The 72,089-nt window shown below is 42.7% G+C and overlaps 1 protein-coding gene across 1 annotated transcript; it reads left to right on the forward strand.

Moving 5' to 3' along the window:
• The first annotated feature begins 5,641 nt into the window (after positions 1–5,641).
• On the forward strand, positions 5,642–31,206 carry GPR139 (G protein-coupled receptor 139). Its single transcript, XM_074964611.1, has 2 exons — positions 5,642–6,042; positions 26,315–31,206. Exons 1-2 carry the CDS (start codon positions 5,922–5,924, stop codon positions 27,247–27,249), a joined length of 1,056 nt encoding a protein of 351 aa, XP_074820712.1. The 5' UTR covers positions 5,642–5,921; the 3' UTR covers positions 27,250–31,206.
• Positions 31,207–72,089: the final 40,883 nt, after the last annotated feature.

The following is a 72,089-nucleotide window of genomic DNA, read 5'->3' on the forward strand; positions in this document are numbered from 1 at the left end:
ACACAGGCAAAACAGGATTACACTCCCACACACACACACACACACTTGTTTTGTAACATTTCATTAAACAACAGATGTTAGGCTAAATCTCATGTTTGGAGTTTTATCACATCTGTTTTCGGTTCCCATGGAAAGTGTTCTGGAAATGCTTCTCAAATGAAGTACAAGCCATTTTTTCAATTGGAACCAAGAGAATAGGTCAGAAATAAGGAATCAAAAAGAATCAGGTATTTAATTTTAACCCAAAAAATGCATTTACAAGCTTTGAGCTAGATCTTCAGTAAGTGTAATTTGCAACGTTATAATCTTCATAATGTTTCCAAAGAGAAGGCAACAACAATAAAACCCCCAAAACCCATTTTGAGCCACATGAATCATTCCTGGTCCAATTGTGAACGCGCACTGCACAAGCTGGGAGAGCTATGACAAACAGGCCTCCATGTCAGCAGCCTTCCCTCATAGCCAGCCAGTAGCATGGCCCCAATTCCACATGTTAAAAAGAGCCAAATCTTGCCTCTGCCCTCTTTAAACATGGAACTTGTCCATACTTGTCCACACAGGAGCTGCAGTGAAGAACTTTTAAAACCCTGTCTTCTTGTGAATAATTTTTACAAGAACACAAGGAAAGCCCCTTTTTTCTAGTTGGTAAAACCTGCTTTAAGGGACCAAGAGAAATCTGTGTGACATAGGTGGCCTTTTCATACAGGTGAAGTAGAAATGCACTCCCATGGTTTGGGGATAACTGAGGGGGAAGGCCTCTTCAGACGAGAGACTGCCTAACAAGAGTGTACAGGTTTCACTGCAGAGAGACGATATCCAGCAGTCTGATAAAAGGAAGGAAAATATAATCTAAAAAAGGTCAGATTTGCAGCTGTCATCTTCTGTGCAGCTCATCTGAGCTGGATCCCTCTGGCTGCTCTTGTATGTTGGTAGGCAGTTGTTTTTCCATCAGACCGTATCCCTGTTCTCCTACCTGCAGGCCACTTGCCCTCTCACAATTGCTAGCCTCCTTTTCTCTTTACCACAAGATCTGTCTTCATCTGTCAGACTCTTCCTCCTGCTCTCAATATTCTCTCTGCCTCTCACATCTATCCAGAGGATTAGTCTTCTAGTCACATCCCCTCCCTCACAGTCTCCTTACTCATGCCAGTGCCTGTTTAGCTCTTGCTAGCTTCAAAGACTCAGTTGCTCTTTCCTCTTGATGTCTACGTTGCTTTCACTCTACATCCTGATTGGCTGAAGGAACATGTGACTAAGTTGTTATTGAAACCACCACTCCAGCCAAGACTGGTCGTTGTCAACTGAAGGGTAAGGCTCAGTTCTTTTGAAAAACTGAAACCTCACAAATCTCCAGTGGCTTCGGAATTTTAAAAGCTAAGTCCATCCATCTCTTATTTAACGTGTCATATAAAGAACAAACGGTCCTTTGTGAAAGATCAATAAATGTCATTCGATGTCTGCGCATGTGGCTGTTTATAAGCAATAATTGTATGATTCTAGATGCAAAAAGCACCATGCCATCAACTCCAAAGGCATTGGAATATAGCCTAAAGTGAAGGGATGCAATATCGATAAAGGCTCCTCTGATCGTAGGCTTTCTGATCCACTCAGATGGTGTCCCTTTGGAAACAGACTGTGAACTTGTAAGGGAATAAATAAACATCCTGCATTACAGAGAGACACATGGTTGTTTTCGAGTATTGCCAATGTGTATCATGATGACATATGTTCATCTCTAGATTGGGCTATGAGACATCTGTAAGACTAAGACAAATAAAGCAGTGTCAAGGTGAGGTAACAACACTCCTTTAGTTTGTGCCAAAAAGTAGGTCTGAAAACAAAAATCTCAGCTTGCTCTTGTACACAGTGAAGGGAAGAATACACTTTACACTTAGGCAGGTCCTTTCATCCTGATATATCCCAAAGCATTTAATGTTCTGTACTTGACTTCAGTGGAGCTGTCTCAATTTATACCACTTGAGAGCCTGTCCCATTATATCTAGGGTGCTCTTTGCCCACCATAAAACACAGCTGCCTCTGTGGTGAAATGAGGCAATGAGCAGTGCACAGCAACAGTGGCCAAGCACTGAGTCAGAGGGAACAATTCTGTACGCAAATTCAGGCTGTTGATGGACCTGATGGCTGCTTCACTGCTATGAGCTGGTGAGGAATTCCATATAGATTTTATACCATACTCAACACTGTAGCATCTGAGCACCTCTCTGAGGAAGGGGCAGGATTCTGGGAACCCACTCAGGGAACCATGTGAACTGTTCAGGTACTTCCTGTCCCATAGCACTTGGACCACATTTGTCGATGGGGAAGGGGAGGCCAGGGGAAAGGCCAATGGAACTGCGCTATGCAGATACTCTGATTACTCCGCCCATACAGATTCTAGTACAGCTTTAAAGTGCAGGGATAGCATACGATTATTTCCTCTTCTGTCCTCCCACAGCTCTCCTTAGAAAACAGCCATCTATTAGGCTTCTGTACTAGGGATAACTGCATTAGTTCCAAAGAAACTAATGCAAGCATCAGTATAGTCTCTCAAGGGAAGCCCCATTATTTGGAACATTTAAAAGTAGGCTAGATAAAACAGTGGAAAATTAGCAATAGGAAACAGAAGGACAAACAAATTTTCTCAGCCTCTTGATTCTATGGATCTCACACTTGTAAATTAAAAGTCAATGGAGTCAGGTAAGTAAACACAGTGTGTCAAGCTCTATGACTCTACCACTGCAGCTTTGCCAAGACATTGCGCCTTTGTCATCTCCTTTTGTATGTTTCTTTGCTGATAAACCTAGATTATGTCTGAAATGGTGAGTCATACTTTTCAGTCCCTTTTGATGTATTATTCCTACAGGGAAGATTCCAGGAACAACCTCTTCTCTTTCTGCACCTAATGAGAGATATGTCTCCTCATTAGTCCTATTGCTGTAGCACAAGAAGAAAATTACACTATAAACAAAGTCAAATGCAAAATGTGGAAAAACAAGGCAGAGATGTATCAACAAGGCTGTGGATTTTATGTCCTCATACATTACACTACTTTGTGTGTGTACTTTTGATGGCATTTGGGCAAGCCATTTCCAAAGGTCCCTTTTCAAAGGGACACAATTTAAAAATCATCCTGGAAAATGTTACCCTACTTTCATTTAACATTACATTTCAGATGACAGTACCTGAAAGAGTATATTGGGTGAAAGAGTCCCTCTATTTTTTCCAGTTTTTTTAATTTGTGGCACTTAACAGAACTGTGTGGGTCCCAGTTGGGTCCCAGTCCATGAAAAACTTAAGCACATGAGTATATATACACACACGAGCAATCCCGTTGAAATTACTGAAACTAGTCACAGCTGTAAAGTAACTGGTGTAAAAACAACAAGGAGTCCGGTGGCACCTTAAAGACTAACAGATTTATTTGGGCATCAGCTTTCGTGGGGTAAAAAACCACTTCTTCAGATGCTGAACATCACATGTGTACGTTTCTGCAGGACCAGGGCAATTGCCCCTTGCTGTTTGTGCTATCAAGCTGAAGTAAATTAAAGCACATTTTTAAAAAACTGATGGAACCATCATGATATGCATGTCTTTATTGAATAACCACAAGATCTTACTATTGCTCTATCCCTCCTCTCCCCAACTATAGTTTATTTCTTTCTTATATCTAACTCTACATTACTCACTATCTTATATCTAAATCTACATTATGAGGTCTTTTGGGCAGACTGTATCTTTGGCTCTGTAAACCACTCAGCACACTTCTGTGCACCTACTAATAAAAATGCTATTTCATTCATTTAGCCATGGTATAAGCCTACATTAGGTATGCTTTAGAATTCATTGTGAAAATGTTAGCTTCCACATTGGGGCAATCTCCAAAACACAGCTTTTGTTTGCTGAGTTACAATCTGATCCTGTGAGATGCTCAGCATGTAGGACAAGCAATGCTTCTGAATGGCCTTTTAGGCCCAGAACCCTCAAAGTACAGGCTTAATTTTATCCATCTGAGTAGTCCTATCAATTTCAATGGGAATATTCACATGCTTAATATTGAGCATGTTCTTGCCTGATCCAATGCCCATTGAAATCTACGGAATTCTTTCCATTGACTTTGATGGGCAGTAGATTGGGCCCTAAATGCTTTGGTGGATCAAGACCTCATTCTCTGCATGAAGAAAGAATGCCCCAATACAATCAGGTAACTCAAGCTCTATCTCCATAAATGCCCCGGTATACCATCATCTGACCTACTCACATACCATACCTAGCTTTTCCACAACGCATTGAACTCCACCTAGCTTATCTATTAAAAATATGGCTAAATGCTTTCTTAATTAAACATACCATGTACTATTCATTGTCCTGTATATAGAGAAAGCCAAGTGTGGTATCAACGGGGAGTACAACACAAGGGGATTGGTACAGTTAATTTTTCAAGTGCTTGGGATGAGCTCCACTTTGCTCTTCCACATATGTTATGTGGCACATCCCTAACTCATAGGAGTAAATTACTTATTCCATCCCTGCCGACCTACGTAGCCCATATTTCAGCAGTGCGGAGACAGTGCCAATACAATAATTAATATTGAATTGGTGTTTCCATTTTACACGTGTAAACCCTGATTTTTGCATTTATCACCTCATCCAGGGCCTTTTCAATTCATAACTCCGAGTTGGGACTTAACAGACAGGCAGAGCAGTAGTAAATCCTATTTGCCTCCCCCCCCCTTCTTTAAATGTAATTGACTTGTTTGGCAAGTTTGAAAACAAAATCCTCCCCCTTCCATGCCCCCTCCTATGGCAATCTGTTCCCCTTTCACTAGGAAGGCCAAGCCGGGTCTCTTTCGCATACTGTTGGCTTTTGGCGAAGAGCTCTGCAGGATGAGTGGCAGAATTTTCTCACTCTAGGACCCTGCTTCTGGGTCCAACAATTGATCCAATCTGGTGGCCTTCAAAGTCATAGTGCAAATAATCGCGTCAGTTTAATCAAGCTTTTGGATGACTTCAGTGGCTGTTGGATCAGGTCGTCGGGCTCAGCCCCTCCAAGTATTCAGGCGACTTACTCCCATAAGAGAGCGGGTCCTTGGTCACTAGTGCTAGGTCACGGGGACGCTCCGCTACACTGGGATGACACAACGTCTTTTGTGGTGGTTTAACGTAACCCCACCAGGACGCTGCCTGATGCCAGAAAATCTTATTACCCCGCAGCAGAGCTCAGCAGCCGGGCCGGTGTCTGGAGCGGGTCTCCCCGCCAGTGGAAGGGGGGCTCCCTGCGGGAAAGCGGCGCTGTTTCACCAGCCTGCCCTGACGGGGAGAAGCAGCGGTCGGGCACCGCAGCGACGCCCACCCTCCCTGCCGGCTGAGCCATGCCTCCCGCTGCACGCCCGGGGCTCGCCGCCAGCCCCCTGCCGGCCACTCGCGGCCCGCTGCCGAGCTGCAGGCACGCGGCACCCGGGGCGAGAGCAACGAGCGGGGGCTATTGTTCGCTTTTGTGCGAAGGGCGGGGGGAGGCTGGTGCACGCCCAGCCCCGGCCCTAGGAAGGCGGGGTGGCGGCCGGGGGGACGCACAGTCAGGGGAGGGGGAGGCAGGCGCCCAGCGGCACTGGCCAGGCACCCCCGGCGCTGGGCACGTGAACCCCGCCGTGAGCCCAGGCCGGCGAGCAGCAGCCTTGCAGCAGTGCCGCCGCGCCCCCGCCTCTCGCTGCATTGCTGGGAGCAGCCATGTGTGCGCGCCATGTGCTGCGGGCGGCCGGGCGCGCTTGCTGCCGATGACAAGCCCGGGCGCAGCAGGTGCGGGAGGGCGGGGGGAGCCCGCGGGGGCGCGGAAGACACACGGCCGCTGATGCCGGGCGAGAGGAGGCTGAGCATCTCTGCCCCTCCATGTGCTGACGGAACAGCAGCAGGAGAAGGACAACCCAATGGAGTACAATCACATCTACGTCCACAACGGCTCCCTCCTGGCTCACCACAAGTATGGCTGTGGCTTGGGATATGTACCTGTCATATACTACAGCTTGCTGCTCTGCCTCGGGCTGCCAGGTGAGTGCCACCCTCTGCCCGGCTCTCCGGCGGCACCCCAAAGGCTCTGCCCGGCCCCAGAGGATCGCCCTTAAGAGACGAGGTTTGCCTCAGTCGGTGCATTTTAAAAGCAGAGCCGTGACCTTTTGTTTAGGAGCAGCCGACTTATCCTGACATCTGAACTCAGCCAGCAAGTGGAGAAAGTTTTTAGTCTTTAAGGAAAGACTCCGAGGGATGGAGCGGAATTATTCTGTCTCCAAATCATTTTAGAATAAAAAGCAAACAGTCTTGGAGCCACTTACGCTGGAAGACAGTTGGGGGGGGGCGGGTGTTGCACGTGTATATAGTTATAGGTCAACGGTTAGAAAGAGACTCATTCAAAATCAAGTCCTGCTTGCAGTATATGTTCACTGAGACCCGTTTTTTTAAATGACATGTCCAAGGTCCCTACTGCACAGAGCTCCAAGAAAATTCTGATTTTAAGAGACTTTGGCTGTTTGCAATACAGGAGTACTTTCTTATTGGCTCACTTTCATGGGTACAGTAAAACAGTACATATTCTCACGGATAAATGTGTGTGTGTAGAGGAGCAAGGCATTGTTCTACTATTAATACATTTATATTAAGGACAGGAATCTTTACAGATCCAAATATACAAGACAATAATTCTGCTTTTGGATGGGATTTCAGGTTAGGTGCTTGTTTTACATCATTGGGCAAACCTTCTCTCTGTCTAGACAAATAACAACAGTCTCTTCCTAACATTGTTGCTAAAACTTTAGAAAAACTCCAGGCATTATCTTTAAAAAAAGAGGTGGTGAAATTCTAATTAAAGTTAAATATTGTAATGTGTGATGGGTGTGGAACTTTTAATTTTTAAATACACTAGAAGCTTGTTTTATTAACCTATGTGGATTAACACAAGACATTTCTTAGATGATATACTTATTAGGATATGTATTTTACATGTATACTTCTAGGTAATGTTTTTTCTCTTCTCTTTAATGAGAGGTCTGTCTTCTTCTCTTTAATGAGGGGGGAGAGGGATTAGCAAACAGTTCCACTGCTTATAATGCACCTGCACAAGTGCTCTCTGGTTCAGAACCTGACATACATCGTCTCAGTTCTTAATCAAGTTTCCAAAATAATTAATTTGGCCATTTCAAGTAGAATGGTATAGAGGACTGGAGGGTTCAGGGGATTGGCATTGGGACATGAAGTCGTGTACCTGTATGCTGCCTGCCCATATGAGGAGTAATCAATAATTGTTACTGTCAGATTGCTGCTGGCTCATCTCAGACCAGCTCCCAGTGGACAAGGGTAGCTTTAGGAACAAGGTATCTCAGATTCCACACATGAGCAAGGAACTGTGACTCCACAGGATTCCACTGAAGAAAGTAGCTGGTCAGCTAGAAAACCAGCATGCTCCAGGAGCCCATCCCTATAGCCTGGGCAGCAAGTTAAAGAGTCTAGTCAGGCCCACATGACCCACTGCTCCAGGGGTCTGATCCCTCACTCACTGAAGTCAATGGCAGTACTCCACTGATTTCCTATGAGTGCAGGTGTGAGCATCAAAAGCTCATCCCAAGAATATAGACCAGAGGCCGGCTAGCCAGAAAACAAGTTCTCCCGCAGAGAAGGGGAAAAGATGAGACAAGTGACAACAGGAGACGGGAAAGAGAGGAGGGGCTCCTTGTTTAACCAGGAAAGGTTAACCAGTCTGCCTCTAGAGTATCAGTATACCTGAAGCCTGCACTGCCATTAGACAGCGCAAAACCCACCGCTGCCACAACTGATTCGGATTGGTATGTTTGTCCCAGCACAGGACAAGCACTGAGTAAGCTGTGGAGACTGCACTTTCTCACTCCTAGAAGTGGTCACGTCAGGTCATCACTCAGACATTTTGGTAGGGAAGACAGTCTGTGCTATACCAGTTCTATGGCTAAACAAAGGGCTTCAGTATCCAAGACTCCCAGCACTACATGCAGAGAAAACCCATGGTTTAAAAACTGCTATTTAAAAATATCTTTAATAAGGATTCTTCTTGACAAGCAAGAATAGAGGGAAATGTTAGAACATTTTTATTTGTCAAGATGAATCAATATTTTTGATAATGCAATATATAGTTATATACATACAAAGGTGCATTTAAAACATCTTGTAAATGGCAAGCAGCACTGATAAGATGTTAACAGATTTCTAAATGCTTTTTTTCACCTTAGCTGCTCTTGTTTAGAAAATTATATTCTTCAAGCCATTAGTTCATAAAAATGTTTGAATCAGACAGTGAGAGCCCTGTGTCTGAACAGTGGCTACAGTACATATACAATTGGTACCCAGCACATGAATTTAATTCACTGTGCCTTTTTTTCTCATCTATAAGTAAATTCTGATGCATGGCAAATCATTAAGAGAACTGCACAGTTAAGTCCTGTATTTAGCCACAACGCATGTAAAGCACAGGCAAGCCTCTCCACTCTGTAGCCACGCTGTGCCTCAGCCCTGACTTAAAGGGACCCCACCAGCCAGGGAGAAAAGATACCGTTTCCATGCTCATTCATTCCTTGGCCTCTGTGCCATGGCAGTCAACAATGATGCCGTTGTGGACTCTGATAGGATACTGATTGGTCCAATAGGAAGTGACCAATACCACCTTAAGAATATACGAGTAGGAGGTTATTAGGAAGCAATGAGGTGCTACATCTACCTAAAATTGGGAAGATCCTTCATGCAGACACTAGGAAATCAGTTAATGAATGTTCTGCCTATACTTACACAACTGCAGTTGTAGAATACATTCTAATTACGAACCTACCGTGATCCACCCGGCAATGTACGGTTAGAGTTAGTGCAAGGGTGATGTGAATTTTTCCTGGAACATACGTCCATTTGATTAGGAAAAATGGCACTGACAATAGTAAAACAAAACAAAATAAAAAAACAACAAAACAACTTAGAATCATAGAATAACAGAGTTGGAAGGGACCTCTGGAGGCTATCTAGTCCAACCCCCTGCCCAGAGCAGGACCAATCTCAACTAAATCATCCCAGCCAGGGCTTTGTCAAGCCTGACCTTAAAAACTTCTAAGGAAGGGGATTCCACCACCTCCCTAGGTAACGCATTCCAGTGTTTCACCACCCTCCTAGTGAAAAAGTTTTTCCTAATATCCAACCTAAACCTCCCCCACTGCAACTTGAGACCTAGGTGACCTCTTGATACTGATACCTAGAAACTTGATATTACAAGCCAAAATGATGCCTGATGTAACTCCAGTGAGTTCAGAGGGGTTATATCATGGATACATTTGGCTTACCTTATTCAGTGTATGTTATCTGAGGATAACACTGACATTAACATCCAAGAGAACTGTACATATATGGCATGCTGAGTGCATAAGAAATTCATGGATTTCATTCTGGTATTGCACTGTTGCTTTTAAAAAAATACTGTAGGGGTATCTGAGTCTAAATGATAAAGACCCTGAGGTTCCCTGGATTGAGCTAGGTTTTTTAGAATTTTTGTAATTCTGAGAACTTGAAAGAGAGGAGGATCTAGGTTCTGGCCTCACACACAGATATAGTGTCTGTGCAATACCTTGTTGAAATGCAAAAGGTTAACTGTTTGCCACTATTTTTAAAGGTGTGATAAAATCATTTTATTATTGTTTGGATTTTTTGTCCTACTGTAAAAAGGAAATGTCTTCAGCTCAACAGCTTTGCATGGAGACTGCATTGTGCAACATGGATGCACACAGCATGCAGAGAGGGTAAAAGAAGCTATATCCCCTCACTTGTATGGCCCAGGCATAATTGCTGCCCCTGCTTTCAGGACAGCTCAGGGATTGCTTCCTCCCTATCCTCCTAGGGGTTCGGAGAGTGCAGAAGAGGGAGGGAGAACAGGGACATGACCTCATCATACTGCCCCTCCCCCCGATTGGCCTGTGGAGAGTAACTGGCACACTAGGAGGAATGAGCTATGCTGCACCCCCATAAAGAGGTATGGCACCAGATGTGCTGCTCCTGTATGCCGGAGAGCCATCCCTCCTAGAGGTACCCCAACGCAGGGTGGCTGCACACCACCCAATGCAGATTTGTTCCTTAGAGGCACAGATGAGCCCTGAGGGAAGAGGAAACCTGGTTAAACATGGATGGCCGAAGGTTAAGTTATGCTTCCTGCAATATACTTTTGCAGGCTATTCGCTTGGGGATAGATGCTACAGACCCTCATTCTCACTAGGTAACATCTTATCACATGAGTAATTAGGCCCAGTAACAGGAGCAAGGCTACAGAATCAGGCCCTTGATCTGCAGAATCCAGCCTCTCAATGCAGAAAGCAAGAAAACGTGTGTCTGGCAGGAGCAGAGTGCACAAAGGCTGCTGGAAATGTAGGTTCAGTAACTCCTCGCTTAACGTTGTAGTTATGTTCCTGAAAAATGCGACTTTAAGCAAAACAATGTTAAGCGAATCCAATTTCCCCATAAGAATTAATGTAAATGGGGGGGTTAGGTTCCACGGAAATTTTTTTCACCAGACAAAAGACTATATTACATATATATATAAAATATGTGTGTGTGTGTGTACAGTATAAGTTTTAAACAATTTAATACTGTACACAGCAATGATGACTGTGAAGCTTGGTTGAGGTGGTGGAGTCAGAGGGTGGGATATTTCCTGGGGAATGCCTTAGTGCTAAAAGATGAACTAGCACTCGGCTGAGCCCTCAAGGGTTAACACATTGTTGTTAATGTAGCCTCACACTCTACAATGCAGCACAAATGGAGGGAGGGGAGACAGCATGGCAGACAGAGACAGAGACACATATCCTGCGTGTGGGAGAGAGAGAGAGAGAGACGCGCATTGCCCCTTTAAGTATGCTGACCGCACTCTAAGTAAAGTTGCCTTTTTAAGTAGATCAGGAAGTTGAGACAGCAGCTGCTACCAGCAAGCTCCCTCCGTCCTGAGCCCTGTCGTGTCCGCCCCGCTCTATGGAGAAGGGGTAAGTGGGGGGACAGGAGCAGGGGAGAGGGGGACACCCTGACATTAGGCCCCCTCATCCCCCCAGCCTGCACAGCAAGCAGGAGGCTCCCGGGAGCAGCTCCAAGGCAGAGGGCAGGAGCAGCACATGGCAGTGGGGGGAGGGACAGCTGAACTACCAGCAATTGATAGCCTGCTGGGTGTCTGCTGCACAGGGAACTTAGGGGAGCGGGGAGCTGATAGGGGGTTGCCGGTCTACCCTGGTTCCAAGCCCCCACCAGCTAGCTCCAACGGGCTGCTTTTTCTGTAAGCAGTGGACAAAGCAGGCGGCTGCCAAAAAACTTTATAAGGGAGCATTTATAACTTTATAAACGAGCATGTTCTCTAATTGATCAGCAGCATAACAACAAAACAACGTTAACCGGGACGACTTTAAGTGAGGAGTTACTGTATGAGGGACATGCAAACTCCATTGCATGTTATTCAGCAATCACCACATAGTATTCCTGTTTCCAGGCACCTGAGTAAAGTGCATTGGATCCTTTTGTATCTTATAGACTCATAGACTTTAAGGTGAGAAAGGATCATTGTGATCATCTATTCTAGGGGTTCTCAAACTTCATTGCACCGCAACCCCCTTCTGACAACAAAAATTACTACACAACCCTGGGAGAGGGGACCAAAGCCTGAGCCCACCCAAGACCCGCTGCCACTCTGGGGGTGGGGAGGCAAAGCCAAAGTCTGAGCCCCACCACCCCAAGCAGGGGGGCCAAAGCCCAAGGGCTTCATCCCCGGGCAGGGAGCTATAACCTGAGCCCTGATGCCCAGGGCTGAAGCCGAAGCCTGAGCCCCAGCCCCAGGTGGTGGGGCTCAGGCTTTGGGCCTGGGCGGCGAGGCTCAGGCTTCAGCTTTGGCCCTGACCTCAAGCCAGTCTAACACCAGCCCTGGTGGCTCCATTAAAACGGGGTCACAACCCACAGTTTGAGAACCGCTGATCTAGTCTGAACTCCTGCACATTGCAAGCCAAAGAACCTCAGCAGTGTTTTTACAATGTACCCCTGAAATAGGCCCCTAACCTCTGGCTGAGTTACTGAAGTCCTCAAATCCTGGTTTAAAGATTGCAAGTTACAGAGAATTCACCATTTACACTAGTTTAAATCTGCAAGTGACCCATGCCCCATGCTGCAGAGGAAGGCAAAAAACACCCAGGGTCTCTGCCAATCTGACCCTGTGGAAAATACCTTCCCAATCCCAAATATAGCGATCAGTTAGACCCTCTGTATGTGGGCAAGACAGAAATCATATCAACATAACTGCAAGACAGAAATACTACAGGAGGATTTGCAAATGGGAAAATGGATATATGCTGTGTTCCAAACTAGAAGAAAGAACTCAGTTCAACCATTGTTCATTAAATGGAGTTCACACAATAAATGGGCACTAAACTCTCCAGCAGCAATTTTAGTCAAGGGAAATCTTTCCATTGACTTCAATGAGCAGTGGATGGGGCCCAAAGTGTGTGGATGGTACCCTATTTGAGCAGGAGCAGGGAGCTGATTTGGCAGCACTTGTGACTGGTATGAGACTAAGACAGTAAGAATAAGTGACTGATCCAGTAGCTTAGCTAACAAAGAGATGCTGAGAGATGTTATACTACATTAGGTTGGGCTAGTGCATAGAGATGGACAGAACTGCTGCATAAGCGCTTGAAATGAGTTACTTTAAATGGCAAAATGATTGTCTGTTTTTTAAAGAATGATGGATGCTGAGAAAAAAACAGATCCATAGCAATCATGCTGCACAAAAAAGGGTGACAGGAAGGAGTGTGTATTAGAGACCTTTAGTCTGGTCAATATGTCTGGGGAAGTGTCTGCTAAACTGTCCCCAGTTGGAATACAAGGTCACTGGAATGAAAGGCAGCATCCATATAATTTCAGAAGGGGACATCGTTGTGCATCAGATATAGTACAGTACTACAGTACAGAACACAACTGCAGATTTCTGGACAGATGAAAAGGAAGGGGTATTGTGTGTTGTTTTGCCAGGTCAAGGATTGAGTGGGAAGCAATGGTGTTCATGCTGAGACAATGTGCAATACATGGAAAGCTTAGCAGGCTGCAAAATACAAAGACGTGGAGGGGAAATTACTAAAATTCGTTTATCTGGGAAGAAACACTCAAGCAGAGGTTTTTCCTGGAAATGACAGTGGTACAAAATATAGAGCAGAGTCAATTTTCATGTTGAGCAGGCAAATATTTGCAGAGCCCCCAGGAGCTGTTCTAGGAGCGTAGGATCTTTGAAAAACATTAGGTATCCTCATCACACAGTCCTGCTATCCTCTCCTCCTTCCCCCACCCATCTACCGCTCAGCTTTTTAATGCTCCCTCTCCTCTTTTTTTTTCTGCTCGCCTCAAAATAGGGGGCATGACTCAGCAGAACTAAGTCAGCAGGAGCATGTCCTTCACAACATAAATCAAAACAACTTACCCTATGCAAAAGAAACAGAACAGGAAGATTCCCCAACCTGGAGTTCATCCTGCATTCAGCACCTGGTACAAAGCCCCTCCCTACACACAGTCATTTTCACCCCTGTCTCCCCCACTGCCTTTCCTAGAGCTCTGCCCCTGACTGCCCCTACAAGAGAAGGGGAAAGTGAAGCTGGAGTTAACCCCTTGTCTACTGGGGACCCTGCAGTGCCCCTGCACTCTACCACAGTCTCCTTCCCCTGAATCAGTACATGAATAAAACAGTCAAATGTCCAAATTCAGAGTGTGCTGCGTCTGCCTCTCTAACGGTGACCTGGATGGAGGGGACTGTAGATAGAGCATCCTTAGGACAACACCATATCATTTTCATTAATCCCATCTGGCTACGTTCTACTCTGCTTATAGGGCAGGTGGGACTGTTCAGAGGAGACAGTAGAGAACAAAGCAGAAGCCATGCTGCAAGCCTGGGACTAGGAATATTTAGGGAGACCCAAAGGAGTCACACATCTATGTTAGCATCAAGCAGGGGCCTCTAAAATAAAGTGTTATTTACTTCAGCACTGCATGGGGTCCTCCTAACACACGAGCCCCTCCGATAACACCTGTTTAACTTCTTCTCCCTCCTTGGTAAAAGACAACTCAGTCTAGTTACTAAGGGTGCGTTTTCTTTAGATGGGTGGGGATTTTTTAAAAAACTTGAGTTCCACTCAAATTAATTAATTGATTACAATTAATTTGAGTGAGCTAACATGTTTGTACTTGCAAGTGGTGAGACTCCACAAACGTTTGTTTTGGTACAAATGATTGTGAAGTATCCAGACTAGCACATCCAAATGTGTTAGCGATCGCAAGCCAGAAATCTCTAGTGTTGATATACCCTCCGTTGCTAAAACACAGCCAAATTCTGAGGGCCTTACTAAGGGCTTGTCTACATTGTGGGGTAATGCACTCCATGGGGGTGTGATTTCTGAAGTGCACTATTGTGGTGTGCAGTAATTGGTACGTGTGGACACTAAAGGTTCCCTAGTTCACTTTAACACAATGCTGCATTAAAATGCACTAGAGAACTATTAATGTCCAATAGGTTAGTGCACTGTAGAAATGATACTCCCATACAGCGCATTCCCCCCCATCATGTAGACAAGCTTTTAACTCACTCCTTCTTCAGGCAGAAGTCCCATTATAGTGTGAGCAAAGCAGGCCCTGAGATCTGAAAGCGTGGACTCCCACTGAATTGGGTGACAAGTCAGGAAGCCCTAAAGGCCTGTACTTGTGGATCTCTGTACAGGAACAGGACTTAAGTTAATACAGAGCTAAATCCTCACTGTTATTACTTAGTAAGGACTTCAGGATATGGCCCACAATTAAATTCTGCACCATCTCCACCCTTAATTTCCATCTTGTACTGTTCATACTTGTATAAATATTGTGGCCCAATTTTTCAAAAGAGACTAATGATTTTGTCTCAGTTTTGACTGGTTAGCTTGAGATACCTTAAGGGCAGCTTGATATTCAGAGTAGCACTGAGAACCCACCTTTGAAACCAGGCCCCTTTAAGTCACCTCAAATTGGGAAGCCAAAATTTGAGGCATCTAGAATCACTTTTGAAAATTTAGGTCTGCCTTTGCCCAAAGTGACTTGTCCAAATATTTTTAACCAAAAACTAAAACCCTTGCATATTCTTGGCACTATTTTGTTAAGCATTCTGTGTCTTCATTTAATACAGGTTTCCATTAGGGAACCATGACATTCTGATAGGAAGACAGCAGTCCAGATCTTGAGAAGCTGAGTTTTGGAATTTTTTATCCCCTCCACACTGGTTTACATGCCTTAAAGCACTCCCTGCCATTCTTCCCCAAAGCACTTCTGCATTGCAGTTATAATTGAAGAAGTGGAGTATCACCATCCATTCTATTTCAGTTTTGATCAGGAGACCATAAAAATGCTTGAGGACAGTACACCTATGAGGCTCATTTCCTTCCACTTTTGTGTGCTTGCTTTTAAGATACATTAAAACCCAGCTCATTAAAATAATGGACACAAATATAATTTGCAGAGTATTGAGGTGCATAACGAGGAAGGTGCTTATTGTTACAGATTTAAAAATAAATATTCTTAACCTCTGCCCTCCCCCAATACCCAAGACTGTTTCTGAAACCTGCTTTGAGCTTTTTCAGTGTGGTCAACTGTAATAATGGGCCTGATCCTCTGAGGTGCTGAGCGCCTCCCTGAGTACTAATGTGCCCTCAATTGCTACTGAAGTCATTGGGCCTGATTCTCCTGTCACTTACTCCAGTGTAAATCAGGAGTAACTCTATTGAAGTCGATGAAGCTGCAGTAGCGTAAAACTGATGTAAGTAAGAAGCGAATCAGGCTCCAGTGGCTTCAGTGGGAGCAGAGGGCACATAGGATCTTGTAGGACCAGCACCCGTGTTGTTACAGTGCAGCCTTCTTCACTATACTGCCAGTAGGTGGGGGAAGGAGAGGGAGACTTAAGTATAGTGTTTTATTTCCCTGTCTTTCATGGGCAGTGGGTGAAACTTCCCATGGGGGAGGCAAGCTCCTTGTCCTGCCTCTTCCGCCCACAGCCCCACCCACACTCCACCCCTGCTCTGCCCCAGGCCCTGCCCCCACCCACCGCTGACTCGCCACTCACCTCTTCACACACACACACACACACACACACACACACACCCCCCCCGAGATCCTCCCTCCACTCACTTCCTCCCTCACCCACCTGCTGCTTGCCTCCTCAGCCCCCCTCCAGTCCCCCCGCAAGACCCTTTCCCCTCCTGCCACAAGAACCCCACCACCACCTACTGTGCAGCTGGCTCGCCTCCTCACCCTGCTGCTGCCCCCGCCCCGTGACACCCTCTCCCCTTTTCACCTTAAAGCACTGATAACATTCCCCAAGGGAACTGAACTGGCTCAATTGCCAGATAGATTCTCCTCTGCTTGGAAGGGAGTTCGGTGTATGCAGTATAGAGAGAGACGAAAAGCGAGGCTACCTGCGCCAACCTGAAGCCTAATCTCTCCTTTTGAAAAAGTGCTTGTCAGTGACAGACTGCATTCAGGGAGTAGTTTAATCACTTTTTTTACACAGAATTCCCTGCCAGACTTGTTTACTTAAACTGGGTTTGAATATAACATCTAGATCAAGAAATAAACTCACTGGCTACATCAGCTCCTCCTTGAGCCAGGTGAGCAGTTACTTCTGGGTACAGAGAATAACGGAAGGATCGTCATTTGGAAACTGTTTTTAACCCCAATAACACATTTTCCTACAATATAAAAGTCAGCTGAATGTGGCCAAAGGCTTCCTGGGCATTGGTGAATGCCTGTTAAATGGCTTCATTACCACTTCAATGGCTCTTTAACAGTTTCAGTGATCTCTGCTACTAGGTCTCTGGAAGGCTTTTTCACTGTGTAAAATTAGGCTGTGTCTACACTACATGAATAACGTAGCTGGAGTCGAGGTACCTTAGGTCAAGTTACTGCAGGAGGTCGACGGCAGAAACTCTCCCGTCGACTTACCTTACTCTTCTCGTCGATCTGCAGTCAATTTGGCGGGTCTTCACTAAACCTGCTAAATCAACCACTGGTGGATCAGTCTCAGAGCGTTGATCCCGGCTGGAGTGTAGACCCACCCTTACTCATGGATCCCCTCCACTTGTCTCCTCACGTCTGCCACTGACTCCCCGCTCGCATTCTCACACACGCACCCCGCATGGGGGGGTGAAGAGAGACGTGACCAGCAGCTGCGGGGACCTCCAAGGGGGCCAGTGAATGGGGTGGAAGAGAAGAGAGGAGGAAGATTCACCCCAGGCAGCAGCAGCAGCAAGCTGTGGGAGCCTTGGGTCAGGGTCAGAGCAGGGAGGGGAACAGGCGGGAGTGTGGGGGGGGGGGCACCATGGCCCAGGTGGCAGGTGGCAGGGACAGCTGTGCTAGGGAAGGCAACGCTTCCCCTTGCCTATTATATCTGCTGCCCATGCTATCTATTATAACAGTCATATAAAAAGATGCACTCACACTGTATATATGTACACATCTATAGCAGTACGGATGTACACACACGGGCCTAGATTCTGAGGGGCTCCTGTGCATTCCTTGTAGTTCCTGTGCTCTGTGGATCCCATGGACAGGGAGGAGGCAAGGATGGAGCAGAACGTTCACCCTGCATGCACAAAGAGCAGCCTTGGAGAGATTGTGCCTGCCAGAATACAGGCTTACGGTGCTGCTCCCCACTGGGCCCCTCTACTTAGGTCATGGCATAAAAAGCCCCAATCTAGCCCACAACAGATCAGGTGTGTTAACACAGGGGCCTAAAATGCCTTACACTGTGAGAATTAGGATGTGGTAAGTGCGAGGAAAATGAGGCCTGTATTATATCAAACACAGCTTCCTTCAGTGTAGTGCATTAGTCCTAGAGTTGTACCACTAGGTCTGCTCCATCAGGCAGGCTACCAAAATCCTAGTCCAGCAGCCTAGGAAAATCCAAAGGCCCATGCTGTGCAAGTGAAATGCATTACTCACTGTCTGCCAGACAAGTTACTGTATAGACCTGCACTTAAAAACCCTGGGTGCGCTGACTGGCTGACTAGGCTGAAAATGAATATTGGCCAGTGGCCCTCAACACAGTTACCTTGTAAATGCCCTTGAAGAGCTGAAGAAATGGATCATTTGCTCACAAAATCTTCTATTTTGTTAAAATCTCTCTCTGACTCTGACCAGCCTATTGGGTACACCCAGTACAACACTTTGGGAAGGGTACAGAATACATAGTGCTCTTCACCAGAGTAAGGTGCAATGGCTAATCAGTACCATGTGCAAGGAAAAGGAGGTGGAAGGCCAGTTTTCATTGTCAGATTCAAGTCTGAGGCATTGATCAGTCAGCGCACCCAGGATTTTTAAGTGAATGTCTGCAAAGTAGTTCATGGCAGGCAGTCACTAATTCAGTTTCACCTACATAGAGTGGAGTTTTGAGTGACCTGACCAGCTGAATAATAGGGTAGTATTTTTCCCAGGCAGCCTAGTAAGTCTTTTCTATTTCCAGTTTCATTTTCACCTTCCAATCCGAGGGGATGGTCAGTCAACAAACCCAGGATTTCTAAGGATGAATCACATTAGAGCTTTTTCTTGAGGAGCCCTACCACATACAATTATACCATAGCCTTTGTGCTGCCCTGCTTCTCCTTCAGCATGGACCCTCTTCACACCCTCCCTGCAGTTCTGCTCTGGACTTTGCCATTTCCCACTGCTGCTTGCACTGCAGAATGACACTCTTTGCCATTGTGCCTGGTGAGAGATGAGAGACACAGAGAAATGGTTTCACTTGACTCGTCTTTCCCCGCGGGAGTGCGTGTATGAGTGCGTCCCATTCTTTGGTTCCCAAACAATATGACAATAAATAATCAGCCTTTTAAATCACTTCTCACAGGTATCCTCTGAGGAAAAGGAAGGAAGATGTGCTGTATCAGTTGCAGCCTTAAAGTATCACATGAGTGGGTCACCTGGCAAGCCCTGCACTGTTTAACAAAGCTCTTGACCACAAGCCACCATATTGAGAGACAAGGGCAAAGTTTGCTCCCCTAAGCAGACATAAGTTCACTGAAGTTGCTCCCACTTATATTTGGTTTGAATTTGGCCCATAGTGCTTTAGGACAGATCATCATTTACACTGTAGCACTGAATTTATAGAAAATATTGGGGTCACCTTATCTTTTTCTCTGATAAATTCGATCTAAGTTGTTCTAGGACATGTAAATTAAACAAAAATTCTAGCCTGCTACAGCAGGCACTATTAATAAATGAATGTTGAGTAGCAAAAGTCACCCACTGGCAATGGTTATGATACAGTCACCACCGAGATCTCCATACCAGTGGTTTTCAACATTTTTTCATTTGCAGACCTCAAAGGATTTGGTGCAGATCCCTTTGGAATTCTTAGACATAGTCTGTAGACCCCCAGGGGGTCTGCAGACCACAGGTTGAAAACCACGCCTTTACAAAAAGAAAAGGAGTACTTGTGGCACCTTAGAGACTAACAAATTTATTTGAGCATAAGCTTTCGTGAGCTACAGCTCACTTCATTGGATGCATTCACGAAAGCTTATGCTTAAATAAATTTGTTAGTGTCTAAGGTGCCACAAGTACTCCTTTTCTTTTTGCGAATACCGACTAACACGGCTGCTACTCTGAAACCAGTCCTTACAAATTAGAAGATAAAAGCCATGGTAATCTCAAATGTGGTAAATGTTGCCATTTGATTCTGTACTGGCAATCACACTAACATTAACTACTGAGAATAGTAAATGTCTAGTTTTTAATGTTGTCTACTGTTTTATAATACATTATCTAGTCCTATCAAGCATCTTTGTTCCTCACTGTATATTTTCTAGTATTTTGAATTTAAATATTCAGGATATTTTTTCATATATAAAGGGCCTGTCAATACAGTGAAAGGAAATCATTATTTGAGAAGTTAAAAAAATGAGATTACATTTAAAATTGCATAACAATATCTTGCAGGAAATGCAAGGAAGTTGCAGGAAGTTGTAATATTTGACCTAAAGAATAATTTTACACACACTTTCTCTCTTTCTCTCTTTAGCGACAATCTTATTCAGTAAAAGGCGTCCCTTATATAGGGTTGCCAACTTTCTACTTGCACAATACCGAACACCCTTGTCCCACCCCTTCTCCAAGACCCCGCCCCCTGTTCACTCCATCCCCCCTCCCTCTCCCCACCCTTACTCACTCGCTCATTTTCACCAGGTTGGCTCAGGGGGTTGGGGTTGGTAAGGGAGGGGGTGAGGGCTCCAGCTGGGGATGCAGGCTCTGGGGTGGGGCCAGAAATGAGGCGTTCAGGGTTTGGGAGGAGGCTCCGGGCTGAAGCAGTGGGTTGGGATGCGAGAGGGGTGAGGGCTCTGGGCTGGGGGTGTGGATTCTGGCCAGAAATGAGGGGTTCGGAGTGCGGGGGTGGTCTGTGGGCTGAGGCAAGGGGTTGGGGTGCAAGGGCTCCGGCTGGGTGCAGACTCTGGAATGGGGCTGGGGATGAGGGGGTTGAGGTGTAGGAAGGTGCTCTGGGCTGGGACCAAGGGGTTGGAGCACGGGAGGGGTCACGGGTCTGGACAGCGCTTACCTCAAGTTCCCAGAAGCAGCGGCATGTCCCCCCTCCGGCTCCTACGTGGAGGTGCGGCCAGGCGGCTCTGTGCGCTGCCCCTTCCACAGGTGCCGCCCCCGCAGCTCCCGCTGGCTGTGCTTCCTGGCCAATGGGAGCTGTAGAGCCAGCGCTTGGGGCTGGGGCAACATGCGGAGCCCCCTGGGTGCCCCTACACCTAGGAGCCGGAGAGGGGACATGCCACTGCTTCTGGGAGCCGCACAGAGCCACGGCAGGCAGGAAGCCTGCCTTACCCCTGCTGTGTTGCCGACTGGACTTTTAACGGCCCAGTCAGCAGTGCTGACTGGAGCCACCAGGGTCCCTTTTTGGCCGGGTGTTCCAGTCAAAAACTGGACACCTGGCAACCCTACCCTTATATGACCTTATGGATTGTTTGTCACCCAGTAAGCAACAGCCATAGTAACTTTATTTAGCTACCTTAGAGACTAACAAATTTATTTGAGCATAAGCTTTCATGAGCTACAGCTCACTTCATCGGATGCATTCAGTGGGAAGATTTATATACATAGAGGACATGAAACAATGGGTGTTACCATACACACTGTAAGGAGAGTGATCACTTAAGGTGAGCTGTTACCAGCAGGAGGGCGGGGGGGGGGGACCTTTTGTAGTGATAATCAAGGTGGGCCATTTCCAGCAGTTGACAAGAACGTCTGAGGAACAGTGGAGGGTGCAGGGGGGAATAAACATGGAAGTGAGCTGTAGCTCACGAAAGCTTATGCTCAGATAAATTTGTTCGTCTCTAAGGTGCCACAAGTCCTCCTTTTCTTTTTGCGAATACAGACTAACATGGCTGCTACTCTGAAACCTTTATTTAGCTAGTTTATGATACTGAACTACCAAACCACACAGTGGCATAACCCTGCTATCCACTTAACTTATAAAGGAGATTTCACTGCATGCAGAGTCTGTTTGTTACGCACAGAATATATTCCTCAAAAGTAACAAGTGTTTCTAAGCAGGAAACAGAAACACTTAGAAACTTAGAAACACTGCTTAGAAACACTCAACTGCTATTCTTTAAGCTCACAAGCTGTGATAATAGGCAATTGAAGTATTTCTATAATTCCCCCATAAAACAGATAATATTTGAGGTATGACTATAATCCATAAAAGCAAGGAAACTAAAGGATATATTGTGCCTTTCAGGCACAGACAACACTTGGGGAAGGTACAGAAAGTGCTCCAGGAGGCCAGAACCCTGGGGGAGTGGGAGAGATGATGAGCACTGCACAGTCTTCTCCAAGAGTACAGAATCTAACTGCTTCTGCACCTGACCAGATGTGCACCCCTTTACTCCCTCCCCACCTGTCAAGGTCCCAATGGTGCTAGCTTTGCATTGCACAATCCTTGTGCCCTGAACTCCTTGCGCCCAGACCCTGCCCCCTTTTGTACCCCCACAGGGGCTGAACGCAATGTTTGTTGCTGAAATTCTCTCCGAAACCTGTGGTGCTCTGGCTTTATAGGAAACACTGTAAGAAAGGATCACCTCTGACACGGTAAGCAGACCTTGGAGGAGTTTCTACTTGGAGCTTGTTTACACTCCTATTAAGTTGACGGCAAGCTGGGGTGTGGAACGGGAGTAGATCAAAGTGCATCAGGGACCTGTTAGTGTGCAGCAGCAGGGTCCTCACAGACATTTAGTGATCAGCAGGCTAGTGTGGGGTAGATTTACACCCAGTTTGCAGCAAACTAAGTGTTCATGTAGACAATCCTTTGCTGTAAAGTCCACATGGGATTCAACACCGGAAGTAAAGGCAACCGAGGACCATCTCTCACTTCAGGCTTTTCCCTGACAGATGATCTCTCTTAGATGCCTAGAACCCCAAAGACATAGGGCTGTACAGGCCAATGCCAATGCTCTGAATTGCGCATTGAAACACACAAAGTCAAGCAGACTTTGGAGGACAGATGAAATTCTCTCCTTGCATACAGCCTGGCTGAGTAAGCAGGCAGCCAAGTGCTGCCCTAGCTGAGGTTTCTGAATGATTTTTGGGTGCAGCTCCCTATTGACTACACTGCATTATTCCAGTCTGGATAACTGCAGTGGAAGGAACAGCCATGCAAGAAGGAACAAAGCTCTCCTGGACACTGTTGCTACCTGGATACTAGAAACCCCCAGATAATATATCGTTAGGGCAAGAGGCAGATAGATCCCCTCTATTGAAGGGGATAAATTGAACAGTTGCTCTGCCCCAACCCACTAGTCTCATCTCTTGCAGCCTCCATCCTTGGCTCTCTGATAGATGTTAGGAAAGCCAAAGTCCTGTACTGCAGTGAGTAATGCAGCCTAAACTTATATTTGTCACCCCCTAATCAGCTCCCACAGCAGTGACCAATCCATTCCAAATCTGAATGATCTTATCCACAAAGTAGCCAGAAAATGTCCAGAAAGAAACATGCACCAGTGTGTCCAAGTCAAGCCAAACTGAATTCACCCATGTGCTCTCCACCCCTAACAGACCCAGCAATCGGGTCTCTGCATATGCTATGGTGGAGGAGGACATTTTTTTATCTTTACCACCATTAGAATGCATAAAAGTGACCTGTCAGGATAGGGCAAAGAGAGCAGATATCTGGGAATCACCATGACAATTGCAGAGGGCAATATATTATTGTCATTATGGTATGGTCCACTGGCTGAACAGCATTATCCCCAGTTTCACCAGGCACTAGCCCTGGAGAGGGCTCAAGAATACCACAGAGAAGAATTCTACATTGCCAGGGAGATGGACAAAGTGAGTAAGTCTCCTATGCCTCTCCTGAACTCTCTGCTGATGCATTATCATGCTGGCAGTTTTCTGCTGAACCTCAGTAATGGCGTTTATATCTGTTCTCACTAAGTAAATGATATTATTGTATTTCATATCACCCAGCCAGCAAAATCACTAATGTGATTCCAAGGAAAGTTTTTCCAATACAAGATACTGTAGCCCTTGCAGAAAAATTGGATAGTGCTTCCCTGTACTTTGGCAGATCAATTTTCTAATCCAGCTCACAGGGCAAAGCTAGCTGGCACCTTGGTATACACTGTTACTGCTGGCCTTGGTAATGGAGGAGCACAGAGGCAGAAGCTGCCCATAAATCCACTCAACTGTGGGGGCCTAGAACTAATCAACACCTCCCACAAAGCAGGCAGGAGGAAGCAAGGCCAGGGTGCCTGGAAGATGTGCATATCCAGCTTCATTGTTGAAATTCCAACCAGAACCTCTGACAAGGGCAAATTGCCTCACAGACACAGCCTCCCTCACTGCAGCAGTCTATGGGTGACTCAAGTTTACAGTATTCTCAAAGGAGATGCATACACTGGGTATATTCAGGTTACAAGGTGCCAGGCCATGAAACATGGCTGGCCAAATCCTATAGTAATTTCTCAGTCACATTACGTTTTCTGAGTCCAGGATTTTCGTGATTATATATTGTTCATTCTATCTCTGATTGCCAGATAGCAGATCCTATTGAGAGATTAAGGTTTTCTTGAAAAACAAGGAAATGGAGCACTCTGCCTACCACAGCCCCCTGATGCTGCTCTAAATTGAAATCAATGGAGTTACACCGATGTAAGATTGGTGTAACAGAGAAGGAGGGTCAGGCCTGGTATAATCCTTAATGCCAGAAAAACTAATTTGAAAGAAAGTCTTAAAATAATATTCTGGGCAAGGTTCTACTTTACATTTCATATATATGGTTCTGACACCTTGATCACGTACTGTTTGGGTTAGCCATTCTACAAGAGTTTGCTTTGTTCCAGGGTGTGATTTTCATCATTCTCTTGAATTTTGATTGATCCCAGAACTGGGATGTTGATGGTGGTTACTCCTGTCATTCATTCTGTGTGACCCTTTTCTTCAGTAGCTAAAAACCTGCTTTGAGAAAGCAGGCTCGGGAGGCCTTCTAAAGTCAAGAGTTGTCGTAATTGCCAAGTGATAGTTAAATAATATGCAGTCTCATTTCAGTTTTAGGACACATTTAGGGCATCATTACTTTTACTTACATAATTTCTGCTCTTTCTGATTTCAAGAAGTCCTCATAATTTTTCTTGATTTGCCTTGGGAGAGCAATCTGTAGAAGAGGGAGAGGTAATTACAGCACTTATGAAAATGTCAAACACAAATATTTGGCAAGCCATGCTGTCAGTAAACCAAATGTCCATCTTTGTTTAAACACTACTGTGGCCACTCTAGCCACTTTAATCAATCTTTGGATGGGACCAATCTACCATACCTTACTCTGATGAAACTGCCAATGGTAGCAATAGGAGTTTTGCCTAAGACAAGACTGCACGATTGGACCTAATGTAATGTAAGCCCTGTGATATGTTGGCAACTTATTGTTGTGCTATTTAAGCAACATGTAACCCTTCTTTTAGGCATAGGTTGTCTGATGGGCACACTGGACAGTGGCCATGGGGCTGCAGGCAAAATCCTGTCTGAGCCAAAGAGGCAGTGTACGGGATTTCTTCAGTGGTGTTGAGTCAAATCATACATAATTCAAAGAGTTTTACTCAAGTATAAAAGTTTAATTTGAACTGCATTTTTCCCCTTAATGGCTCAGGAATACTCCAGTAGCAGCAACAGATACAAGGCCTCACTGTCAGAGATGTATCCTTAAGGAGTATCTCTGGCTAAGCAAGGAACTGTTTGGGGAGTAGATGGATCTGGTGGCAATAAGGTCGATATGGATCCTGAATGAAGAGCCAGCAAAACTGTCATGATAGAAAAGGCCTGTGAAGTGCTGAGAGCCTCAGGCATGGTTCTGAGTGCCTCACCCTGCTCAAGTGAGAATTGAGGAATTCTTCACAGGATTGGGCCACAAAATGATCAAGATAAGATGACCTATCAAGGCCAGTTTGATTTCCAATCCTTTGCCGTAGGGTTCAAACACACACACACATGCACGCGAATGAGCAGGGGAATCAAGTGAGCTGTAACAAAGTCCCTTTTATACCTTCTTTTTTCCCTTTCTGTCACGGAAAAGGGAGAGGAAAAGGCTGGGGAAAAGAAGAGGAAAACAAAAGGGGGGAGGGGAACTAACTGGAAACCAAAACAAAAAAGGGTTTTTTAGTAAAAAGAAAAACACACAACAAATTTTTGAAAAAACGAATATTTTCCACACCAAAACAAGTTTTTGTAAAAAAAAAAGGGGGGGGGGGCATTTTTCATCAAAAAAAAATTTGACAGACTATTTTGACCAACTCCAAACAGTTCCTGTATCTTCTATACAGAGCAGCTAAACCCTGGCTAAACACAGTGATACAGGGCTGGACTGAGTTGACAGGCTGACTAGATTGAATTAGGCACAGACAACATAGGAGTTCACTCTTTGGTTTCTTGAACTTTAATGAAGATAGTTCTGCTACAGCACGCCTGAAATGTAGCTACAGCTCAATCAAACATTCAAATAAGGCTAACTCTACCTCCCGTTTCAGAGTAGCAGCCGTGTTAGTCTGTATCTGCAAAAAGAAAAGGAGTACTTGTGGCACCTTAGAGACTAACCAATTTATTTGAGCATAAGCTTTCGTGAGCTACAGCTTGATGAAGTGAGCTGTAGCTCACGAAAGCTTATGCTCAAATAAATTGGTTAGTCTCTAAGGTGCCCCAAGTCTTCCTTTCTACCTCCCGTGAAACTAACTGAACTTTTCTGTCTCCACAGCAAACATCCTGACGGTCATCATCCTATCGCAGCTGGTGGTTCGCAGGCAGAAGTCCTCCTACAACTATCTTTTAGCACTAGCTGCTGCTGACATACTGGTACTTTTTTTCATTGTCTTTGTTGACTTTTTGTTGGAGGACTTCATCTTGAATAAGCAGATGCCTCAGATATTGGACAAAATAATTGAGGTATTGGAATTTTCTTCCATACATACGTCCATTTGGATTACCGTGCCATTAACAATTGATAGGTACATAGCAGTATGTCATCCGCTTAAATATCACACTGTCTCCTACCCAGCTCGTACTCGAAAAGTCATTGTGTGTGTGTATATCACCTGCTTTTTGACCAGCATCCCCTACTACTGGTGGCCCAATATTTGGATTGAAGACTACATAAGCACATCTATACATCATGTCCTTATCTGGATCCACTGTTTTACTGTTTACTTGGTACCGTGTTCCATTTTCTTCATTCTGAATTCAATCATTGTGTACAAGCTCAGACGAAAATGCAATTTCCGACTGAGAGGATATTCCACAGGGAAAACAACAGCCATTTTGTTTACTATAACTTCTATTTTTGCCATACTTTGGGCACCAAGAATAATCATGATACTGTATCACCTCTATGTATCACCTTTAAACAACACTTGGTTGGTACATATTGTCTCGGATATTGCCAATATGCTAGCACTGTTGAATACTGCAATTAATTTCTTCCTCTACTGTTTCATTAGCAAGAGATTTCGCACAATGGCAGCTGCGACACTAAAGGCTTTCTTTAGGTGTCAGAAACAACCAGTTCAGTTCTATACAAACCATAACTTTTCAATAACTAGCAGCCCTTGGATTTCCCCTGCCAATTCTCACTGCATCAAAATGCTTGTTTACCAGTATGATAAAAATGGAAAACCTATAAAAATATCACCATGAAAAGAAGGATTGTTGGTGTCTCTGGATGCATCTTCTTTTCAAGCCGTTACATCACCAGGATGTAAACTGCTGACATGGCTATTTTTAAAAGTGGTCAGTTGATTTCATTTCCCTGACAGACTAAAGGCAGATCAGATTGTTAGCAGAGAATGGGAGTACTTCATCTGGGGAGTCGGAATGAGAAGGCAAAATGCCTCTTTCCTGTTACATAGCATTTTGAATATGCTTTGGAGTACAAGTCTTTATGTTAATTTGCTATCAAGTGTCCATGTGCAAGCATTGGTGCAGTACAGTTGTTGGGGGAAAAGCCACACCGAAGTTGTTTAATTGCAACCATAAAAAAACTTCTGTGACCATGTAGTTGTCTTCACTATTGACAAAGTGAATGCTTTACGTACTGTGGAAGGTATCATTTGCACTGCGTGCACTTGCCTAAAACGATGTGTCATTTCTAACATGAAATATCGCTACACGCAGTCCCTGCTATTGAGGACTTTCTGCAGTGAGCAATCTGGAAGACATTTGAACTGTGACAAGCCCTTCCAGGCTCACTTGAACTCCAGGCTTGAACTCAAGGCTCAAGGATGGATATTTCACCTGTTATAGCCTTGGCATGAAAAGCAATCCTGCAAGCTGCCAATATTTATATGCTTTAAGTTGTTTTATCTACGATAGCGGCCAGAGGGGAGGAGTCTGAAGGGAGGGGGAAGGAGGTTTCTTCAGTCAAGAACAAAAGTAGACTATTTCTCCAGTGACTTTAATTAGACTCTCCAAAAGCCCATAAGTTCGGGGCCCAGTCCTGCAAGGTACAGCGGTCCCATGGGGCCCGATTCTGTGAGGTGCTGCATGTACACTGACCAACATTTTGTAATTAATTTCAGGGAGATTTGGGTTGGGAGGCCCTTGGGTGTGTGAGCCCTCTCCGCAGTTACCCCAGAGTGTCAGCTCCTGTCTCCTGGGGCTGACCTGGCTCCTGGAGTCCCAGCTCCTGCCTGTTGGCTCTCTAGCCACAACATGTAGATGGGGTCCTCCCCTTGTGATGTTGCTCCCCTTCCCTGGCCCTTGCACTGTTGGATTGCCAGCCCCAAGGTCCCGCTCCCACACTGCAGGAGATAACATCATTAAATCAGGAGTCGGAAGTTTTTTGGTTATAAACAGGAGTCTCCCTGACATGCTAGGAGACTTGGTGAGCCTAGCTATGTGTTTAATGAGAAATATGGACACCACAACTCCCACTGGAGCCAATGAAAATACCCAGCACCCCCCTTGACTGGGCCTTTAGAAATTATACATACAAAAGTTAAATATTAGAACTTGTTTGGGCTATGCTATCACAGATTTACCATTTAGTTGTTTAGTTTAATAGTCAAAAATCTGTGTGTGGATTCAACATATTAAAGACTCCACAACAGTAAAAACAAAGACTACCAAAAATGCAGGGCAGTGAATTTTAAGGTACTTTAACTAGGATAAATATTTAAATTATCTTCCTCCACACTCATAAGAAGCATTTCAGGAACTCTGGTAGAAGACACAGGAAGAAGATATCTACATCAGGCTACTGAGAGGCATTTCATTTGCTATTATCCCTCTTTGTTGTTGGTATGTGGTCTCACAAAGCATGCATCATAACGCGTGAATTACTTGTGGAGCACTTAACACAGGCCTTAACAAAGAGTGTAAGATTATGTTTCCTTGCCTGGTAAACACAGGCACAGCTTTGTCTGTGAGCATAGGGGCTTCTCAACTGATACCTGCAAAAAAGAGAGAAGCTCAGGGTTTGCAAAGTGTCAGTATATGTGCCTCATTGTGAGCAGGAAGCTCACAAAAGACCCAGTGCTGTGACATCCTAGATTCTCCGAGAGGGGGAATAGAGGGCACTCAGCACCTCCTAGAACTAGGCTCAATAAAATCTGCAGGTATTGAACAGTCTGCCATACTTTGAAGTCTTACTATGTTTTAAGAAACGCTGAGTACCCACGAGTCCCAACAGCCTGATTCCCCACTGCCTTGCTCCTCATGTAGCCATTTACTCCTGTGTAAAGTGAGTGCAAAGTGGATGTATATAGCCACCAAATAAGAATGCACCGTGCACAGACATAAATGACAACACAAGGCACAGGAAAGATCAGGTGATTGAGGTGATATACTTTATTGGATCAACATCTGTTGGTGAGCGAGACAAGTTTTCGAGCACACAAGTAGAAAGCAGTAAAGTATGAAGTCCAATTTATCTGGTCCGACAGATCTTTACCTGCATGAGAGTAGGGCTTATTTGGGAAAGAATGAGACTACTCAAGCAGTAAGGATTTGTAAAATTGGGTCCATTATGCTCAGATCCTCAGCTCCACTGACTTCAGTGTGAGTCCAGGGTGCTCAGTATTTCCCTGCAAGGTGCTAAGCACCTCCTCTATCAGGCTGCTGAATTATATAGTCTAATGATTTTTCAGTTCAATCAGAAAGGGGTGGGGGATGGGGGGAATGTGCCTGAGAACAGAATTTGACCCTTTCCCCCAAAGCAGCATGGCAAGAATTAAATCTTTTGAAATAAGAAGAGAGGAAAAAAACAAGCAAACAAAAACCCACCCTGTGATCTTTTCACACTAATCTTGACAAAATGTGATGTATGCAAAACAGTAATTGCAATAATAAAGCATAAGGAAACGCTAAGCCTCTGAATGTGTCATTACCGACAACTAAATAAGGGTAAAATTATTAGCTTCTTTACTACTGATTTACTTATTTATTAGTCTTTGTCCTTTTCCCCGCCATTCCCCAAGCTCTCTCTTTATTCTCCTTCTGTGTAAATTGATATTAACCAAAGTTTACCTTTTTAAAAAAGGTACTAGCTATTTAATTTTGGGGAAAACACTGTATTGATCTCTTTTTTATTTTAAATTTGTTATGAAGAATGCTAGTCTGAGTTACATGTGAATATGTCAAAGTGCAATATACCTATATAGAGTAAGTTATTCATTTTTGAGAACGTTATCTAATATTGAAAACAAAATGTATTTATATGAACATTTCACTATTCTACTTAATATATTAGTAACCTTACATAAGTAACTGAATGTTTAGGTTTTTTTAAAAGATGCATATATTTCAGTTCAGTATATGGAATAATCTGCCATATACATTGTGTGATTTATTACTTTTCTTACCATGATGTTGGTCCTGAAAACTAGCAGTGTAATCTCTCTTTTGTTTCCTACTGATATTTTTTATTTTAATAAATGGCCATATTTAAAATTTTAAAACTCTTAGTGTGAGGATTTGATTTCTGAACTAAAGATATTCCACCAGGTTATTGTAATCTTGTTTTTTTAAAAAAACCTCACTACCATTTTCATATCAGTCTTTGAAATAACATGGTATTACTTTCATAGGTATTTAATCAACCAGTTCATTTCCAATGATTTTGGGGCTTTAAGGGCTCGATTCAAAGCCTCATTGAAGTCAACGAAAAACCTCCCACTGGTTTCATTGGGGTTTTGATTAGGCCATAACTTATTAACAATAAACATTCTGAAGACTTTTTTGTGAGGGGGCAGTTTGGGAAATAAAGCCTTGACTTTTTAGTCCACCATATGAGAGCTGCTGTTGATGATCCTGGCCTTTTTTAGTTTTGTGAAGCATCTTGCAATGACTGTTGTTAACTAGCCAATGTCTTGCTGTATTCTTTGTACCACCTAATTTTCCTATAGTAAAAACTTAACCAAGCACTCGCTGTCTCACTATTTAGGAAAATAAAATATTCTGGAGACAGAAGTATCTTGGTTGCAGAGAGGGGATTTTGTACTTGTTTTAACTTATATTTCAAATACCTACAATTGGGGGGGGGAAAAAAAGCTGTGAACAGAGAGTCTAACAATTACTTGCAGACGTATGTCCTCGAAAAATCACAGCTATGAACAAAGTCATTTTTAAACACAATGCTGAGTATATAATATTATAATAATGAGACCTATTATCTATTTGAATTGTAAACATTGATATTTTCATAACTAGAGAATATATTGTGTTTGACAAACTTGTTTGTATTATAATAAATTCTGAGCTGGTGCATAAAAACTCTTTTATTGTAATGTTTGGAGTCATGATGTTTATTTTGTAGATGTTTATGACAGTTAGTGTGTAGGGCCCATGCTTGCAACCCGTGTTCAAGTGACTGCTCATTGAGTATAAGTGGTGGAATCAGCCCCGATCCATAAATAATGTATCTTCAAAACATCCATCATGTACGTATGTAATTATTGGGCCCGATTCTCCACTACCTTATGGACCAAATTCTCAGCTGCTTTAAATGTGCAAAACTTCATTGAAGTTAATGGGTCTGTGCCCATTTATGCTAGCAGAGGGTTTGGCCCATTTACATCTGCGCACAGTGGGCATGAAACCCTACCAACTCTGAGTGATGTAAACAACGATAAAAGATGAAAAGCAGCAGAGAATCAGGCCCACTGCTCCCACTGACTTCAGTAAAGTCCAGTAGGCTTAAAACTGGTGCAGTGAGATGGAAAGTCTGGCCTGGAGAGGTTACGTTGGCTAGTTTTTACCAAGGCCACAAAGTAGGTCAGTCACAGAATTAGCAGCATTAATTTTCTTCTGAAGGGGAGTGGGTAATGTTCAGTCATCATGGGGGAAGTTGCCAGGGACAACGTGGCACAAATAGGAGCACATGGAGATGGGGAGTGGGAAGGGGAGGCCATCCTTGGGAATTGCCCACGATGTGCTTTACCCTTGGAAGCTTCAGCTCTGCATGTTTTGGAAGCCATGTCCCTTTCTCTGCTTGGCTGCATGCCCCATGCCATTTGAGATGAACATATGGCACCACCTCCATGAGCTGAATGTCAACATTTTCTAAATAGGTTTTCCCCTCCAGCTCAGCTGCTTCAGCCCAGACTCAGATCCGGGGTCAATGCTTGAGTGTGTTTGATCTGTGGGGGATTGGTTGGGGCTCATGTCTAGCCATTATGTTAAACATGATTATTTCCATAAATTCTTCATGGCCACATGTGGGATACGGTTTCATATTTCTGACAGGTACTGTCGCATAAATGCAAAGAAAGGAAACTGATGGGGAAATAATAAAAAAAGGAAAATGGGCCAGGCATTTACTCATAATGGTGAGGCTCAATGACACATTCTGTGCTGTCTTGAATCTGCAGCACTGGAAAGCCCCTGCTGGAATAGGAGACTCAACAATAGTCATCCAATGACCCATTTATAGCTTGCTTCCACCAGTGTGTAGCCTAGACAGGAATTGAGCTAGACTATGCAGCGCTTTTTCCTAGTTACAGAATATGGGTTACGGTTCCATCTAGACCACACCGTGCAACAGTGCTGTAGCCAGGTCACAAATCAGCTATACTAGGTGGGTTCCAATTTTGATCACCAGTCTTGGACTGGCATCAGGCAAGATACCACAAAGAGTTTATAAATCCATTAGCTGTTTACTTGTCAAAATGATTCATGCATTCAGCATCCTCCACTATTAATTTGGAAACAATTATTTCAAATTGCAAACGGGGGTGGGGTGGAAGAGTGCACCTCTAATGCATTCTGTGTTGAACTCACAATGACTTTTGTTTTAGGTGTTGAATTCTTAAAAACACTTTAAACCCACCAAGTGAAGCAGAATAAAACACGACCTCACAGAGACTGATCCGTTAAATAATAATCCTGCTATTAGCACTCAGGCTGAATTTGACAGCTCTGCCATTATGACAACATGCAATTAATCCCTTGTAGTTGCCAGACACAACAAGGAGGTTGAAAAGTTCCAGTCCATTGTATATTGCAAATGAATTTACAATTAGACTGTCATTATTGATCAAGTAAATAGTTATTATAATCAGAAAAATTTATGGTGCAAAGTTAAAGGTGCAAGCTTTTGAGTTCCTGCCTTGTAGACAGGAGAATCCACTGTGTATATTTGTACCAAACAACTTAATTTGCTTTCTCACACCTGAAGTTCTTCCTTTTCATTTGCTCAGCTAGACCCTCTCCACAGTGTTCAGAAAAGCATGTTATTGATTAATAATAGTCACAAGATTAATTCAGTGTGGCACAGTAGCACCTAAAAGCCCTAACCGAGGTTGGAGCCTATGGTTCCAGACACTATACAAACACATAGTAAAACACAGTCTCTGTCCTGAGGACTTTACAGTCCAAGCAGCCAAGACAGACAGAGGATGGCAGAAAGGAAGTATTATTTCCATTTTACATAAGGGAAATGAAGGCACAGGGCGATTAACTGATTCACCCAATGACCCCGGAGATCACAACACCCAAAGCAGGGAGCTGAGCCCAGACACCCCTATGGGACTGGAGTCGCAGGAGCTGCCACTGTGGGGTGAGTGGACTCTGCAATCACCCCAGGACCTCCCACCCCTATCCCCGGGGAAAGAAACCACCCCGGGGCAGTCCTGTGTGGATTGTGCAATGGGAGAGGCAAGTCTTCCTACAGACCAATCAGGAAGGAAGGAACTCAGTGACGGAAGCCTTGGGGGAGATTTGCTTCCCCAGTGTCCACCCTAAAAATTTCACCATCCTGCTGTATGCTCATTGTTAAAAGGGCAATTAGGACTCACCTTTGGGACAAGGACTGTTCCTACCAGACACTAGGCTTAGAGGACTGGTGATACAAACTCCTAGCACAATGGGGCCCTGGTCCTGCCTGGTGATTCTGGGAGCTATCACAATACAAATAATAATACAATCTATGGTAAGTGCTTGTACTCCAGAGGGAGGCTGTCACCACAGCATCACCAAAACAAGTTGTCAAGTGCCAGGGGACCGCAAGATTTGAATCCTGTTACAGTCATGGGAGTGGATTATTGTGTGCTGCTTCCCCTTTCTTATTTCATTCCAGGTTTTGTTTACTAAATTCAAAGGACTGGTAACTTGGCACCTGTATGTTGTGTTCATTCCACTGATAAAGACCAAATTAATCCCTTTCAGGAAGGGCCTTATATTCTGCAGAGATATAAAACAAAAACAAAACAACCCACAGATTTCTTTTTCCTCACCCGTTACAACATGGTAACGGGTTTGCAGAGTCCAGCTATTCTGATGTTGCAGCCTGTTCTTGGGCTGGTTGAAAGTCCTGAATTCCCAGTGATTCCACTGGGAATTAAGGGTACTCCGGCACTAGAATGTTAAAGGTAGCTGCATGGGAGTGTGTGCAAATAGATCATGTAGCTAGTAGATTTCAGCAGCACTTAGCCCACCATTAAGTTCAATCTTTTTTTTTTTTTAATTAATGCAACTGAACTAGATAATCATGACTTTATAATATCCCAGGGGTCTTACTCTTCGGCAGTGCTGTTCTGTTTCTAGGATAGAAAATAAACAAAACGCAAGCCGAGGTGCTGAGTGTATAGGGATCTAGCCGAAGCTTTGACTGATTGCCACCAATTTACCTGAAAATCAAAAACAGTTACAGATATTTAGGAACATAAATGACCCCAAAGCCCAAGGACAATTTATCCAAAGCAATTACACACGTCAGTGAATATTGTTTAAAATGGCCTTTAATAAAGGGCACCTTCCTCCACTTTGTACAGCTAGATAAAAAAAAGGTAAAAACCAAATTGTCTGATGTCTTTTTTCTTCCCCAGTTTTTTTAGTACAGAGCATTTCAACAAAAGTCTTCCTCTAATTGAATTGCAGGCTGTTTCTGGAGACAGACAATTATGCTGAACAATGTAGCATTAGCCAAAGAAAGAAAGAGTGCTCAGATCTCCCCCATTTTGGATTATATCATTAGGTGGCTCAACTGAAATATATTCCTGTCCCTTCTGCTGGGGATCTTAGGGCAGTTGTTCCCCCATAGGAAGAGAAACAAGTGGTGCAGAGAAGCAGGCTATTCTGGGCTTTGTTCTCCATTGCCCTGCCTCTTGTGCATTCACCTACCCCAATGCACAGTAAGCACAAGTGCCACCATTCTGATTGGGCGGCATTTCAAAGCCACTTTGCACTGGTGTAAATGACTGCATGAGGTGCAGCTGGCTAGAGAATCAGGCCCAGAGGGAGTAAGTCCTGTTCACCGGGGACAGGGATGACAAACGCAGCTTTCCACTTTCCAGTCCAGCTGGAACATTTGCATTGCTTCCGTTTCACCAGCAACTTCTCCACTGGACTCTCTTTCCTATCTGCAGCACACTAGCCCCTCCACCCTGGCCGAGAAACCTTAGCCCAATGCTGCCGTGTCACAGCAGCAGCACATGGCCGCTGGTGTCTTCACTACTAATCATGGCACAGGTGAAGCTGAGGATTAACCCCACATTGTGCTTTTGTTCTGTAACACAAAGAACATGAAAGGCTTCATTACCCCCAGGTGTAGGGGAGGAGCCGCCTCCTGACACCACAATGACCATCTACCCTGGGATTTCTTTGAACTACAAACTCTGTTCCAACCAGATGCCTGGCCCTTGTGCCCAGCCCTCCACTTCCTCCTCCTAATGCCTACTCTCCTATCTCCCCACTGTACCTCATCAACCTCATCCCCTTTCTACCCCACTTTTCAACTATCCCGTTCCCCCTGCCCCCACAAACACACACACACAAAGTCCCTTGGAATGAACAATATATCTGCCACTCCTCATCCTGACCTCTTGGTCATAAGCTGTATCCTTCCCACCCTCCACCCCCTTTGTTTGTTTGTTGCCTTTTTAGACTGTGAGCAATTTGGGGGAGAGACTGTCTCTTCCTGTGTGTTTGTACAGTACCTAGCCTGGGGCTTCTGAGCGCTACAGTTACAAATAGTACATCATCATCATCATAATGTCCACTGGAGCTGGCCTGTCTGGGATTCCCATCTCATCAATGAGAGTTAAGGGTGCTCAGCAGCTCACAGGAGGGAGCTTATGTTTTTCTAAATGCATCCTTTTCAAAATGTTGAGGAATCCTAACAGATTGGTGGGATGCTGGGGGAGGAGGGTTCCTTGAAATTATAAACTGCAAAACCCAAACAAAAATCCCAGAGGCATTGCTGACTCCACAGAAACTAACCAAAACAGGAAATACTAACTTTTTATGGGAGTTATGCTGCAGTGAAATGTCATCTCACTGGATCTTCTATTGCCAGAAAAATCCTCCCATCTGCATCTTTCCAATCAAATAGTCTCTCAAAGTGGTATTCATTATTATTTATTACATGTATTGATTTATATAAAATGGTGGTCACTTGAAAAAAAGTAATGCCACTTTTTGGTAGCAGAACAAGCTGCTTTATAGCTCAAACTTTGATCCATTAACAATAGACTTGATAAAAATCAAGTAAAGCAGAATCAAAGTAGGTCGAGCGACTCATACACAGTAGGATCTTGTTGCTGACATATGCACAGAAGGAAAGATACAAATCTATCAAAAGACACCATTTCTTGAGCATTTTCCACAGCCATACACTGTGGCACTCAGACAAATGAAACACAGAGGTAGTTTCTTTCCATTTGGTGCTCAACCAGATAAGGTCTGAATGACAAGCATTCATTCTAGTGGCGTTATTGATAAATGCTCCCTGTCAGTGCATTAAAAAGTAATCCAAGTCAAACTGAACCAATAAACAAGCACAGCTGAAGTTCATCCAAAAATCTTTTAAAGGTGCATTTGTCAGTCAGGATCTGCAAAAGATATCTGGCCACAGCTGGCTGGCTAATCAGCTGGCTGCAGTTACAGACACATGCATAATAAAGCAATTCTCATTTAAGCCATTACCATACTGATGTGACCTTTTCTAAAAGTGTGTGTGTGTGTAAACTATGGCAATCAAAAGCATTAAAGCTCAACAACCACATGTGGGAAGTCTGACCTTTATCTCAGACTAAAGCAGTCTCTTAATAGGTCCTGTCATTCTCCAGCTGATGGGCCTGGGGCTCTGTTTTTGAAGGAGTGGGTATAAAGATGACAGCACTATCAGAGGGTAAGGATATGGAGTTCCATTGAGGAAGAAAAGACATGCTTAACATGGGAGAACAACATGCTACATGTGAACAATTTCACCGGTGATCTAGAGAGGGGCGTAAATAGTATATGGATGAAACTTGCAGATTTCACTAAATGAGCAGGTTTCAGAGTAGCAGCTGCATTAGTCTGTATCTCCAAAAGAACAGGGGTACTTGTGGCACCTTAGAGACTAACAATTGTATTTGAACATAAGCTTTCGAGGGCTAAACCCCACTTCATTGGATGCATGCAGTGGAAAATACAGTGGGGAGATTTATATACACAGAGAACATGAAACAATGGGTGTTACCATACACACTGTAAGGAGAGGGATCAGGTAAGGTGAGCTATTACCAGCAGGACAGAAAAAAAAACCTTTTGTAGTGATAATCACGGTGGGCCATTTCCAGCAGTTGACAAGAACGTGTGAGGAACAATAGGGGGAAAAAATAAACATGGGGAAATAGTTTTACTTTGTGTAATGACACATCCACTCCCAGTCTTTATTCAAGCCTACTTTTAATGGTGTCCAGTTTGCAAATTAATTCCAATTCAGCAGTCTCTTGTTGGAGTCTGGTTTTGAAGGTTTTTTGTTGAAGAATTGCCACTTTTAGGTCTGTAATCAAGTGATCAAAGAGATTTAAGTGTTCTCCAACTGGTTTTTGAATGTTATAATTCTTGACATCTGATTTGTGTCCATTTATTCTTTTACGTAGAGACTGTCCGGTTTGGCCAATGTACTTGGCAGAGGGGCATTGCTGGCACATGATGGCATATATCACATTGGTAGATGTGCAGGTGAACGAGCCTCTCATAGCGTGGCTGGTGTGATTAGGCCCTATGATGGTGTCCCCTGAATAGATGAGCAGGAGCTGTAAACAGTGGAGCAGACACAGAAGTCGCATAAGTGAACCTATGGCAGAAAACAGCAGCCCGCAATTGACTCTGGTAAGATGCAAGCTCATACATTAGGGAAAACAATCGGGAACACAGATATTCAATTCAGTGTGAGGGAGAAACCCAGGAAGCATTAATGGAAGAGAGGCCTAGTGATAATAGCAAATGAGACGTAAGTTTGCAATGAGGTATAGCAACAAAATGTGTTCCTTGTGGGGGGGAGGAACTGGATGAATGTGCGGGGGCTGTCTGGCCAGAGGAAGGAAAAGGGGTCATTAAATATGCCCTCTTCCTTTCAGTTAAGAGGGATGGGCATTGGGGTAGGGGAAATATCACCTGACCTGGTGTGGACCAGAAGTGGGTCAGGTTGGCCACTCGCACCTGGGGAAGGGAGAGTTTTATACTCCATTCTCACCAGACAGTGCCCTTTCATCTTGGAGCAGCAGCACCCACTCTCCCACACTTGGGGTCAGAGTAGGACCAAGTTTTATGGTCTGCTATGGGCACTGCACTAGTCATATGGCGAGAGGGGGCTGGGAATATTGTTTCCCTCATCACCAGATTGGGAGCGGGGTTGCCTTCCGCATGGCAGGTCAGGAACTTTGTGGGGCAGGTCAGGAGATAAGGTTCAAGATGTCACAACTTAGCAGGTGGCAAGTGTTCAGAGCAAGTCCACTCTCCACAGACGGCCCAGTTCCCTGGAGTTGGAAGTGGACGTGGCAGAAAGCATGCCTAAGGAAGCTGCGGTTCCTAACATGTGGTACATCAGGGACACAACCCCCTTTTCCCTAGGCTCTCCTTAACCAACATACAGAGGGCAGTGGACCACAGCAATGGGTGGGGGCCAGTGTTAGAGAGCGCAGGACTGATTCAGCTCTCCCCAAATAGGGTTAAACCAGGGGTAGTCAACAGGCGGATTGCAGGCCAAATCCAGACCTCCAGACACTTTTGAATGGACCCAAAATCTTCTTATTTACTTATTATTGTCATTATTGTTTTTATTATTATTATTCGCAAAAAGAAAAGGAGTACTTGTGGCACCTTAGAGACTAACCAATTTATTTGAGCATAAGCTCACGAAAGTTTATGCTCAAATAAATTGGTTAGTCTCTAAGGTGCCACAAGTACTCCTTTTCTTTTTGCGAATACAGACTAAGACGGCTGCTACTCTGAAACCTGTCATTATTATTATTATTATTATTATTTTCTCTGGAGTCTGAACCTTGACTATACCTTGACCAAGAAATTTGGATCTTGACAAAAAAAAAAATTCTACACCTGTGTTAAATGAAACTCTTTTGATTCAACTGAGCTTTGCCTTGAGATTCTGGGTTTTGTTACGCCTCATTCATATTTTAAAAAATTCACAGACCTAACTATGAGGGTAAATTGCTTCTCCAGACCCACTTATGCTGAAATGCCTGCAAGAAGTCAGCCAGCACAGAATGGCTAGGGGGAGTTGGGGAATTTTAATACTGATTTTTTTATTATGAGAGAGAGAGAACGAACTGCATATAATCGATTGTCTCTCCTACCAGCCTACTTTGCTTATCTCCGATTTTAAGATCCTCATAGCAGGAATAGTCTCTACCTCTGTGAATCGACTCAACAGGGCTATGTGCTGGTGCAGAAGTCTGCTCACATGCTGTCAACTGTAGAATTTGGGGACTGTGTTGTGCAGCCTCTAACATGACAGATCCCAGTCCTGATCATTGCCCCACAGCGCATAAATATATATATATATATATATATTATGGTTCTAGTGCAGGGGTGGGCAAACTACGACCCACGGGCCAGATCCGGTGCATCAGAGCTTTGGATCTGGCATGCATGAGTGCCACCCCCGTGGCACAGCGGGCCCTGCGCTGCTCCCGGAAGCGGCCAGCACTACGTCCCTGCGGCCCCTGGGGAAGAGGGGCCGCTGGGGAAGATGGGGCAGAGGGCTCCGTGCGCTGCTATCGCCTGCAGGCACCACCCCCTGCAGCTCCCATTGGCCAGGAACGGGGAACAGTGGCCAATGGGATCTTTGGGGGAGGTATCCGCAGGCGAGGGCAGCATGCGGAGCCTTCTGCTCCCTCCTACCCCAGAGGCCGCAGGGATATGGTACTGGAGCGGCATGGGGTCAGGGCAGGCAGGGAACCTGCCCTGGGCCCTGGTGCATGCCACTGCTACCCAGGACCCACTCCAGGTAAGTGATGCTGGGCTGGAGCCTGCACTCCAAACCCCTCCTGCACCCAACCCCCTGCCTTGAGCCCCCGCCACACCCCAAACCCCTCCTGCACCCCAACCCCCTGCCCTGAGCCCCCTGCCTCACTCTGCACCCCAACCCCCTGCCCTGAGCCCCTTCATACACCCCCACCCCTCCTCCACCCCAACCCCTTGCCCTGAGCCCCTTCCTGTACACCACACCCCCTCCCACACCCCAACCCCCTGCCCCAGCCCTACATTCATGGCTCTACATGCAATTTCCCCACCCAGATGTGGCCCTCGGTCCAAATAGTTTGCCCACCCCTGTTCTAGTGGATAGTTTGATAGGCATTCAGCACCACGGACAGAGACCTATTTGAAAAAATCCTCTGGTTTGAGGAATGTAGTGAAGGGAGCAACTGAACATAACGGGAGACAAGACAAAGCCATGCGGATAGAAGTTTAGACTATTCATCCATTACAGTAAGTTAAGGAGGCCCAGTAAAATGCTTTGTGCAATGTTTTCACCACCGCCTTTTTTAATGATGCTGCTGAGGTGCTGGGTTCAAACTTACAAGGTGCGCAGAGCCTCCTGGATGAAACGCCCATTAGGAAAAATCCTTCCCCACTTCTATGTTGAATATAGTCCATGTGACTAAGTTTTTTTTAAAAAAGATGTAATTACATTCTGGTCTCACAATGAAGCACATAGATTAAAGCATTTTTGGGTCTTTTTTTTAGCCCTTACAATGCATTATAATACATGCTGGGTAGCTTTAAATGTTTCAGGTGATAAAAATGTTAACTGCTGAATGAATGCAGTAAAACTCTTCATTAGCATTTTGCACGTTCTTTATATGGTCATGAGCAGCTAACATGTAAACCTTAAAGCACACATTTATATCTTTGTGATTTTCTGGAAAATAAGCTCATGCAAATTCCTTCTATTTTATATTCAAAAAGCTTCCAGCATACCATGCATCCCTTTCTCTACTGTGCTTAGTGAATGTCTTAGTTTCCATCATGCATTCCTTGTACACACATGTATGTCCTGCCAGGCATCCCTCCACAATTAGCTAGCCTTATCCGCAACTGCTTATCTCAGTGAAAATTAAATTAATGTCCTAATATTTCTTCTGAAGGGTTATCTGACCAGCTTCTATTTGCCAAAAATTTCAAGAAAACTTTAATGATTCTTTTAAGAAACAGTGAAGAGTTTTCAAGACCTTATTTTGAGAAGTGCTGTGTAGTCAGAAGTCCCATGAGCAACAATCATTCTGTCCTGGCTACAAGATCATTTAGGAAACAGTTACACTGTCACGATGTAAGTTGCTTGGAAACTTATAGGGAAATTTGATGTCAAAATGCTGAACTCCCAAGCTTGGTGCTTGCTCTCTGACTTTCAAAAGTGACAGTATTTTGGGTGCCCAATTTCAGACATCTAAAGGCACTGATATTTAGAGGGTGGGTGTTCAGCTCTTTCCACAACCATTAGGCTCCTTTAAGAAAGGTGCCTCAAAAAATGTAGCTGAATCAATATGGCAGTCTCTAGTTACCTTTACTCATGGGGCTTTGCTCTGAGGCTTTTGGGTAGGATGAGTGGTTGCTCCCCACGCAACTAGCTACTCACTAAGGGCACTGCCTTGACTTTTTAGGGGTACTGCCCTTTGAAAGTTACATAGACACTGAAGCCTCTAGTAAGGATCACTGCAAAGAGGTGATCCATGACCACTTTAAAGTAACCACAGTTTCCAGTACAATTTCATTTGCCTTTTAGTTAAAGACCATGGGAAAATTCACCCTGCCACTGTAAATAGATGCAACTGCACTGACGTCAAGGTCAGAACACACTGAAGTAGTGCAAGCATTGAATTTGGTCCCAACTCTCCTAGGCAACCAGTTTTTGCTCGCCCTACAGTTGGTCTTTTATCCTGTGTCTCATACATTTTATAGGGTTTGATTATAGACAAAAGAAGCTGTTTTTTCAATGCTCTAGGAAAACAGGAGCAAACAAATCTGCATACTCTCAGTGAAATGCACATGTTGACATCCAGGTCACTAATTCAGGTCGTGTTGCCCTTGGGAACATGAACCACCACATACAGGTTTTTTGTTCCATAATGAAAATGCAGCTCTAGAGCACTTGGGACCACAAACACATAACAAACCAGGCATTTTAAATAATACAAAGGTGATATAGGCTGATGCAGGTGCTAATTATGATGTGATAAAGCACAAAGGAAAATGAAAATCAATCATCAATAGAGCAAATGTCTGTCAACACTGTCTGAGAAATAATGAACTATGGAGCCTTATTGATGAATGGATGCATTGATTACTACTAATTCCTTAGACTGCACTGGTTCAAGATTTGGTCCCCCAAGGACTGCAGCATCAGGAGTATTATTAGTGTTAAGAAACCCTAGGAACACATGAGAAACAATTCCAGTTTTTTACAAGTTCTTTTATTAACAAATTCATTAACCAAATAAACATCCCACAAATACTAAAAGACAATAGCAGATAAAGAGATAGTGAAAAGTAGGGCTTAAATTCAGCCAGAGCTGTCCAGAGCAGAGCTCCAGTAAATATTTTCAAACCTGCGGGACAGAAACCCCAGGCCTTGGTACCACCCTGGCAGTTTCAAAGTTTTTCCTCATGTCCAACCTAAACCGCCCTTGCTACAATTTAAGCCCATTGCTTCTTGTCCTATCCTCAGAGTTTAAGGAGAACAATTTTTCTCCCTCCTCCTTGAAACAACCTTTTATGTACTTGAAAACTGTTATCATGTCTCCCCTCAGTCTTCTCTTCTCTGGACTAAAACTACTCAGTTTTTTCAATCTTCCCTTATAGATCATGTTTTCTGACCTTTTGTCATTTTTGTTGCTCTCCTCTGGACTAGGGCTGTCAATTAATCGCAGTTAACTCACGCAATTAACTAAAAAAAAAAATAATCATGATAAAAAAATTAATTGCCAGTCATCACAGTTTTAATCAGACTGTTAAACAATAGAATACCAATTGAAATTCATTCAGTATTTTTGGATGTTTTTCTACATTTTCAAATATATTGATTTCGATTACAACACAGAATACAAAGTGTACAGTGCTCACTTTATTGTCTTTACAGTACAAATATTTGTAATAAAATAATAATATAAACAAAAAAATAGTATTTTTAAATTCACCTCATACAAGTACCATAGTGCAATCTCTTTATTGTGAAAGTGCAATTTACAAATGTAGATTTTATTTGTTACTTAACTGTACTCAAAAACAATGTAAAACTTTAGAGCCTACAAGTCCACTTAGTCCTACTTGTTGTTCAGCCAATCGCTAAGACAAACAAGGTTGTTTACATTTATGGAAAATAATGCTGCCTGCTTCTTATTTACAATGTCACCAGAAAGTGAGAACAAGCATTCGCATGGCACTTTTGTAGCTGCTATTGCAAGGTATTTAAGTGCCAGATATGCTAAACATTCGTATGCCCCTTCATGCTTTGGCCACCATTCCAGAGGACATGCTTCCATGCTGATGACACTCGTTAAAGAAATGATGTGTTAATTAAATTTTTGACTGAATTCCTTGGGGGAGAATGGTATGACTTTACCTGCAATCTGCCATATATTTCACATTATAGTAGTCTCGGATGATGACCCAGCACATGTTCATTTTAAGAACACTTTCACTGCAGATTTGACAAAACTCAAAGAAGATACCAACGTGAGATTTCTAAAGATAGCTACAGCACTTGACCCAAGGTTTAAGAATCTGAAGTGCCTTCCAAAATCTGAGAGGGATGAGGTGTGGAGCTTACTTTCAGAAGTCTTAAAAGAGCAACACTCCGATGTGGAAACTACAGAACCTGAACCACCAAAAAAGAAAATCAACCTTCTGCTGATGGCATCTGACTCAGATGATGAAAGTGAACATGCATTGGTACGAACTGCTTTGGATCATTATCAAGCAGAACCCATCATCAGCATGGACGCATGTCCTCTGGAATGGTGGTTGAAGCATGAAGGGACATACAAATCTTAGCGCATCTGCACGTATGTATCTTACGATGTCGACTACAACAGCGCCATGTGAATGCCTATTCTCACTTTCAGGTAACATCGTAAACAAGAAGTGAGCAGTATTATCTCCTGCAAATATAAACAAACTTGTTTGTCTGAGCGATTGGCTGAACAAGAAGGAGGACAGAGTGGACTCGTAGGCTCTAAAGTTCTACATTGTTTTATTTTTGAATGCCGTTATTTTTGTACCTAATTCTACATTTGTAAGTTCAACGTCAATGATAAAGAGATTGCACTACAGTACTTGTATTAGGTGAACTGAAAAATACTATTTCTTTTGTTTTTTACAGCGCAAATATTTGTAATCAAAAATAAATAACTAAGTGAGCACTGTATACTTTATATTCTGTGCTTAATTGAAATTATTATATTTCAAAATGTAGAAAACATCAAAAAATATTTAAATAAATGGTATTCTATTATTGTTTAACAGTGCAATTAATCGCAATTAATTTTTTTAATTGCTTGACAGCCTTACTCTGGACTTTCTTGAATTTGTCCATATCTTTCCTGAAATGTGTCCAGACCTGGACACAATACTCCAGTTGAGGCCTAATCAGTATGGAGTAGAGCAGAAGAATTACTTCTTGTGTCTTGCTTATAGTGCTCCTGCTAATACATGCCAGAATGATGATTGCTATTTTTGCAACAGTGTTACACTGTTGACTCATATTTAGCTTGTGATCCACTATAATCTCCGGTTTCAGAGTAGCAGCCGTGTTAGTCTGTATTCGCAAAAAGAAAAGGAGGACTTGTGGCACCTTAGAGACTAACACATTTATCTGAGCATAAGCTTTCATGAGTTACAGCTCACTTCATCGGATGCATTCAGTGGAAAATATCTCCCCACTGTATTTTCCACTGAATGCATCCGATGAAGTGAGCTGTAGCTCACGAAAGCTTATGCTCAAATAAATGTGTTAGTCTCTAAGGTGCCACAAGTACTCCTTTTCTTTTTACTATAATCTCCAGATCCCTTTCTGCAGTACTCCTTCCTAGGCAATCATTTCCCATTTTGTATGTGTGCCACTGATTGTTCCTTCCTAAGTGGAGTACTTTGCATTTGTCCTTGTTGAATGTCATCCTATTTACTTCAGACCATTTCTCCTGTTTGTCCAGATAATTTTGAATTTTAATCCTGTCCTCTGAAGCACTTGCAACCCCCTCCCAGCTTGGTATCTTCCTCAATGCCATTGTATTCTCTATGCCATTATCTAAATCATTGATGAAGATATTGAACAGAACTGGACCCAGAACTGATCGCTACAAGACCCCACTTGATATGCCCTTCCAGCTTGACTGTGAATCACTGGGAATGGTTTTTCAACCAGTTATGCACCCACCTTATAGTAGCCTAATCTAGGTTGGATTTCCAGAATGTAAGCCCTGGCTAAGCTGAAATTTTACAAGCCGGTAGGCCTTGCATTACAGCCTTACTTTGCTTACATACCTAATACACAGTTATCACTCATAAATGCTTGTCAACCTTATACTCCTCTGATCTTATCCTACTTAAACCTATCCATCGCGCATTAATTAATTGTACTTCACCACCACAATAAATCCTCGATTAAATGACATAATTGGCTACAGCAAAGATTCTAAAAATCAAGAAAGGCTGGGATGTGGCATACTGCACCAGAAAGGGTTTTGGAACTGGCATGCATGAGTCAATCTCTTGGCTGTCTTGCATGGCTTTCCTTGGGGATTCCAAGTTGCTACAATAGATGAAACAAAAATCGTTTCTACGAAGCTTGGTGTTTTAGACAATGAAAACTAAAGAGTCTGAATGCAGCTTCAACAAATATTCATTCTTTTACATTTTAAATCAAAACTGTAAAAAAATTAGTGATCAAACACAAAAGTAGATGTGGTTATACAGGGGCTGCATCTACACTAACACATCACAGCTGTAATTCACCACCAGTGGCAACTATTGAAACTGGGGAAACATAAGGATGGCCATACTGGGTCAAACCAATGGTCCATTTAGCCCAGTATACTGTCTTCCAACAGTGGCCAGTGCAGATGCTTCAAAGGGAATGAACATAACAAGGCAACCAACAAGTGATCCATCCCTTGTCGTCCAGTCCAAGCATCCAGCAGTTAGAGGCTTAGGGTCACCCAGAGCATAGGGTGGCATCCCTGACCATCTTGGCTAATAGCCATTGATGGACCTATCCTCCATGAAATTATCTAATTCTTTTCTGAATCCAATTATAGCTTTGACCTTCACAACATCCCCTGGCAACACTTTCCATAGGCTGACTGTGCATTGTATGAAGTAGTATTTCCTTTCTTTTGTTTTAAACCTGCTGCCTATTAATTTCATTGGATGACCCCTGGTTCTTGTGTTACATGAAAGGGTAAATAACATTTTCTTATTCACTTTCTTCACATCATTCATGTAGACCTTTGTCATATCCCCCGAGTTGTCTCTTTTCCAAGATGAATATTCCTAGACTGTTTGATCTCTCTTCATATGGAAGCTGTTCCGCATCTTTAATAATTTTTTTTTGGTCCTTCTCTGTTCCTTTCCTGTTTTTAATATATCTTTTTTTGAGATGGGGTGACCAGAACTGGACGCAATATTCAAGTGTGGGGATACCACGGATTTACCATTGACTGCCACCGCACATTGAGCAGATGTTTTCAGAGAACTATCCACAATGACTCCAAGATCTTTCTTGAGTGCTAGCAGCTAATTTAGAACTCATCATTTTGTATGTAGATTTGGGATTATGTTTTCCCAATGTGCATTACTTTGCCTTTATCAACACTGAATTTCATCTGCAATTTTGTTGCCCAATCATCCAGTTCTGTGAGATTCCATTGTAACTTTTTACAGTCTGCTTTGGATTTAACTATCTTGAGTAATTTTGTAACATTTGACAGCTTTGCCACCTCACAGTTTATCCCTTTTTCCAGATCATTTATTAATGTGTTGAACGGCAGTGGTCCCAGTACAGATTCCCACGGGACATCGCAATTTACATCTCCCATTCTGAAAACTGATCATTTATTCCTACCCTTTGTTTCCTGTCTTTTAACCAGTTAATTATCCAGGAGAGGACCTTCCCTCTTATCTCATGACTGCTTACTTTGCTTAAGAGCCTTTGGTGAGAGGTCCTGTTAAGGGCTTTCTGAAAGTCCAAGTACGCTATATCAACTGGATCACCCTTGTCTGGATGTTTGTTAACCCCCTCAAAGAATTCTCTTAGAGGAGATTTTCAAATGTTCAATGGGAAGTTATATGCCCAGCTCCCATTAACAATCAATGGCAATTGGACACCTAGCTCCCATTTTTATCTTTGGATAATCTCTATCTTTGTATGCAATGGGAATTTCCCTCATTCCTGCAGTTGATGGTCAGGCACCATTTGGCTGCACTAGTGTAAACAGCTAGTGTTGACAAAGAAAGTCATGATTCACAGGGGTTGACTTTACTGGCCATCAGTTGCTGGAATTGGGGCAAATTCCATATACAGATGAGGCTATATGAGAAGAATGAATGGTCAAGTGGTTAGGGTACCAGGCTGGGCCTCTGGAGATCCAAGTTCCCTGCTTTGCCATAGACTTTCTGGGTGACCGTGGGCAAATCACTTAGTCCCTCTGTTCCTTAGTTCTCCATCTGTAAAATGGGGATAATAATATGGCCTTGCCTCACAGGGGTAGTGTGAGGATAAATACATGAAAGATTGTTAGGTATTCAGATATTATCGTAGTGAGGGCCATGAATGCCTTTGACAGACAGTGTAGATAGGACTTGAGCATTATTACCGTTGTGTTGTCAAAGCCTGCCCTACATCCTATTCTGTATACACTACCTCCTCCACCAGAACTTACCGATGGTGAATTGCAGCTACAAAGTTTGCTAGTGTAACAAACTCATGGATCTGGGTGAAAGCAGGCTCAGACGCTTCCATTTCGGAAGCATCTGGCAGCATCACCCACACTTTTCAAACTCACTAAACTCAATTTGAAAATTTTCCACTCCCTCTGTGGTTCAACAATACCACATAATCTCTTAAACCTCTTCTCCCCTTAATTGTTTTTAATTAGATCCACCTAATAGAGATTTGCAAACACATTGGCTATTAATTTGAATGAATAATTTGAATGCAAATGGCTTAGCTGTACTCCTTCTCAGTGTTCCTTTTGGAACTCTTGTGTCACTCCTCATCACAATCATTCCCGTCTGTGCTTTCTCACATCCGAATTCCTCACAAGTGTAATGTTTAGATCAACCACATGCTACACAGAGAGCAGATATCTGACTCCAAACCGGGGTAATCAGATGATGGAAAGCATGGTAGGTATTTTTAAATATTCATTTGCTTTTACAGATGTTTCTACATCTAGAACATTCTTCTCCTGTTAACCCCCAATCCTATTTTTAACTACGTATCTGTTGCCTAAATGAAGTTATCAGATTATTATCTAGTAGAACTAAAGCCTGATTCAAAGTCCATTGAACTCAATGGGAATCTTTCCACAGACTCTACCAGGCATCGGTTTAGGCCCACCGCAATAAATCCACAGAATAAATTAGAATAATTTATCGTAAAATATTCTGCAGAGTCAAATAATGGAGATACAACTAACGCATACAGAGATCAAACAAACAGTAAAAGAGTCATATCAACTCAGAAGCTAAAGCTGGGGCAATTAACTTGTGTATTTCACTGGGAGCCTATGACACCAATGCTCTGGAATCTGCACTGGCTACCTGTTAGTATCTGGACAGAATTTAATTCATAAAATCCCAAATGTCTTGAGATGTACCTACCCAAGAGATCCTTCTTTCACAAACATTTCTGTTTTGACAAAAATTTTTGTATGAATTAAAATTAAATGAATATAAAATTTCAACAGAAATTTTTTGCCCATCTCTAGTACTGATGTCTCTCAGGATACAGTAGAAAATGGTCTTGAGCTTGGTAAGAAATCAATTCAGTTTTATAGGGCAAGAGCCAGAGACAAGGACCACTTTCCATGGGTGTATGTGACTGTCAGCCACATGTAAATGTTGGCTTTGTAAGGCTTGGTCGATGAGGAGGCTTGCAGGGCATAAGCAGCCTGGTGATTGCCTAATAATTACACATATACAGATGCAAAAAGAGCACAATTAACTGCAGCTAACGTTGATGTTTGCTTCTACCCACAATATTTGCTAACCATCTGTTCATTTGTATATATGGCATAATACCGCTTACTGTAGGTTTCAACTAATAGCACCCACTTTTGACTTTCCCCACTGGTTTCTGCCCCCATTACATGCACGCGCGTACACACACACCGAATTTGGGAAGGCTCTAGGGCAATCTGCACAGATGGCATGTGGCTCTGGAGATCTGCTCTTTTCAGTGGAATGCCACTGTTCAGTTCAGATTTGCTCGTATCATACAGCCATTAGAGCTTAATTCTCTAGAGAATGGACCCAGATAGTATTCTGGCACTGGTCAGTAAGATAAGACATGGCCTTGTTGTAAAATAGCACGCAGCTTTGAGCTAATAAAACTAGCTGCTGATCCTGAAGGGTTAGTGGCTAATCTAGTAAAATTAATTTTATCCTCAGATCCCTTTCTGTTGTCACTTATCAAGAAAAAATAAAGTTAAGCTCTGTAAAATGGGCAGCAATAATTGCATTTCCTTAAGGATGTGTCTGGCATGAGGTCCCTATCTGTTCTATGAAGTACGTGACCACGATACTGTCATTTTGACAGCAACAATGTATGTAGCACATTAATCTTAGAAGTTAAAAAGCATAAATCTCTGTTACCCACACTGCCATTGATTGGGAATTGCATCACCACAGTGCACAGAAGCCTTTTAATTTTTTTCCCTGCAAAGTGAATAAATGGGGTCTGTTGAGCTGAATTTCTTCCAGGCTGCCGTGAGAGAGGGCAAAACAGTTTCATGGCTGTGCATCATTTTCAGATAAACTCCTTTCTAGCAAGTCTCTGGCAGGCGGAGGCCGGGCGGAGGGGAAATTGAGTCCAACTGTTTAAAATCTTTTTTCAGAAATATCAAGTGATTGATGGCTCCTTTCTACTCAGGCAGGTACAAGCCAAAGTCCTGATCCTGTAACCACTGAGCCATGTGCTTGACTTTACTTAGAACTGCATCAACTGGGAGCATTCACATGAGGAAGTTAAGCATGTTCACAGCTTCAGATCTTAATTTACTTAGCTACACAGTTTCAATGCTTCCAACTATTGAACAGCTAATATTTAAGATGAATCAGTTTCCCTCTCCAATTAATCAACTTTTTAACACAATGTAGATAATTACATCTCATTACAGTAGCATCATATTAATGATTAGGAGACCCCCCTGCTAACTACTGAATTTTGCCGTTTAAGTCTCGCTCGAGCAAAACACGTAAACATATGCTGAATTTTAAGGGCGTGAGCAGCCCCGAAGAAGTCAATGGAACAACTGACTTGCTTACAGTTTAATACATGCTTAAGGGTTTTGCCGGATTGAGGCTTTAGTGAGTGAACAAAGAGTAAAGCAAGGATCATGCCTCAAGCAGGGCCCAACCCAATTCCTACTGAAAAGGCTCCCATTGATTTCAGTGGGATTTGGATCAGGGCCCAAATCCACATTGTTCGTTAATTTGGCAAGCACTGTTTAGTTTTAATTATTTGTTATAAAATTTGACTAAATAGTATTCAGCTATTTAACCTTTGCTGGGAAGTAGAGACACAGCTGGATTTTGAATACAAATATGAGGTGTGAGAGTTGGCAGGGTTCTACTGTAGAGAATAAAGAGCATGTTAGCATGTATTTCCTCCTTAGACGTCTAAGAGCACATCAGAAATCAGAGTAAATCAGAATAGGCTAAATACCAAATGACCTATTAATGATACAGGGCAAAGTGGTCATTACACTTGCATTCAGATATTTTCGGTGATGTATATGTTTTTTATTTTAAAGAGTTTCCATGGACTCTGCCACTTCCATCATTGATCTTATTTTATGCATGTCTACAGACTTTCCCTCCCCAACCTTTCCCTGTTTTAAACTATAGATAGTTAAAATCAACCAGCTCATCAGAGTTTAGATATGAGTGCTTCATCCAGTAATAATTAAATATCACAAATGTTCTCTTTTAGTACTTGTTTAGAACTAGAAGATCAAATGGTTTTCTGGGACTTTGATCTTGACACTTCCCATGGAAAAATACAGATAGAGCAGTTCAGGAGATCTTAGTCACAACTTCTTAGGGATGATGTTGATCGGATGCAGTTTCCATTTAATATGCTCAAGACACAGAAACAAAGTTATTTTTTACAGTAACTAAATCCCAAGTGGGACACGCACTAAAATCAGAATATATTGTTATTTAATCTACAGTAAGTGGAAATCCTGGCTGCTGAAAAGTCAAGGACTCCCTGGAAGTAAAAAAAATTAGAATTGGAAAAGACCTAATAGGACATCCAAAGCCATCTCCTTGCCAATGCAGGATTCTTCCCAACTGTATATAGACTAATATTTTGTCCAAACTCATTTGCAAAGTGCAAAATGATCGAGGGAAGGACCCAGTGGTAACACAGTGACTAGCAGCCAGATGTGTGGTAGCTCATTTCTGGATAAGAATGGATCCCCGGGCATGGAGAAATAAGTATGGCAAATCTTTTCAATGGAAAAAATGACAGCCTTATATCAGGATCAAGTTGATTTTATGATACGAGTACCATTTTTGGAATTAGAACCAAATAATTATACAGAGCATGATCATTATTGGGCCAAGCCCAAATGTAGTTTTAAAAATATAGATTATGAATAAGATTTGTTAATACTTGTACAGAAAGTTCATGCACATTACTAATGATCCAATAAATATAAGTGCCACGTGATAAGGTTTCCACCATTTCCCTTGAGAGAATATATCACAACTCACTGCAAGGAAGGTTTTGCTGATATTTAGCCTAAACTCTTAATTTCAGTGATACGTTCCCCCCCCCCCCACATTGTGTATTATCCTAAATAATTCCTTCGTCTAGGTTAGGTTGTAGAAGCCCTTGTGTGTGAAATTAAGCAATGCCTAGAAAGCCAGGGAGAACAACAAGGTCCTGTGCATGTCATGTACAGTGGCCTCATTAAACAATCCCCTTTATTTTCATTACAGCCAAATCCTGTCTTTTGTCTACCATGAGGGACTTTACGTAGACATCAGGAGCTACATATGGGCTATGTCAGTTCTCAAATTAGGCAGCAAACCAAAGTGAATCCAAGAGGAACTGGAATACAAATGTTTGGCAGAGTGAAGCAGATCATATAAGATCAATAATATAGATTCCCACACACGGGGAAATTACTGTCTGAAGATGGAAACAATTAGAAATTATTGTGAGAAAGGAAAAAAACCCTTAAACCAACCACTGCAGGATGCCATAACCTGAAGAAATTGCTCTTAAAAATAACAGAAAAATAGGAAAAACTGGGTGTGGGGCAAAAGGAGAAAAGAACAAAACAAACACTAAAAACCCAGATGTTCTTTGTATTAGGAAGATTAGGACCCATAATTCACCACAGGTCAGCTCTGAGATAACAAGTGGTGGAAGCTGTAGCATAAAAAGAGCTCAGGCATTCTTCTCTACTTCATCTAACCCTACTTCAACAAAGTACTTAAGCACATTCTTAGTTTTAAACATGAATAGTCCGGCTTTGAGCAGGGGGTTGGACTAGATGACCTCCTGAGGTCCCTTCCAACCCTGATATTCTATGATTCTACGAATAGTCCTGTTGATTTCCATGAGGCTTAGAGTTGTTAAGCATGTGCTTAAGTGCTTTAATAAGAGCCAGAGTGCCCGGCACCTTGTACCTAATATATATGGGCCTGGTCCAAAGCCCATTTAAGTCAATGAAAAGGCTCACATTGACTTGAGTGGGCTTTGGATCAGAGTATAAGGCCCCAATTCAGCAAGATTCCCAAGCACATGCCTTACTTTCAGCATGCCAGTAATCCTATTGAAGTAGGACTACCGGTATGCTTAAAGCACATGCTTGGGGACTTTGCTGTATCAAGGCCCAAGTCAATGTGCCTAATCTAACTCTTGTCACATGTACAGGTGTCAAAGGCAGAAAAAAAAATGTGATAAAGTTCTCACCACCTTTAAAATATACTTCAGTAAAGTGCACAGAATGAGTCACGTATAAGCATGAGGCTTTTGGGGGGTGGGGGGAAGCCTCCATTTTAATACAGCATTTCTCTCAATAGAACATGATATTTTAAATATGCTTTAATAACCTAATCCCTGCAGAAAGATATGGGTGATAGGTTGTAAAAACAGAAGACAGCTAAAGTTTTTGCTGGGGTTCTGAAGCCTGGATATACACTTTTTCCAAAAACAAAATCTTCGTATCAACTTATTAATTGTTTAGATAAAGAGGTAGATATTTTATATCAATGTTTCTTGAACTTGCTGTACTTTAGAATGGGCTTGGTGATATTACATCAAGAAATCAGGTAGCACTTGTTTGAAAGATAAAACTTTCTTGGAAAACAAAGTCTCTTCTAGAAATACTCTGAGCCTTTGTGAAGTTGGATGGAAAAATTAAAATGACCTGAAGGCAACTTTTGGAGAGGAATAGGCATTCTTTCTGTTGGCAGGCGAATTGCCTTTCAGTGGTTATCATAGCCAGCCAGCACAGAACCATTCCCAGTCTCTGCAAGGACACTTTCCAGTGATTTGGACCTTGGCATATCCAGCTTCAATCTGTGAATATGTATATCATTTCTCCATGGCAGTTCTCTATAAAATTTACAGCTCTTTGGAGACAGGATGAAACAGCCTTAGGATTTGTGAGCGTCTGTTGGCAGATTTGATGTGTTTAATTCTTTTTAAAACTGGCATGCTAGCTAGAGTCACTAATGCAGGAAATGGCCTTGACAGCAGCTGCTTCGTTTTGGGTGGATAATAAGACTATGGGAAAGACCGTACATGTAAGCCAAACACACTTGTTGTGAAAGCTATTCACACCTGGACCAAACTAGAACATATGGAGAATTATTTGCTGCCACTGAAAAAGAAAGACAAAGGGCCTTATCCAGATCCCATTGAAGTCAATGGCAAACTCCTGTATTGACCAGTAGCTCCGGATATTATCCAGCAATGTGCAGTCAGGTGCTGTGCAAGCTTCTCCACCCACAGCTCCATCTTACTCCCTGTCTCCAGCAGTTCTGCTATTCCATTTAGAACTGAGACTACCATTCCACACTCGGGAAGGAGTTTAATGTTAGCAAATTAAAGGGCTGCTCCAGACAAAGTTAAAACAACTAAACCTATTTTACTGTTGACTGACAGCATGGAAAGATTCGAACCTAGGTCTCTGAAGTTTAAATGACCACTATGTCAATTAGACTCTTTGCCAGCCATCTTGGATGAACCTTTCAGTTCCATTTTGGAGAGCCTTCTTGAGCCTAGAAATAAAAGCTGAAATCAAATGCAATCAATACACTCAAATATGAATACACTAGGGGTGCCAGCAAAAATGCGTGTAGGATTTCAGAAATTTTAGTACAAGAGGAACAGGTTGGCTCATAGGATTGATAGTGGGATATGGAACCTTTCCCCTCTAGGTCACTAGTTTGAATGTGGTCCACGTTGATAATGACCAAAGGTCTTATAATGACATGTCAGTTCTGGACCCTGTGCAAAATAAACTGGTGGATTAAATCCAGCTCCCAAATAGCCTGGCATCCACTTCACAAAAGTTATCATTATAATAGGTTCTGACTGACAGCCTTGTTGACATTCTCAGTAGAGAGGCCAACAAATGGATTCACATTTCTAGAGGTGGTCCCTCCAGCCCAGTGTTGAGATACTGTGGTGGAGCATTGTAGGGAAGCTGGCACTGGTGCTCTCCATGCGGTGCCTATTCTGGTATAAAAACATATTTGGCCTTCAGAAGAGTCAAGCTGGTACATTTCTCAAGTGTCATATTCACTTACAAATCCATCTAGCTAAGGTAATATTCTTAAATTTGAGCACTCATCATGGAGAACAACTCTCCATTTAAGAGAGGAGCTGTATTCTCCAGAGTAGATTTGCATGCAGGCAGATTTTTAATTAAGTGAAAATAGCAGAATCCAAAAAATTATTAAACGTCTGCCAGCTGTTTAACTATCTGCCAGCCATTAATTGAAGACACCCAGCTTTTCACTGTATCAGCCTTTGAAGATCAGGGGACTAGCTTGTCTTGAGCAATAGCTGTAACAAGCTGTATCCAAATGAGCCCATTCTTACTGCTTTTGTCTCTCCTACTATCTGTTTTCTTATACGTCCATATTAAGAATCATAATTTTTAAGAGTAACTGAAAAAAAAATTGATGAAATGCAGAAATTGGAGAAGAAGAGAAGTGGAGGCCGTGTGGTAGCAGAAGCCCATTTTGGCTTTGAACCAGAGATGCCCTGACCCAAGAAACAGACACAGTGCCCAGTCTTCAATTATGCCAACATAATTCTATACAACATAAATCTATAATATGAAATGAAAGAGGTTGCCTGGTTGTGCCTGAGGACAACATTTGTTCCTATGTGGACTAAGGTCTTGATTAAGCCAATGGGACTATTCACTTGCTTAGAGTTAAGCACAATCTTAAGTGCTTTGCTGAGTCAGTGACTGGGTTCTGATTTATTGCATTAATTCAAGTAGAAGTGTGTGACAGTGCAGGATGCAAACACAGCCAGTATAAAACTTGAGTGTAGTAAATTCTCCCCAAACAAACCCATCTAACACCAATGAACTGTACTTTTATTCTCTATTTGTCTAAGTAATATCTGTTATTTCACACTGCATTGCCTCAAAAATATTAAGAGGTGTCACAGACCCTATTTTGTATATTCTGATATTGGTATGCATTTATTGTTCAACTCAGATTGTGCCAAAGTACTCACTGTACTTATTTAGTGCTCTTGTCAAAATATTTGCCTTTGGCATCCTAGCCTGTCTTTGGTTTCACTGTTTGCTGCTCCTGTCTTTCTAGCTGTCTTGTTATGCATTAGTCTGTTTCAGCACAGTCTGTTAGTTCATCATGTTGTTCAGCACCATCTCTTTGCAGAGCTCAGCCTCCAGAGACTTATACATATATTTTGTACTGTTGCCTTTGCTCATATTGCTTCTCTTTTTAGCGTTCAGTGGTGTTGTCCTTGTGACTGGCTGGGACTCATCAACAGCCAGATTCTCTTCTCGCCTACACCTACTACTCCTGATTTGCAACAGTCAGAATCCAACCAAAGATTCTAACCCTGAGCCAAGCAAAAAAATGCATCTTCGAATCCTAGGACCTAGTAAAGATGCATTTCTAGTGGGAGGGAGAGGGTCTCTAAAACTATGTGGAGGACTGGAGTCTTGGAGGTAATTTGGCTTGCCTCCTTTGTCAAGGATGGTAGACCTTCTATAGTAGATAAACACATGAATTTTATACAGCACCTGAACACCCTCAAAATAGGGCTCAAGTGGTGTACAGGCCTCATGCTGACCTTCTACACAGGGGTGAATTTCACCTTCAGTTTCCTGCTAGCATCTTATTCCTTAGGGCTGGGATTTTCGAGGGAGGTACCAAAATGCCTATTAAAATTCAGTGGGATTTGGACTCCTAACACCCCTAGACCTCTTCACAAGTCCCACCCAAGCATCTTATGTTTTCATCTGAATGTTATTTTGTTTACATTTTCTGCAATCAGTACAAATGGAGCTTTATTTACAGTTCAAACTACCAGCTATGATCAAATACAGCAGGAGGGTTGTGGGGGCACATGGGGCCTGGTGTTTCCATTGTAACTATATTATTTAGCACTGTTTCTCTTCCCTGCTTCCCAGAAATCAGAGGCAGGAAAGATTTAGCAGGTTATCTGAACTCGGTCCCCTTGCAGGATAGCTAGCTAAGGTAGACAGAGATGGACAGAATTTCTCCCTAGTTTTTGTGTTCTGTCTCTGCACATTTACCATCCATAAAGGTGATAAAGATTCATGCACTCTTCCCCTTCACTGAGCAATGAGATAAGAGTGCTGGTCAGTGTCAAGTGCTCCTGAATAACAAACGCAGTTGGCATTGGTATTGCTGAGGCTGGTAAAGAAGAATTTGTTCACTCGGCAGATGTATTATTAATCAGCACAGGTCAAGCACTGAAAAGTACATTTTCAAAGGGGAATGCTTTTATTGTTCAAACCCTTATTATTTCTCCACACATAGAGCCAGCCGGAGGATCCCATCAAGAGTCTTCAAATGCTTCCAAGAGGTTCATCAGCAATGTTCTTTACTATTTGCTTTTGAAAGGAGAGTAATAATTAAAGCTTTCCTCTCGGAGATGCACAGACCCTTGGGAGGACAGTGACAGCTGTAAAAGGCACCTTGTCAGAGATGGAAAGTCTGCTGGGTGCCAACATTCACACCCCCTCAAACACAGAGTTTCCTCCGGGCAACAGAAGTAGTAATCAGTTTGGCTTCTCACAGATCAGAGTGGAGTGTGATTCTGCTTCTCAATCCCTTTACTGACCTCAATGGCAGGAGTGAGGATTCGTGGAAGGGTTGCTGTAGGGAGTGTGAATGTGTGGGAGAATATAGCTGCCACAACAGGCTGAGTAAGAAAGTCAGACCATCCATATGAGCTGAACCGCCCACCTGAAGCATCCGTCAGGAGTAAAAACACCTCTGGGAATTCCCTTCTTCCACAGCTGTTCTAATTCAAATAAGCCAGACGTTCTGCCCCTCTCTGCCGCCTGGATGTTGGAGCACAGGCACAGAGGGGGCAAAACAGAATTATGTGAGGTGGAAAGGATCCTAAAGCTAAAGAATGCAAGGAGCCCTGTCTCCATGACATGACCTGCCCCTCCCCGACCACTGCCACGACATAAGCTCCTGAAGCAAATTTGGGGGTAAGAGAAGATGGAAGAGTTTGGGAATAGCCACTCTATACGGTACATTCCTCTCAAGTCCCTGCAAATTTCCCAGTGGAACTACATGCCGGGGGACCTAAGTAACAGTCCTATTTTAAGCCAAACCAGATGAGAAACAGGTTCCTGCTGATTTGCCTTGAGAGTCAGCATGACATTTGGTTTTCATCCAAACATTGTTCTAGGAGTTTGCTTTGTAATTCCACCCTGAACCTCTTGCCTGGGAGAAGGTACAGTCAGTATAGTACACCAGGAGGTTTGCAACTTCTATTATCGGCCACAATTTGGCAAAATCATCCCTATTCAGCGAAGTGCTTAAACACACATTTCAGTGTTTTGCTGGTGTAAGGCCACTGTCAGGAGGAGATACAAACCTGAATTTTAACAAAGCACATTTGAGAATCTACCCCCAAATGACACATCTGAATGGTAACAAATTTTTAGTTTCTAATTTGCTGGATGGCCTAATTCCCTCAGCAAACTGAGCAGAAGATTTCTCCTGTCTTGTTTGTACCCAGAGATTTACGAAAGCTTACACCAATTATGTGAAATTAATGAGAGCTATGTGAATACTCACAGCCAAGATTTTCAGTTGTCAAGCAATTTTGGGTGCCTCACATAAGACACTGTAAAAGAGCCCAATTTTCAGAAAGTGCTGAGCGTCCACTCTCAGAAAATCAGGCCCCTTTAAAAAATATTTCTAATTGGCGGCCCCCAAAACTGAGAAAAATCCAGAATTGCTAGTGACTTGAAAAGTCAATTCGTTTGGCCAAACTAGTAAATCTGATAACTTAGGGTTGGATACAACCAATTAGAATGTCTGTATGTAGGCTGTAATCTACTCAAGCAGTCCTTCAAAGGATTTGACCTGTTAGCATTTCAAAAGCACAGGAGGATTGTGAATAATTCATTATATTTTCCTTTCAAGATCATCTTTGTTAATACATTAAATTTAAAAATAAAGCAGATTTCTACATAAGGTTTGTGTCATATCTGTTTTAAATTCTATTAATTAGAATTTTCAAAGATCCCACCTTCGACTAACAGTTTAGCTGAAAGCAACCAGTGCTGAAATAAAACTTTCTGGACAACTGAGGGGTCTGCCTTTAAAAAATTATTCTCGATTCAGACTTCACAAATGTAATGCCCTTTTTTTCTTTTTGAAAAGAGAATTCTGCTCACTAACTTCCTTCTAACTTCCTCCATCCCCTCCCTTCCCCTCTCCACGAGTTTAGTTTTCTGTACATCCACGCTCCGTTCTGCCAAAAAGATCTGACACTATTATCTACAACAGAACCTTTAAAAACAAAAAATGTCAGTTTCATCAAATAAATTCAACACATTAACCATTCAGTTTGACTCAGGTATTTTACATGCTGCCTACTAATATTGTTAGCAAGTTGGAATTCACTAGCCCAATTTCATACCAAATGATCACTTCTCCTTTGGTAGAATTGTATTTGGGATCAGACTCCAGGCAGCTCATTATAAACCCGTGTCTCAGGAGGACATCCTCAGTTTTTTTGTTCTGATATTTTCCATGTTGTGTCTAGTGCTAAAGTGAGCTGTTCACCAGAGATATGAATTCCTGTGAACAAATTCTACCGAGTTCACTTGAAAAAGGTCATACATTCATTACCTGTTCACTTCCTAAGAGCTCAAGATGGAACAACCACCCCAAGTGCTGCAATATATATTTCTGCTTGGAAGGTCAGTAGTTTTATTTGTATCTAATTCCACCAAGAGGAGACGTTGGGAACACAAAACCCAAAACAAATCTACAGCAAGCGCTTATTACCTCTCCCTCTTAAGTTTACACTCTCCAGATTTGGCAGAAAAGAGACTGATTGTGTACTTGTTCTTCAGGCAGGTTTTTAACAGTCTGTGAACTCTAGTAATTCTCTATTCAGGGCTCTTCTGTGCTGGGTTTGTCAGCGTTCTCCAGCTGAGTCAAGCGGAACTGCATCAGGACTTGGATAGGAGAGTTCAGGAAGTGGCGTTGGCAGTCTTTCCTCCAAATCTGAATTGAACTACAGCCCCAATATGGTGCTACTCTGTTGCCAGAGGTGTCATCTTTTAAGCAAGGTCTCAGGTGACTTGAAGAGCCTGTGGTGCTTTTCATAAAGAGTAGAGGTGTTGACCCTAGTGTCCTGCACAAATTCAACACTGGCTGGCAGTCTAACCTGAATTCCCTCTGCAGTTTAAATTGCATACACAAATTTTCTTCACTTCTTTTCCCAAACTGTTGTGTTGTTGCTGAGTACTTTTAAACAATTGTTATGTTCCACTTCAAATGTAACTGCATTGGGGTGGTAGGTGAAATATCTTTATTCACAATTATCATTCTTCCAGAAGCCCTCCTCATGTGACCATTGTATCTATATACATTCATTTTACCTCTAGCTATACCTCAAACAGTGGTATGCTGATTTTACTCAAAATAAAGAATTACCTCCGCATCTACAGTATTTCATGGTATTTCCTTATACTTACTATAGGCTATGCTTTGAATAATGCAAATATTGAGGTCAGCACCAAGAAATATTTAGTTATCCAAGACAATCAGCAAATTAAGACTCATTACCCAATGTCTATGGGGAAGGCACTGTTGATTATGTAGTCTATTTTAAATAGTTTGTTGCCAATAAAAGTGGAGGAACCAGTAGAGCAAGCTAAAGCCAGGAAGTATGTACAAGCATACATAATAGATATGGGTAACAGATTGTTCTACCAGGAGAAAAACTGACCTGCCAACCAGAGCTGCACAGGATAAGTCTAAGAGTTTGCTAAGAGCAACCTAAGTCCTAGGACTACTGACTGCTGAGTGACTACTCAGAAAGATCATGAGTTACACAGGCTTTGAGCTACACAGCCACTTAACCATTATGACTATACTGTCCACAGAAGATCTAGCGAGCTACTTGTTAAATAAAATTGTAATGAGCAATAAAGCAGCAAGAAGAGTATTTGAAAAGCGCCCTCTGTCAATAAATTATTTGTGTTTTCTTACTGCTGATACGTTACAAGGAAAGTAGTATTATAAGCCACTTTGGCTATTGCCAACAATGTCCCTCGAGTGCATTTGGAGAGATCCTGTTGCCAAGTAACAAACATGCCACTGGAAAGGCATAATTCTGCAAACACTAATGTTCTTCAACTTCTTTGTTGACAATTGAGACACATTATGTATGATTTGTTTCATCCAATCCAACCTTTAAAGGGGGTCTCAGAGTGCAGCACAGAATAATTAATGATATCCAGAAAGCAAAGAGAGGCTATAAACTGAACTCAAAGTTTATGAGGTAAGAAGGCTGTCACATGTCTCCTAGTAAAGAAGTTGAAAACTATCTGTGCAGCGTCTTAACAGCAACAGAAGTCTGAGAACTTTGAAAATCTACTCCCTCAGATGTTCTGATTCATTCTGAATTTAGGACATCTTAGGTTAAATATTTTAGAGTCTAGATTATCAGCAAGCATTACAGATGGCTAAGAGCCAGATATGGTTAATTATAAATCTAATAACCAAATTCTGCTCTCGTTTACACTGGAATAATCCTGAAATAATTCCATTGATATATGCAATTAAAATCATAGTCTAGCCCAAAGCATTAACAATGGGGAAAACCTTTCTGAAAATTTTTCTACAGGGTAGAGTACATTCTGCAGCTAAGGAAAGTTATCCTTGTCTAATTCTGCCCCAGGGAGAAGACAAGCAACAGAAATTAGACACATCCTGATGTTGGATTTCTTGAGGCTGAAAACAAATTTGAGGGGCAGAGTTACATTAGTATATGCCCCCCATCAAAGGCTGGTCTGTTTTTACTAAAAAGAAAAGGAGTACTTGTGGTACCTTAGAGACTAACCAATTTATTTGAGCGAAAGCTTATGCTCAAATAAATTGGTTAGTCTCTAAGGTGCCACAAGTACTCCTTTTCTTTTTGCGAATACAGACTAACACGGCTGTTACTCTGAAACCTGTTTTTACTAAGACTCAGACAGATCCTGCAACCCTTAAGAACAGATCCACTGAATTGATGTGAATATAAATTACTTGTCTTAAGTAAAGTTTGACCCTATCTTGGGAAAATGCTGTTGATTTCCAACTTGCTACAAGATTATAGAGCTGTATATGCCTCTGATGGGAAAATGGCTATTCAAGAACCATTGATAGGTGGGGCTGGTAGTGCCACTGCCTGTTATTAAGGTTGCTTGGTTCTTCCCATTCTAAGACCCTGTTTATCTTTGCCTCACTGTAACTGTTTATGCTGTAACTGTTTATGCTGAAATTTTATGTCAGGTGTCTGCCTGAGGCTAAATTTTGTTTTAGCCTGTGACCATGTAATTAAAAACCATATCATAATACATACATACCCATGGGGATGAATTATGGATACACAGGCAACATTTAATTCTGTCATTTCCTAACTTCTGGGTGCTTGACTTTGCAACTTTAATGTTCTTTTAACATAGTTTTGTGTGTGCCATACTGATATAAATCACAGATTATAGAATCATAGGTTCGAAGGGACCTCAGGAGATCATCTAGTCCAACCCCCTGCTCAAAGCAGGACCAATCCCCAATTTTTGCCCCAGATCCCTAAATGGTCCCCTTAAGGATTGAACTCACAATGCTGGGTTTAGCAAGATGACAAAGTTGGAATGACCACCCCAAGGTTTAGCATAACTACCCTGATACTCCGGATACTTGATTTTTACAATGATGAGCTTTGATTATTGATTTTACTGATTAATTAGAAAGCAAGTTCTGATCCAGAAGAACTATAGTTTATCTGTATTCAGTTTTCAAAACCATCTGGTGGTAGATCACACAAACAAATTGAAGTTGTCTATTTCCAATTATAGAGACAAGGTGGATGAGGTAATATATTTTAATGGACCAACTTCTGTTGGTGAGAAAGACAAGCTTATGAGCTTACACAGAGCCAGACCTTAAGAAGAGCTCTGTGTAAGCTCAAAAGCTTGTCTCTCTCATCAACACAGTTGGTCCATTAAAAGATATTACCTCACCCACCTCTTCTCTCTAATATCCTGGGACCAACATGGCTTCAGCACCACTGCATATTTCCAATTATGGAATGTCTCACTATTCCCAACCACCTGCTAGAATAACAACAGTCCTCAAGAATAAAGCTTGGGGAATAAGTCTAAATATTTAGACTAATTTTTCTGCTTGCAAATTATCCGAGCAGATCATAATTTTTTCCCAGAATTTACTTGTTGTTTGAAATCATTCACAATGTTTTTGGTGACTAATTCTTTATTTGTAATTTGTTTATAAGCTGTTCATTGCCGATTCAAATCTGTGCTGTTTCGTTTGGATTTGACACTTATCTCACACAATATGTTTGTTCCCTGACTGGATGTGCATAAACACTAAGATTCCGTTTCTGGGATGAATGTTTGCATTTACAAACTCTAAATTCACTGTCTGCTAATATTCTTCAGTTATCATTTGCAGTTTGCTGCCTTCACAGACCATGAAAAGAAGAAATGCAGAAATGGTAACATAGTCAAACTAAATTCATTTAAAAATTCAAATTAATATTTGCAGTAATTGTGGGGGCAGAGATGAGTTGTTGCTCAGAACTACTGAATGTTGCTTTTGGAGAGGAGTCTCCAAAGCCGGATTCAGTTATTCCCAGCTGTGCTTCTTTCTGAACTGCGTACAGTTCTTCCTAACCAGTGCTTCCACACACTGGCCCAATGTAACCTAAACGTTTGGAGTGCACCTGTAGGTTGAAGCAGGGACTATAGAAAATAACCATGCAGTGTATCTCCAAGGCACTGCTCCTGCAAAGACATATGAATGGTCCCATCAACTATAAGGGCATTACTCACGGGAGTAAAGTTACTCACACGCATAACTCCATGATAGCTCAAAGACCCAATTCCTTATATTTACCGAAGGTGTTTTTATTCCAATAAAGGTACAGAGATTTCATAATTACAGCAGATATATTTGAGAGTATAATTACACATACATGTACTACTATAAACAGGAGATAGGACCTGATCCAGTGCCCACTGAAGTCAATGGAAAGATTTCTACTGACTCCAAAGGATGATGGGAATCAAGCCCATGTTTTGGAACCAGCAGGGTATTTCTCACTTCTCAAAGGGATTCGGTGCCAGAACTTCTAATGCTTGTCTTGAAGATTTAGTTTGTTTCCTCCTTGGTTAAACGTTGTTAAATGACTTTTGCTGCTTCTTGGTTAGGTTTCTATTGCCAAGTTTCACATTAATAGCTGCTGACTGAGACAGAGAGCATTAAGATTTGTGTTAAAACTTTCAGAATTTCCACTCACTGTTCAAACAACTACAGTTTAAGCACATCTAATATTCTGCATAGGAATACGGACTGATTTTGGCAATGAAAGCAATAGTTTTTTTTGTTTGTGTTTGGTGTTTTCTTCCAGACTACTAAGAGCATGATCTTACCCATCCGTTTGGAAATATGTTTAAGTTTATGGTACTCAGCAATAACAATCACCTTGATTGTTTGTGTTGCTTTCTAACTGCAGAACGCAGGTTTTACGGCTTACGAGTTGGTTCATGACAACAGTCTCATCTGAATCACATATGTTCTGCTATACACTGAGCAGATGTGGATACATTGATTGTGACCACTGTTGTCAATTTATCTGGAACTTCATTTTGCAATAATGCAGAGTGACTTTCAAAGAACTTCACTCCATGATTTACTGTTCATCACCAGTTAATGTGATTGGCAGCTATGGATTCAATATTCTCCGTTTTGATATTATATAAATGCAACCATGACCACGTTTGGGTCCATTGGTGGATCTCTCAGTTTTGTTCCTAGTTACTTTCAGGTGGCGAGGCCAACTCCTGACTCAGGTCTCTCTTCAGGTGCTCATCCTTTCCAAGGGGAAGAGTACATATTGAAAACCTTGGTGAATTGGACCATGTCTGCAGAACCTGAATCTTAACAGCCAATTACAACACTCTGTATTCAAGTATTTCTACAAGATATACTGCAGCTGAAACAGAAGTTATGGGCCTGATGCAGGAATTACTGGATGAAATTCTCTTGCCTGTGTTATAAAGGAGGTCCAACTAGATGATCATAATGATCCCTTTTGACATTAAAACTCTGATTCTATTAATTTTTCATTTCAAAAGTTATGGAAAGGGTTACACTCCCAAACCCACCTTGCATACATATACCATCTGGCATGTCCACATATACCACAATGAATATCAAATCAAGCTTTCATTTCCTGAGTATAATTAAAACTTCAGAACAGATACAAAGGGTTATTAAAATGATTTTAATGTTCGACCATTAATTATTATTAAAGAACTTTTTTAAAAACTTGCTGGAAGTATTTTCTTTATTAATGCAGCAATTTTACTCTTAGATTCAGTCTGGGAGCCAGTCTAGTTTACACCAAAATTCTAGCTTACTGTAAAAAGCATCTTAGGATGAAAACTAATCTAGTTGATTTTGCTCAGGAAGCTTATTCAGTCATATGCTCCCAATTTATAATTTGCGTGGACTTCTATCAGACTTCTAGGAAGATTAAATGCATGGGTCAAATTGGATTACAAATATAATTGAATAAGACAGGACCAGACAGTTTGATGGAAGAGTTTTATCTGATAAGGAGTGAGAAAAAAAATGATAACTTAATGCATGAGTGTGTGCTTCAGGTTTAGTGGAGCCGTCTGCCTACTTATTTCTATATTATACAAAACATTTACTGCAATCACTTGTCTGACTACCTCTGCAAGTTCCTTGAAAAACTCTGCCCTGGTGTTGCTAAGGTGAAGTACTTTGAGGTTTTCAAGTACAATGTTAAAACTTCCCCTTCCACAGTGCACATGGTCCTGAGCAAATCCATCAGCTCTATATGTGTCCTTAGACAACTGAAGCTCATGCTGTAGCCTTTCCGACAGGCCAGCAGGAGTGCCCCTTTCCTACATGCTACCCCTTTCTTGCAAGCAGGGCTGTGCAATGTGGAAAATTGGCTGCATTGTTTTAAAGAGGGAGTTTTAAAGTTCTCCAGGCTCATCTCATTCAACACAAAATCTAACGGAAAAAATACTAGATCAATGGAAACTAGCCTGAGAGAAGACTTATTGATTTGCTATATCTAGGCTAGGGAATGAGGTAACACAGGGAGAGCTGAGACTTACAGCTAGTCTTGTACCAGCACAGCAGAGAGATTATAACAAGTGTGGTCATTTACTGCTTGATATTACTGCGGTTTCCAACTTTCTAATCCCACAAAACTGAACACCCTTGCTCGCCCCCTGCCCCGCCCCTTTGCCGAGGCCCTGTCCCCTGCTCACTCCATCCCCCCACCTCTGTCGCTCGCTCTCCCCCACCCTCACTCACTTTCACCTGGGCCAGAGGTGTGGGAGGGGGTGAAGGCTCCAGCTGGGTGTTCAGGCTCTGGGGTTAGGCCAGGGATGAGGGGTTTGGGGTGCAGGAGGGGGCTCCGGGCTGGGGCAGGAGGTTGGAGTTTAGGAAGGGGTGTGGGCTCTGGGAGGGAGTTAGGGTGTGGGAGGGGGTTCCAACCTGGGGCAGGGGGTTGGGTTGCAGGAGGGGGCTTGGGCTCTGGCCGGGCAGCGCTTACCTCAGGCAGCTCCCAGTCCATGGCACAGCGGGCCTAAGGCAGGCTCCTGCCTGTCCTGGCTCCACGCGGCTCCTGGAAGTGGCCAGCACATCCAGCTCCTGGACAGAGGAGCCAGGGGGCTCTGAGTGCTGCCCGCGCCCGCAGGCACTGCCCCTGCAGCAACCACTGTCCACAGTTCCTAGCTAATGGGAACTGTGGAGCCCCAGGCCCTTTAAATCACCGCCGGAGCCCCATGGCAGTGGCAGCAAGAGTAGCAGCTGGGAACCCTGGGCTCTGGTGGCGATTTAAAGGGCCAGGATCTCTGGCCACTGCCGGGAGCCCAGGGCCCTTTTAAATTGCCAGCCTGGGGAAGCTGCCCTCTGCCGGTACGGTCAACTGTGTACCAGCTCTTAGCGGTACGCTGGACCGGACCGGCTTTCTTTCACCTCTGACTAGATCCCACAACCTCACTCTCACACACAAAACTCACTGTATCTCCCTTGCTCTTATCACATCGCTGGAGCCTCTTGCCTGTGCCAATGGACTTCACTGTTGTAAAGCTAGCCGGCATTTGTAGGCAAGACTGAGTTGTTTGTAACCAGGCGCTCAGGAGCCCTGTCTGTCACATATCATGTGTGGGGAGTTTGCGTTGATGCAAAGCGGATCTATTCATTGGAAAGCAGGCTGTACTGCAAAGTTTTACATTAGCTTCTTTGTGACAGGGTTATTTAATCAGTCTTTTTGTAGCGTTTTCTTATCTTTCAATACACATAAGATGTACTGATCAGCTATGTATAGTACATACATACAACCAATACACCACATAAAATTACATGTGTGGCATGCACAAGTAAAATACAGACATTTTAATTTGACAAATTATATTAGAAAAATTAATCTGCATGTGTAGAATAGACTAATCTTAATTGTCTTTATTATGCATAATATAAGAGGCAGACTGCTGTCCAGATGAGGTTCATGTGTGTTTTCTCTCTCTCTCTCTCTCATACACACACACAGAGTAGGAAGCAGATCTCTATGAAAATGCAATGGAGAGCCTTTTAAAAAAAAATTCAAGTAACTGGATTCACAGGAACCCCTTGTATTAGAAGTCTGGATTTTTCCGGATTTTTCCATAGTGCTACTTATGCAGAGTTTTTATAAAGTCAGAAGGCCAGCAGAGCAGTTTGTCCCCAATTATACCAGCCCTCATGCTTGAGGTACACACAGATTTCATCATCTCAAGGCCCAGGGTGAGTTAAAAGCAGCATTGAATGCTGATCTATAAATCACATCTTCATGCCCTAAAGACAGTAACAAAACGCATAGATCTTACAAACCGCAAACATTACATTGCATGCATTGTTTATTTAAAAGCATCATGGGGTTCTCATTTCCGTGGTTAACAACCTGTCCAATGTTCTAATCAAATGAAAAGCCCGGATCTCTACAAACCCTTAAACACTTAAGAGAATCAGTAACAGCTAGATAACAACCATCCTGCACTGCACTTTCCATTTCACCTTTTCACACAGGTTCCCCCCTTCCACCCAATGCCCAAACAACATGATGTAAGTCTTTTTAGGACCTTAAAAGCATTTCCAAATGATCTATTTCTGAAATCTACTACTAAAGTCACCTTGTTAATTATTGTCTTCTGAACTTCCTCATATGACCACTGTTAAGAATGACTTCACTATGGGGATGGGATTTGGGGTGTTGTGGCAAAATTCATGCAGTGCAGATGCAACAGTGAAGCTTATAGTTATGTATTTCAGTACTGAGTTTCCCTGCCTGATTTAAGAAGCTCCCAGTCACTCAAGACACTGACCTCTAGTTTTTATTACAAGTCAGCAACCACCTATGTTGATAACAGAGGCCCAATGCAAATGCGAAATCCTTGAGATAACAATATACTTGACATTTTAACCTCTTCAACATCTCCCCTCCCCCCTTCTCACCTCCCCCCCACACCCCGGGCTCCTGCCACACACCCTTCCTTGACAATACCTTTTCTTGATTGCCTTTCACTATTTAGACTCATTGTTCTGGTTCATATTGTCAATCCTTCATTTAGCACAAAGCACTAGGACAGGGAAGAATCTTTATCCCGTTTGTTCACTTTAATTTTATGTACTGCCTTGGGGAGACCACATTGCTTTGGACTTCCTGTCTCTTTGTTGGCTGTCAAAGTAACTAGAGTTATAGATCTCCTTTTAAAAAGAGCATTGACGGACATTGTTCTAAGGTGGAGAGTCATGGTCCTGTGGCAGAATTAGACAAGCACGCTCCAGCAGCTATAGACGGGAGACAGGTAGATAAGTCAGAAAGTTTTTCTTTAGCATCACAGTTTTTTTGATTTTTTTTTAAAAATAAGAGATAAAGTTATCAAATTGCAATCATTGGGATTGTTTTGGGGTTTTTTTTGTTTTGTTTTTGGTATTACTTCCCATTACATCTAGGAAGGAAAAGCAATTTAGGAAGGTGTGGACCATGTATTGGTTGTCCTGGTGGGATAAGGAAGTCATTACATTTAACAAGCCTTTACTTGAAGAAATGGTCTCAGGTTCCAATATTGGAGCATGCTGTTCTATCTGCAAGATCATTGTGTCTCACCCTGAGTGAAAGAAAGGCTGTAAGTACAGACACGTATGATTTCAAACTATCTTGACGTAGGTCAGTGCTCTGATTTCATGCTGCTCTGTCCTCTATGCTCCTTCCATCCTTTAATGCTTCTTATCTACGTGCACCTGCCTGCGAGGCAACATCTTATTTTGGCACATGCCTGCACTGCAGCAATTAATACAGTATAATATGAATTGCTACATAGTGACATAGAACAAGGAGCCTGGTTAGGTCAGGGTGCAAGAAAGTCAAAACATGCTTCTTCAGCTAGAAGAATAATGATTTTGAAACACTAGCTCATTTGGAACTATAAGAGTGGCATTTTCCATAGCTAAAAAACATTTAAGATGGTACAACATGTGCTCGACTGACCCATGTTCACTATGGGGCCTTCCTTGATTTTACCATAATCCCTAGTTCTTTTTCCTCCATGTAATAGGGTTAGTATACTTTTCACTCATGATTTCTAAAACAATTCAGCCTGAGACAGGCTGAGCATGGAAATTATCAGCCGAATAGTTAACATTTGGCAAAGTTACAGGCTACTTAAAGCCACAGAGTTATAACAGCAAACATTAGGCAGCCCTTGCTGGCAGCTCTCCCTATGATGATGGCTACGGATATCTCTTGAGGAGCATGGTCTGATCACAGGGAGTAGAGTGAGCAACTTCTGGCTCTGACAATACCACCTCTGCCACTGGGCAAGTCACCAAGTCTCTGCCTCCAGCTGCAGCATGGGGATAACACATAGCATCTGACCAGTTCAGATGGAGGAGTACAATCCAGAACCAATCTCTGTTTATAACCTTGATCTGGACACTGCACATCCATCTGGTCTAGCTGCTCTGATGGGTGTATTCCTAGGATCCTGAGGTTTTATAAACATATTCAAGTGTTTGCCATATTTTGTTGTCATTTTAGAAGCTCAATGAACAAAAGAGATGTATGTTCAATGGATATTTAATGTTTAGCAAGAGAAATAATTGTCTGCTCTGTGTTGTGCAGATTAGAGAGTCTTCAAAGGGGTTTAAATTGAAGTTGGCACAAATCCAAAGACAATGCTGTTAGTAAAAAGGCAAGTAGTATGAAGAATATATAACAGCGATGATCTAGTTCCTTCCTAATTAATGAGAGGAATGGGGTTTCTATTAAAGAAGGGTGATTTAGTGGGAAGAGACTCTTCTAGTGAATAACAATGAGTTTTTGTTTTAAATTTCAGCATTTGCCATGCTCAGTCCAAGCAAAATAAACCCACCAGAGAATACAAGTGAAGAGCCACACATAGCTTCCATTAATTCTTCATCGAGTTTTGGGGCTCTCAATTCTCTCTTCCCCAGCCCATCAGGCTACATTAAACAAAGTAACAAGCCCTGTTTAGAATACTATCCTCCATAACACAGAGAAATCAGACTCCTCCTAAAGTTCTCCTATGTTTCACCAGCATCCCTGATTCATGGATCTGAATGTCTTGCTGGCATAATTGTTACAGGAGGGTCGGGGAGGTACCTTTTTCCAGTGATTCTAATGTGAGAGCATTCAGTCCTGCTAAACAATTTCCTTGAACTCTATGACAGTCTATACCCGTACGTTCACCCTTTTTACAAGACTATGATAAATTTTATACAAGGTATGCCTTGTGTGGTATCATTTGAAACATCAGAATCTGCTGAACATTATTGTCCTGGTAAAATATGTATGACAACATTGTATGTAAAGTTATGAAATTCTACTGTATAAGACATGTTCCAAGTTTAGAAAAGCAGGCACAAACCAGTTCCTCAGAGACAAAAGGCAAATTGACACCTCAGCCAGGTGTCAACATACTCAAATGGACTATCACCTGGTTAAGCGGCCATGCTTTGGCAGAAAGAAGGGTGTGAGAAATTTACACAAATTTACATTGCCTTCTTGCCCCCCACCTGGGAGATGAACTCATGTGAAAGCACCTCCGAACTCTTGAGTCTCCACTGACCAAGGACAGCACCGGTGAGTGTTAATGAGGCTGTTAAGAATGCTGGAGACACAACACAGTTCATGCGAACAAACATGGCCGTGGCATCGTACTTTCTATTTAAGCAAGAGATACCACACACTGCAAACTGGAGGCCAATGTTAAGTGCATTGTCACTTGTTCATCCTGAAGTTGAACACTGGTTCGGAACAAGACCAACAAATGCTCACTATCTTTCTGCAAGAAACTCAACTGACTGGCTAGATGCATGTGGTTCAACAGTGAAAGACTCAACAGTTGAAAAAGTGAAGAACTCTCTCACCACATTCAAAAAATTTGCATACATGACAGATGAATGCACCAATGCAAATGGTCATCAAGTACTAAGTCATTGTATATGTTATCTTGATGTCAGTGGTAGGCCAGTAGATGCATTTCTAGATATTCAAGTTATAGAAGACAGATTGGCTGTATCTGTGACAACCCACATCTTAGAAGAGTTAAATGCTTGTCAATGGGACCCCAAATAGATGGCTGCTTGTGCATTTGATGGAGCTGCAAACTTCTCTGGAAGACATGGTGGAGCACAAGCTTTGCTCAGAGAAAAGTGTAACCCTAGTCTCTCCTATACACACT

This window comes from Natator depressus, chromosome 10 (assembly GCF_965152275.1).
Source record: "Natator depressus isolate rNatDep1 chromosome 10, rNatDep2.hap1, whole genome shotgun sequence".
Taxonomy (NCBI): domain Eukaryota; kingdom Metazoa; phylum Chordata; order Testudines; family Cheloniidae; genus Natator; species Natator depressus.

Excerpts from the sequence above, each read along its gene's own strand:
- GPR139 (XM_074964611.1), top strand. The coding sequence starts at position 5,922 with ATGGAGTACAATCACATCTACGTCCACAACGGCTCCCTCCTGGCTCAC. Across the intron at positions 6,043-26,314 it reads GCTCTGCCTCGGGCTGCCAG|CAAACATCCTGACGGTCATC; the intron begins GTGAGTGCCACC and ends CTGTCTCCACAG.